The sequence below is a fragment of the Clarias gariepinus genome, chromosome 26, assembly GCF_024256425.1.
Source record: "Clarias gariepinus isolate MV-2021 ecotype Netherlands chromosome 26, CGAR_prim_01v2, whole genome shotgun sequence".
In the NCBI taxonomy this organism is placed as follows: Eukaryota; Metazoa; Chordata; class Actinopteri; order Siluriformes; family Clariidae; genus Clarias; species Clarias gariepinus.
This window is the reverse complement of record NC_071125.1, coordinates 1,211,969-1,284,057: the sequence shown is the minus strand read 5'-3', so window position 1 is coordinate 1,284,057 and position 72,089 is coordinate 1,211,969. Positions and strand designations below refer to the sequence as shown.

General features: G+C 38.6%; 4 protein-coding genes across 5 annotated transcripts; all 4 read left to right on the top strand.

Annotated features, from left to right (window-relative positions):
• Positions 1-1,999: 1,999 nt before the first annotated feature.
• On the top strand, positions 2,000-9,453 carry si:dkey-33i11.9 (synapse differentiation-inducing gene protein 1-like). The gene is made up of 2 exons (XM_053488259.1): positions 2,000-2,548; positions 8,724-9,453. Exons 1-2 carry the CDS (start codon positions 2,198-2,200, stop codon positions 8,892-8,894), a joined length of 522 nt encoding a protein of 173 aa, XP_053344234.1. The 5' UTR covers positions 2,000-2,197; the 3' UTR covers positions 8,895-9,453.
• Positions 9,454-15,709: 6,256 nt separating this feature from the next.
• LOC128514132 (potassium-transporting ATPase alpha chain 1) lies at positions 15,710-32,207 on the top strand. Its single transcript, XM_053487833.1, has 23 exons — positions 15,710-15,857; positions 15,975-16,097; positions 16,208-16,267; positions 16,394-16,597; positions 18,148-18,261; positions 18,607-18,741; positions 20,207-20,324; positions 20,772-21,040; positions 22,057-22,255; positions 23,739-23,848; positions 24,103-24,237; positions 25,296-25,488; positions 26,156-26,331; positions 26,649-26,785; positions 27,429-27,579; positions 28,131-28,299; positions 29,452-29,606; positions 29,681-29,804; positions 29,895-30,040; positions 30,737-30,870; positions 31,569-31,670; positions 31,787-31,878; positions 31,971-32,207. Exons 1-23 carry the CDS (start codon positions 15,744-15,746, stop codon positions 31,997-31,999), a joined length of 3,189 nt encoding a protein of 1,062 aa, XP_053343808.1. The 5' UTR covers positions 15,710-15,743; the 3' UTR covers positions 32,000-32,207.
• gapdhs (glyceraldehyde-3-phosphate dehydrogenase, spermatogenic) lies at positions 20,575-42,733 on the top strand. 2 transcript variants are annotated; one of them, XM_053487835.1, is made up of 11 exons: positions 20,575-20,587; positions 39,819-39,881; positions 39,990-40,086; positions 40,180-40,286; positions 40,770-40,860; positions 40,972-41,090; positions 41,299-41,380; positions 41,543-41,694; positions 41,786-41,948; positions 42,035-42,132; positions 42,318-42,733. In XM_053487835.1, exons 2-11 carry the CDS (start codon positions 39,853-39,855, stop codon positions 42,385-42,387), a joined length of 1,008 nt encoding a protein of 335 aa, XP_053343810.1. In that variant the 5' UTR covers positions 20,575-20,587; positions 39,819-39,852; the 3' UTR covers positions 42,388-42,733. The 2 variants fall into 2 exon arrangements, with proteins under 2 accessions (XP_053343810.1, XP_053343809.1); XM_053487834.1 differs by lacking the exon at positions 20,575-20,587 and adding an exon at positions 33,898-33,934 and having other exon boundaries at positions 39,814-39,881.
• A 1,756-nt stretch (positions 42,734-44,489) lies between these two features.
• On the top strand, positions 44,490-61,163 carry LOC128514127 (NACHT, LRR and PYD domains-containing protein 3-like). The gene is made up of 16 exons (XM_053487827.1): positions 44,490-44,578; positions 46,688-46,774; positions 47,582-47,688; positions 48,016-48,217; positions 49,554-49,660; positions 50,763-51,039; positions 51,759-51,972; positions 52,049-53,831; positions 54,857-55,117; positions 55,314-55,490; positions 55,610-55,870; positions 56,356-56,529; positions 56,689-56,859; positions 57,077-57,250; positions 58,094-58,140; positions 58,811-61,163. The coding sequence occupies exons 2-16, from the start codon at positions 46,694-46,696 to the stop codon at positions 59,341-59,343; spliced, it is 4,569 nt and encodes a 1,522-aa protein (XP_053343802.1). The 5' UTR covers positions 44,490-44,578; positions 46,688-46,693; the 3' UTR covers positions 59,344-61,163.
• Positions 61,164-72,089: the final 10,926 nt, after the last annotated feature.

Genomic DNA, 72,089 nt, shown 5'->3' with positions numbered 1-72,089 from the left:
ACATTTCAGTGATAAAGTCATCAGCCTCGAGCGGAGCTTAAAGCAACTTAAATTTAATTAAAACAAAACTTTAAATGAAATAGAACAAAACGTTTAACTTTGACCCAAGAACCAATCTAATCTAACAAAAAAAAAATTAAGGGTGTAGAATGCTATGCTAACTACGCTAACTAACTGAACATACAGTAAATACAAATATTAGCTTTCACTCCTAGTGTTTGTATACAGATGTGCACTCTGCATGTTGCTTTGTGTAGCGTCTTTAGACGGACTAGTGCGAGGTCTAGTGCGAATCTACAGTGTTAATTCACACATCTTCTTTTGATAAGGCAGCAAAATATGGGAAAACCCCAGCATTTTTGTTTATACTGTATACTGTATACACACCACTCCTAATGCACCATGCTCGGCTTTTCTTAGCATTGTGTGTTGTTTCATGGGTTTAGCCGCGGGAGCCATGTGTGGATGTTCACACGTACTCTTGTTGCATCGTAAAATGCATCTGTGCATGTTGTAAATGCAATTAAATTTTATTTTATCGAATATATATTCTCACTATACCAGCAATTTATAAATCATTTATGAAGCTTTGCCTCAAGTGTAACTTAAGCCTGGTTGTAGAAACGACATCAGGAGTGGTAAGTAAGTGATCCAAGTACTCCGGAAAGTCAAACACCATCTGTCACGTGAGAGCGGGAAAAAAAAGCAATAAGACGAGTGTTTAAAATTTAATCCTTAGGATCAAATGACTTACTATTTAAGTATAGAGTGTGGGATGCTAACGCATTAGACATTTTTATGGCAATCAGATAGAAATTAAATTCAACATTAAAAGAAATTATGAACATACTTGGACACTGTTGTGGAATGTGCAAATGTTTTAAGTTATCATACGCCCCAGCTCACTATAGGAGATGTAATGTGTGAAGCTGAAACTGTTTTAGACATCAAAGCAGGGCGAGTTGCAGCTCGATGAGAACGAAGGCGTCGTAGGAAGATGCTCAGAGTTCTGGCGAGAGGAAATGCTGCAAAGACCCCGCTTCCTGATGTCGCTGCAACGTCTGTGTCAAGAGAACAAGTTTATATCTGCAAGGCTGTTGTTATCAAAGATGTTCTTCACACCAAAGATTACCTTCTGTGAGGTGTAATGCCTGCGGTTAATGCACTTCTTAAGAAATTGTCTGACAGTTTGTTTAAGACACAAGACAATGTTAAGCATTTGGCTGATTATGTTTAAATATGAGAGCAGCGTAGATCATCAGTATATTCACCTTATAAGGTTAGAACCTGCTAATTGGTTAGTAGTGTAGGGCTGTTGACAAGTCACAGGACCGGGGAATAAAAGAGCCTCGTTAATTTAAGTTGGCAAGGGTTTGTGTTCTTTTATTTTCCTTTGAACCCTTTGCTCAGTTATACTTATTTACCATATATTGCTTGTGCTGTTCTTTGCTGAAGTTGTAGTTGATTGCAATATAAAATAATAAAAGGACCGCCTCCCATGGCGAGGTTAGTACCTCCAGTACTGTGCAGCAGCAATGAGTTCTTTGAGTTCAGGAACAGACGATTCCGGGGACTACATTTCCACGGGGACTTTTTAAGGTGAGTCTTGCGCTGATGGTTGGTTCGTCCTTTACAGAGGACGCTAACAGATATTTCCTTTTTAAAATATTTATCAAATGCAACGCGATAACTCCGAAAAATACTTGGGTTTTATTTTTTATATCAATCTTATTGGCGTGGTGCTATCAAAATGATATCTTTAATGAGTGTTTTTTAAATGTTGCATACCTTTAAAAATGATTTAATGTTACATAACTGGACCTTAAAGACCACCGTGCTACTGTACTCTAAGTATACTCTACCATACCAGCGATAAGGAACAGTACAGTACTGTATAGTTGTTCTGAGACTTTGCTCTGTATAACCATACACACTTTCACTCAGACAAAGGAAGACTGAATCAGTACATTTTCTTCTCTTTTTTTTTCCCAGCATGTGCTGTTATCTTTGTTCCTCATTTCATTCCTCGGGCCCGTTTGAGAAGTCAGACCACACACTGTGTAAACGCCCACACGAGGGTGTGGTCACTCGATGAAAAGCAGGACGGAGGATCAAGTAGAACGAGACTGGAGTGTTTACGGGGCATCGAGGCACCGGGCCAGGAACGAGAGAACAACCTGAAAAAGAAGAATTAAAAATGGATCCGGTCTACTCAAATGAGAAATCACGAATCGGTGATCAGCCTCCAGCATACCAGGCTGACATGGGGTATCCTTCAGCACCTTCTCAGGGTGTTTATCCTGCTGCCCAGGGGTACGGTTCTACACCTTACCCAGGTCAGCCTTACTCAGGTCAGCCTTACCCAGGTCAGCCTTACGGAGGAGCTCCGGCGTACCCCGGCCAGCCCGCCGTCACCACCCAACCTACCATCCTCGTGACCTCGGTGACTCCAGTTAGCCATGTTCCTGATTACCTGGGTTACTCCATCTTCACCCTGCTGTGCTGCTGCCTGCCCCTCGGCATCGCCGCCCTCATTTACTCCATCAACGTAAGTAGGAACAGCAAACTCTGAACTTTCTTCTAAACCTTCACACTGAGTCATTTCTTTATATCTCTCTCTCTCTCTGTCTGTCTATCATCATAAATATAAATATTCAAAATGCCATAAATATCATTCTTATCCCAGATTGAAGTAAATTTGTAATTTGTAATTTAGCTTTGTAAATGATATGTATATAAATTGTATTGTATTATAAAATCTTTCACATATGAACACTTCTGTTTATTATTTGTCACTGCTATATGATTAAAGTAATATAATGCTAGACTGTTTCTAGACATTTTACCAATTTCAAGTCATCTCACTCATATTATATTGTATTTGTTTTGAAATTAAGGGAAGTTAAATTATCCACATTCTTATCCTATGCGAGTAATTAGTCATTTCTTTGTTTTTTTATACTGTATTAGACAGCCATTTGCAGCATTCATCTCCAAATCATTCACCAAACCACAATGAGCTGTTATTTCTGTTCTAATGGTCTGACAGGGTTGGGTTTCTATTTAATCGAGCGTTGTTGTTTTTTCCATTAAATGCATTACTTGAGCATATTTACTTGATGACTCAGAGAGCATCGCTGAAACCAGTCGCACACTTACTGTATTACTGTAAACTTAGTTACTTCCTCGTGTTTCCCACTTCATTTTTTTATTTATTTTTATTCCTATGGGGGCAAAAATTTTTGCACTCCTCTGCACTTGACAAACTGATTTGACGCTGATGCTGTGACGCTACAAATAAAATAATTATCTTATATTCTGCTTCGATGTGGGTCTTTGCTTTTTAATACCAAAAGTCATGGAGTGATGTAACTTTACTAAATCCTTGTGTTCTTAGGTTAAACCATGTTTAATGCAATCTCGTGATGTACGAACTGGTAAAAATGATATCTGAGGTCGGGGTATTTTGCATTCCACATGTCAATGCAAACCTGTTCTCCTGCTTCACATAGATTTTGTGATAACATACAGGAGATTACATGAGGGCCATCTTGGGGTATAAATCATGCAGTTACAGGCGAAGAGCTTCAGTTCTTATTCAAACATTGAAATGAGGAACTGCTCACAAAGCAGCTTTACAGAATCGAAGAAATTGTGGAAGCTGGTTTGAAAAGTGTACGGAAGTCTGTATAAACCGTACAGTACGGGGGGGACGTTGGGAGGGGGTGGGGGGGCGGGGGGGACTAACTCCCTGAGATCGCAATAGGAAGAAAGCGTGAGAGGAACCAGACTCGACAGGAAACCCATCCTCATTTGGGTGATAACAGAATGTGAGGAACCTCGTATATCAGGCCTGTGTGAAAAGGTCCAGGACGGTTACTGTGATGCAAAAAACACTTTTCAAGTAGTGACAAGCTGAAAGGTGGGGTGGCTCAGGCGGATAGGGCTTTAGGTTGTTGATTTAAGGATCTGAGGATCCGGCTTTTAGCCCCGGGCATCCGGTGTAAAACCTGCACCAAGTCGTGTGCAGATCGGATGATTTGCCGTGGCGACCCCGTGACGGGAGAAGTTTTTTGTCTATATATTAAACAACAGGTAACGCAGAGCTAACAACTGTGAGCAAGAAGAAGATTGGGGTTTACGCAATGCACATGGACACCGGAGCTTCCTCGCACCTAACACCTCCCACCTCGCGCCTCGTTATAGGCGCCCTAAACATCAGAATGGACATGATGAGGTGAAAAACCCCACAAAAAACCTAATGTTAAAGCTTTACCCCTAACTGTTACAAAACACTGGAACTGGAGACTCCTTCCTTAAATGTTTTATAATGAATTCGTTTCCACAGCACAAGTCCCTGTGAGCGCACGGTTGCTATAGAGACCATAATGTCTTTTATTAGAAAAGGAGGAAAGGTTTAAAATAATAATAATCATAATCATAATCATAATTTAGGCCCATGATTTGCAGCCACACTAATGTCAGAGCTCCAGAACTCAACATCTGGAGTGTAATAATTAGTCATTGTTCTCCTGGCGAGAAGAGAAAGAGAACGAGAGAGAGAGAGAGAGAGAAAGAGACTTGAGGCCTGAGTTTACACCAGTGCCCTCCACGATGACTCCTCTACAAAATGATCGCGTGTAATCCAGTAGGAATTTTCCGGCCGTTTGGGACTTGTCTGCTATTTCTTGATTACACACCCAGGCTTTCTAAAGTATTGTAGCTTTGATGAAAGATGAAAAGACTGATCAGAGTAAAGGTAACCAGTCTCCTCTGCTCCATATGTCTGATTACATAGAAGACATGAATTGTGTCAGGATAAAACAAAAATAACATTCGAACATAAAGAAACAGTGTATTTTTTCGTGTGAGAATTGAACCACATTCACAAGTTAACATTAAAATACTGTTGTTAAAATTTGATGTCAGTCCATGTGATGATTATTTTACTTTTAGTTCCGGATGATAATTTTCTTCATGTATTTTCATTCCGAATCCTGATCCGCGTTCTGTATGAGGGTTGAATTTTAACATTCAGTTGTGGCATTTAACAATGCTGAGTCACGTCCTTCCTTCAAGGCTGCATTGTGGAGGTGAAGTAACCTGCTTGATTAGGCGTCTGATTTCCATCGGCTCGTGTCTTAAGGCAGAGCTATTAGTGCAAATCTGACACCTTGGAGTTTTGGAAGGAGGGAAAACATTATTTTTATCATTATTATTATAACCAGCTTTAAATTGCCCAAATGTGCGATTGATTAAAAAAAAAAAAACTAAAATAAATAAAAGGAAACATAATAGATGAATAATGGATAATAGGTTTAACACAATAGTATTGCATTTCCGTCTCTTTTGTGAAAAGGAAGAGACCCCACCACCTGCTGACTGGCATTTAGGCGAGAATAATCACTGACCACGTCAGTGTTGGATGCATGACTGGATACTGGAAATGTCTGTTTGTTTGGGGCTTAGCGCTGGAGTAACAAATCCCTGACCACAGGACATAAAAGTGCTTCCATTAAAACTGACTGAGCTCCAAAGTTATCTGATTTACACCGTTTAAAAGAGAGAAAGAGGGAGAGAGAGAGAGAGAGAGAGAGAGAGTTACTGGAATATACACCATCAGTTCAAAACCACAGCCATGTTCTTTGCTTCTCTATCTGATTCCAGCTAATCATGGGCATGTTTGTGTTGGCAGTTAGTCTGCTTTACTGCGCTATAAAGAGTTAATGGGGCAATTTATCTGTATTTCTTGCTCCTGTAACATTAAAGCAAGTGCAATAGTAGACTGATGGCAATATAATGCAAAAACTCTTAAAAAATAACATCATTCTGGGGTTAAAAGGTGATTATAAAATAATTTGAAGATGATTCAGCCATCCAGACTTTTCGCCATGCTTCATGAATATATATAACATTAACCGCGGATATGTTTTTTTTTTCTTCTTTTGACTTTTTGCTCCGATTAATGTTTTCCTATTCACAGTTAATCCCTTTATTATACAGGAAGTCCGGCCTCTTTAAAGCTTAATTAAAAGGCACCAATCAGATTACTACTAACGCAATCATCCCTCATGGTGAAAGTCGGTATTTCAGTGAATTTAAACAATAAGATATTTCATTGCAGCTTCTCACAGTGAAGTCCTTGACGCAGCGCTGATAAAAACGGCTCTGATACATAGCTTCTGTACCGGATTTGAGTGTTTTTTTAATGGGAGGAAAAATGTACACTGACGTGTGTGTATAATACGTTGTTTTTCGGTTCCACCAAGCTTTACTTGGAATGCTTTAAGGGTGGTGTTCTGTATTAAAAAATAATAATAAAAAAAAATGGTGGAATCTCTTAACCCTTTGTCAATCACTAAAGCAGTTCAATGAACACAGCTGATGTCTCAAAACTACAGTAAACACACTCGCGTCTTTAAGACTTATACTGTAGAGCGCTCGTAACTGCGGGAGTTCATAACAGTTTTACTCACTCAGAGTGAATGTTACTTTATTTTTGTAAAAATAAATGATTGGTATAAAATGTTGTATTGAAATGTTGTTTTTATTTATGTGTTTACATAGCTTGCTGTCAGTGAAGTTTAGCTAGCTGATTACCCGCTTTCTAGCGTGTGTTATAAATGTACTTTGTTGCTCTTATTTACTGTATAAGGAGAGACAGAATTAACCCTTTAACATTCTGCTCAACCTTTTGGTAGAGCACATTAAAAATGTCTTGAACATACCCGATTTAGCCCTCTCTACCACTTGGTTGAGATATGCGACACAACAAAATATCTCTTTCAGTAGTATGCTGTTTTAATTGCTTTTTTATTGTTTCTAACGCCCAGAAACATTTGTGCTGTTTCACAACCAACAAGTACCTGTATGTAAATGATACTTTTACCATAAAGCAACATTTCAACCGTTTGATAGAGGCCCATGTTTGATAGAGGGCTTTGGAAAAAAAAAAATGTTTAAGGGTTTAATAGAATGTCAAAGCAACATAATGAACACCCACCGCCTCTATCCAGCTGTGACTGTCATGTTAGAGCAAAAATCTTAGTCTAAAAGGTCAGTTACTCCATATCTTTTTCTTGTTTGTATAACCCCTGTATAAAAGCATTTGCAGAACAGCACTCTTGATCGTGTGATGTTGCGTAAATAATGGACCCCTGTGCTTTCCCAATTTTAAAAACCACTAGCTCTGGTTTATCGTTTTTTGCCACAACTTCTGGTTTCATTATTGCACCAAGATAATTGCATCACTTTTTCACTTGTTTTTGTATATTTCCTTTTCCTTTTTGTTTACTTTTTAACCCCCACCGATTAAGGCCTCTTCCAAAAGGTTGAGATGTCACTTCATGGTAAAAGTATTAATATACCAAGTATAAACATAGTTTTTTTTAATCAGAAGAATTCACATAACATTAATCTTTTTGTTGGGTAATACAACAGCACAAGGAAGCCTTTTGGTGCAACAGTGGGGCAAGTCCAGAATTTTTCCCTGTTTGTAAATATGTTTTGCCATTATCTGTTGTTGTGAGGTTTGTTAAATGGGGACATAGGCCACTATTGCACAGAAGAGCTCAAATGTTTTAGACGCACCCAGTATCCAGTCATTAGTTCCCTTTTTTTCCTTGTGATACTCTATGAAGCAATTATAGTTTTTCTCTGATCAGAATCAAAAACAACTTGTACAACCTCCAGATCATTCCATGTGAAACAGTTAAACCAGTTATCATAATCTGTCATGCATATTCTCTAAACATTTCCATTATACGTTTTTCTGTAAATGTGTCTAAAATTGAAGAATCACGCCCACTTTTCTACTTTGTCTAGTGAAGAGGTTTGTTGGAAGCATAAGATTAACCAATGACCGACCAGCTCTCTAAACTAGCTGGCTGCCTTGGATACAGAATGTAAGAACGTCAGAGTAGGCGGCTGTAGAAGCTGGATTAGACTCTTCAAAAGATTCTTTTCATGCTGTATTGTGATGTGGAAGAGAAAAATTGACCTGGCAGACAGGAAAATCAGGAGGTGTAGAAAGACTGCATTGTAATTCCCCAACCTGCGCTGCAGTTCTGCCTGAAGGTGTTTCCTACAATACGTCATACTGACGTGCATCTCTTATGTTATGTGTAACTTTCTATGTCTGAAACAGATATATGTCTTACAAAAATGCACCTGTTGCACATTTTACTTTTAAGAGATAGACTAAAGATTTAGAGCTTTACAGTTACAGATGGTGTGGTACTACAGTATGTGTACTAATTGTTTAGAGAAATACACTTACACTTTTTCCAAAGATAAGGAGGTTGAGAAATGTTCCAAAGCGCCTGAGAAAAGATATTAAAAGGCTTATTATCTAAAGACAATGCTTTTTTTTTAACAACCAAACAGTAGAGATGGTTCAATCAGGTTACGTTCAACGCATTTTTAAACATCATCGACTGACTCAAAATGTGCTCTACCAAACGGTTGAGTCCTTTAAACCACTGTCTGTCCTTATACAGTGCAGAAGAGGATCAAAAGATGCAGCACTTAAAAGTGTCCAATAAGAATGCAAAATGCAACAATGTTAATTAGAAGAAAAAAAAGATATGTTTCTTAATGTGAGCAAGTGAAAATGTACAAACGATATATGAATAACATTTTTGCATTCTTTAAAGAATAAAAATGACCTGCTAAGGGATTCAGGTCTTGTAAGACTTATGACGTCGCTCTCTTCTCTCTTACAGACTCGAGACGCCAACATGACCGGCAACACAGATCTGGCATTGAAAAACTCAAAAATGTCACGGCTCCTGAACAACATCGCTCTGGGGATCGGGATCGCCTTCATCGTCCTCTATATCATCATCGTCGCCGTCACAGTTTCAAACGCCGGGAAAATACACCATGGTGACTGAAACACCAAAAATCTTTAGCAAGATGCAATTATTGATTATGAAAAATATTAACTTTTATATTGCTTAATGATACATTTTATATGTCTAGGTGATTTACTTTTATCCCAAATAATAGTGAGCGTTTAAATATAAGTGGCAGCCGAGTCCTGTACTGTATAAACATCCTGTGCATGTTTATGCTTTATACGTTTGTACTATATACACACTAGAATTCTGTTCCTGTATTTAAATGTATAATAATATGATAATTGCTAATTGTTATATCCCTAATCATTATACCATATCACCTGTCTGTTATTGTTAGATCACTGTCCCTAATAAACTGGCAACTTGGTGTGTATTCCTTATTTGTATACTGTACTTCATTTTATATTTTATTTTTAAGATACATGGAAAAAGTTGAATTTACGTTAACAAAAAAACAAAACAAAACATGACTGTTTAACTGATGCTGTGAAAAAACAAAGATACGAATTGTAACCCCGCCCCTAAAACCTGTTCATTATGGTGTAAACTGTCAGACATTTGCAAATATAAATAAATATCTGAAAGATCTTCATGAAGTATGAGCTTGCTCTTCTTCCCGAGATAGTTTTACAGTGTCTTAGTATATGCAGTATTGATAAGATATGATAAGATTTTTAATCCCCTGATCGACATGCGATCATCTTTGTTCATTCAGAGTATCAGAGTTGTGACCACATCACCTACAGTAGTTAGCCATTTACCATTTTGCACATCATATTATGCGAAAGTGAATAGTTCAGCCGCAGGACGTTACAGCAAGGCAAGCATGCTGAGTTTATTAGCTCGCTAACATGCTAATTTAAAGCATCTTGTTTTTTTATTACTTAATACCATAAATAATTAGGCTAATAATAATTTTTTTAATTTACAGTAAAATTTTTGCTTTAATTGCCTTGGATAACCGAATCTCATCTGTCTGTGAAGGTTCTCAGTCCTCTGAAAGCTGATTCGTGTCAACTGGACTAATTTCTTGTTAGGTAGATACGTTTCTCTCACTGCTCATCCAAGTAGCTTCATCAGTCTGAGCGAAGTTGGTTGGATGGTACAGTACAGTAAGCTCCTCATATTTAAATCCCCTCCAGTCTGAAAAGGCTCACTACGTAAACAATGCTGAAGGTGAGAGTAGGCTATTAGGGGACGTTGTTAGAGATGACGGTTTCCTCTTACAGTCCAAAGTCGCGCAGATTAGGCTAATTGGCGTTCCCAAATTGCCCCTAGTGTGTGTATGAGTGTGTGAGTGTTGACCAGAGGTCCTAAAATGGTTGTAAAAATGGGAATATATACTGTATACAGTTGTCCCCATTGGCCTCCATGCTTTCAAGTTGGACTACTACAGAGGGTGGATGGACGTCTATAGCTGGAGTTCTTTCTATGACAAGATAAACTGTAATAATTAAGCCTGTGAGTTTGACTTGCGTATCACGATTATTTGTCGTAGTTGAAAGTGTTAACTGTCGAATTAAAGGCCACTACACGGAACAGAATTACTAGTGAAAAGTACTTTAATACAACTATATTACATTTTGGTTGTGAAACAGGTAAATGATTAAACCCTTACACCCATCTATAGGACTTAATTAAACTCTGAGAGCATCAGTGAGGACAGAGAGGCGAGAAGGGCTCGGGTTGTTTGTTTGATTATTTTTAACTAAAAAACAGTTGAGCGAGGTTGCAGGGGTCATGTGAACTAACGTGAGTTATCATGATAATACAGTACATAGAACTCTAAGGCACATACAGTACACACACACAGAGACGCACACTGAGCTCATCCAGATTTATGTTATGCATCTACACAAAATGGTCCCTAATACAGCACTGAGAGGAAAAAATCAATAGCTCGTTAACTTTTGTTTCAGATATATAATGGCTGCAATGATTATTCAAAGTTTGAGATTTTTTTTAAACATGCAAATCCTGGTTGATAATTTCAAAAAACAGATGTCAAGATGAGGCGCGGGCATGATGTAAGTGCACGCCTTAATCACCTGTGAAACATAAGACTTTGAACAGAGAAGCAAGAATCACTCCAGTTAAAGGGGACCTTTTGCTCATTTTGAGGCTCTTCGTCCAGGTAAGATAACCTGAGAAATTCAATTCAATTCAGGTTTATTTGTATAGCACTTTTAACACTTGACATTGTCACAAACCAGGTTTAAAAATCTTAAAAACATTTGTCCTTACTGGGGAAAGGAACCAGACTCAAAAGGGAGACCATCTTTATTTGAGTGGTACCGGATAGCAAGACCATAAAGATGTCCCTTCCATAATTGTGCGCTATGACGTGCGATTGTTTAACAGGAAATGTGTTTTAGTTGATATAAGATCCAATTGGTTGATGTCACCGACTGTTCGCTGTTGGAGACTCGGGTACAAAAATGTCCTTTAGCAGCATTAGTCCATATACAGTAGTGAGTCAGTCCAAGCCTTCAGTGTGGTTACTAAGTGTAACTGTCCTCAGGTGTCATATGAAACAGGAAGTATTACTGTAAGCAGAACACTTGGCTCTATCATCTTCAGCAGCAGTTTGAGGTTTACATGTGATGGGATCTCCAACCAGACGTGGGTCACAATTAGAGAACTGAAAACTGAGATTTTGAGAATTGATAATGCTTGAGAATTGTTTCCATTGCGGGCAGATGAAATAATAACGTGACTTCTGATGGAAAATAATTTAGAATTGGTGTGAATGTACATATGCAACAATTGGGAATATCGATTTGAAAGACAATAATCAAAATTAAATCATTGATTAACTCAATTATTGATTAAAAAAACAAAACAAAACAGAGAACAGAAAACCGGTGTGTAATCAATAATCACTTAGATGTTTATTAGAGGCTACTATACAATATAATACAATACAATACAATGTTTTAATGCATTGTATCAAATTTTATTTGTCACATACAGTCATACACAGTACGATATGCAGTGAAATGCTTATACGACCGCCTGTGACCTTAAAAATAAAATTATCAATAAAAAATAAATTAATAAAATATCAATAAAGAAAAAAATTAATTAATAAATAATTAAAAAAAGAGAAAAACGTAGCTGTAAAAAAAGAAAAAAATCAGATCAGTCCGTATCGCCTGCATTGTATTATTTTGTATCGTAACAGATTCAGATAGCAAATCATTCCCAATGTTGTGTCAAATCACGATGTACTGTATATTTGAGCCCTTCGGTGGTAAAGTGGTCTTGACCCCCTCTATCCTCTAAATGGTGTACTGCTGATGCTAAATGCTTAGTGGTTGGAACAGACGAGGGGGGAAATGAGGTCGCTGCTGAGGTTGTTACATAAACAACCAGGGATTTATTGTCCACCAACCGGGTCTTTTTAGGGGTCTTAACATACTAAAAAACTCATACAGAACAACAGACAGATTGGAATCTGCTGCAATTAGGGCGTTTGAGAGTCTGGGCCCCGGGCGTGCCGAACATAGAAAAGGTCTCAACATAAAATTCCTTCTTTTCTAAAATTATGTCATAATAATATTAGAATATCCCCTTAAAATGCACTCTCTTACTGGTGTGCCCGGGTGGTGATGGCGCAGGGTGCTTGGACCCGCTCACCGTAACAAAACGTACACCATACTAATACGGTTGGTGTTCATCTCACCAACACATGCCCGTGTAAGAAAAAAAAACATAAGAAGCTATATATATATATATATATATATATATATATATATATATATATATATATATATATGTGTGTGTACAGTCATGGCCAATGACCCCAAGCATACTTTAAAAAGCACCCAGAAATAGATGGCAACATATTTACACTCACTTAAAGGACTATTAGGAACACCATACTTATACAGTGTTTGACCCCCTTTCGCCTTCAGAACTGCCTTAATTCTATGTGGCATTGATTCAACAAGGTGCTGAAAGCATTCTTTAGAAATGTTGGCCCATATTAATAGGATAGCATCTTGCAGTTGATGGAGATTTGTGGGATGCACATCCAGGGCACGAAGCTCCCGTTCCACCACATCCCAAAGATGCTCTATTGGGTTGAGATCTGGTGACTGTGGGGGCCATTTTAGTACAGTGAACTCATTGTCATGTTCAAGAAACCAATTTGAAATTATTCGAGCTTTGTGACATGGTGCATTATCCTGCTGGAAGTAGCCATCAGAGGATGGGTACATGGTGGTCATAAAGGGATGGACATGGTCAGAAACAATGCTCAGGTAGCCCGTGGCATTTAAACGATGCCCAATTGGCACTAAGGGGCCTAAAGTGTGCCAAGGAAACATCCCCCACACCATTACACCACCACCACCAGCCTGCACAGTGGTAACAAGGCATGATGGATCCATGTTCTCATTCTGTTTACGCCAAATTCTGACTCTACCATTTGAACGTCTCAACAGAAATCGAGACTCATCAGATTTTTCCAGTCTTCAACTGTCCAATTTTGGTGAGCTTGTACAAATTGTAGCCTCTTTTTCCTATTTGTAGTGGAGATAAGTGGTACCCGGTGGGGTCTTCTGCTGTTGTAGCCCATCCGCCTCAAGCTTGTGCGTGTTGTGGTTTCACAAATGCTTTGCTGCATACCTCGGTTGTAACGAGTGGTTATTTCTGTCAAAGTTGCTCTTCTATCAGCTTGAATCAGTCGGCCCATTCTCCTCTGACCTCTAGCATCAACAAGGCATTTTCGCCAACAGGACTGCCGCATACTGGATGTTTTTCCCTTTTCACACCATTTTTGTAAACCCTAGAAATGGTTGTGCAGAAATGGTAGATAGGGTTTACAAGTGTGACTATACTGTAGAATCTATCCATTTTATATAAAATAATATAAATCTTTTCATTTAATATTAACCTGTGTTTCCCAACTGCTTGATTATCTTTCAGTGGCAACACTTTCTGAAACAAATAGAATTCAGAAGCGCTGTGGTGTAATTTATCGCATTACTGTATATGAAGTTCCAGGAAAAAAAACGCCTGATAATAGAGACGACACTGATTTGCTAAAGAGGAACTGAACGTCTCAGCGGGGTTTTAATTACGTCTGTACTGGATCTTACGCACACTGGGTGCCGAGAGCAAACAATAGCCATGAGCACTTACATGGGAAACGGCTCTTATCTCTCACAGATTGCATCAATTTAACTATGAAAGCAAACTCTCTCTCTCTCTCTCACACCAACACATACACGGATACACACACACACACACAGCTAATTCAGACTGCCTTACTCACGCATGCATTAAACACTTTAACCAGGTTTTAAGTGAAATTTGATATAAATATAATAAAATATGACTTTGCTTTCTGTACCAGAAGCTTTGATCATGAAAGCATGATCAAAGGGTTCAGAGTAACCGTAATTAGGCTTCTTAGCAAATGAACAGTAACGTGCTTGTGTTATTACACTAATTCGATATGGTTTCTATAGCAACAGCTCATTCACAGTGACTGAAAAACATCTGTAGTCATAATTGACTTGACTGCCATAACTGGCGACCGACAGTTAGTGAAATAAACACGGGTAAGGGAAAGTAGATTTAAATGGTTAAAATTTAAATTATGAGAATGAACCATGGAGGTGGTGGACACTCATGAGAAAATCAATGAGATTTACTTTATATTTCAGATTATTCTGCTTTATAATATCATTAAGACAAAATATAAACAATATAAGCTATTTAAATCTTAAATTTCTTAAGCTTTTAATGTATATTGATTCATTAATCTTATCAGGTTTAGATTTTAGGCTTTTTATCCAATTATCAACAAGACATTTATTTGCCTTAAAACTTTAGGCTTTATTGTTGTGTATTGTAGTTCGTCTGTCATTGTTCTACACTGTTGCGTTGTTTATTGAGTCATTGTACAGAACATTGGACAACGTGTTATATTTAAATGTGCTTTACAAATAAAATTGACGATAACAAATTGCCATAGAATATCAGCTCCATACAGTATACAGTACTTGCATTGTCGAATCTCAAATAGCAGTAAAATGGAAAGCTAGTACACAGTAGTAGATCAGGGGTTAGAAAGGGATTTGGGATTCAGCCTTGTGTTAGACGCTAGTTAGCTTTGTAGCTCACGTTAACATGAACAGAACAACACGGATGGTTTAGAGGCGATTTGGAACGACCTATAGAAGTGATTATTAGAGAGTCAAAGTGTTGTCTAAGACGACATAACGTTATCAGATGTGTATGTAATTAACCACTGTAGAACACCTGGGACACCGAGTGATACATATAGTTAAACATCCCAGTGCTGTTGTGCTGAATATCACCACGCATGGAACTGTAAGAACGAACTGTTGGATAAATGAATACAAAGTACATAATTGCCGTGGAATAAAACACTTCAAGATGTGATATTTGTGTCAGAGAAACTCACACCAGTGTATCACTGATTCATTTACTCTAACAGCAAAACACACAGTGGTTAGTTCCTCAGGATTGTACCCATAAGAAAGAAAACTGAATTGGAAAAAGTGTTTCTTTTCTGCGATGTAAGAATACAGAACCAATAAAACTAAATAAAAAAAAAAACACTGTGCTCTCGATGATGGAAGTGAACTCTTGGTTGTACGGTGCACAATGACCTTAAACTTACACATGTTGAAAGTTAAAAAAAAAAAAAAAACTAAAACATTTGCACTCAAACAAAAGGGAATGGGTTTAGTATCAGAGTTGCTGATAGTGATAAAGCAGCGACAAGCCGAGGGTGACTTTGGGAACGCAGCCTGGTTCACGCCGGTGAAGGACACGACACAGCGGTGCGGTATATAAACCTGTCCCAGATGATAACACACTCCTGTGCGGTCTCCTTGAGGGTTTATGAACAAGGTGTCTGTGGGATACCAGGACATTTTCACAATTTCAGCTGAAAAAAGTTTGGAGGTTTGGACGTCGATCGACTTGGACAGCGAGTTGAGCATCATGAATAAAACGGTACGCAAAAAAAAAAAAAAAAAAAAAACACAACTCTTAGAAACGAAAAAAAGTTGTAGCTTTAAACAAAGCAGATGTTTCCGCCTTATGTGTGTGTGTGTGTTATGTTCTTCCCAGGATTCCTACGAGATGTTTGTGGAGATGGATAAAATGGACGGTGACATGGATGTGAAGATCAAGAAAAAGAAAAAAATTAAGAAAAAGGAGAGACTGGAGAACATGAAGAAGGAGATGGACATTGTGAGTGGAAGGAAGTTTTTACACTTGTACTGTATGTACTTGTACTGTGTGTCTCCTCTGTGCAAGATTAGAAAGTATATAAATGTTTTATTTATTGTTTATTTGCGCAGGACGATCACGAGATCACGATTGAGGAATTGGAGGAGAGATACACGACGAGCATCACGAAAGTAAGGTTCACCTCAAATTACCGCTAGCTGTTGGACAACTATATTATTATTACACCCAGGATCAATAATACTATGACAATAACTCCATGCTGACCCTCCTGTCTGATCTGTAATCCCGTGGCGTAGGGTCTGACCTCGAGGACCGCTCAGCAAGTTCTGGAGCGAGACGGCCCCAACGAGTTGAAACCACCCAAAGGGACGCCCGAGTACGTGAAGTTCGCCCGGCAGCTGGCTGGAGGTCTGCAGTGTCTGATGTGGGTCGCCGCCGTTATCTGCTTCATCGCTTTCGGCATCGAGTGCGCTAAGGGTGAAATCGCCAGCTATGACAATGTAGGAATTTTAAACTCGATGTTTTTTATACCTAAATTTTACATTTATGTCGTTAAAAATTTAATTGAGGTCATATTTGATGTGTCTTTCATATTGATTTGTGTAAATGTAAATGTGTAATACCAAATTTAACATGAACTCCTTTAATTTACGTGGGAAGTCCGATACAAAGCTCAGAGGACAAAGTAGGGTCATAATCATTAACATGAGAGTGTGTTGGATAACCCTGTGTCCATATGTAACTTAGAACCAAGTCAAACAGAACTTATCAAAGGGAGTCACTGGTTGGTTGAAGATTTTGTGTAGCCAGTCCGCCTACATAAGTAGTATTACCTTGGGCAAAAGTAGTCTCAGTATTAGGGTTGGGGTCTAGAAGCCTCTGTCTGGATAGGTGAAAAGAAGACTCGTTTTGGCCAAAAAGAAGCCAGTGCTTCAGCAGAGGAGATTTCTGATTGAGCCAAGGAAACCTCATGTTGGACGAAAGAATATTCAGAATAGGTGAAGTCTTGGCTAGGAGTAATACTAGTCTGGGTAAAAGAATCCTCTAGTTGGGTAAAATCCCTCATTTCCAAAGAATAGAGCCCTCAATTTGGGCACAAGGAGGTATTTTGAGTATTCTAAGGACATGAACAGCATGGCCAAAAAACATCTGAAACCTCAAGTTGGGAAAAAAGCCCCTTGTTGAGGTAAACATGCTTTGGGTTTTAAAGAAAAAAAAAAACAGCCTCTGGTTGGGCAAAATAGGTTTACAGTAGTTTAGACGAAAAGTTGTCACAATTCTAGGGTTGGACTAGAGAAGTTAATGCTTGGGGATAAGAACCCTGTGTTAGACCAAAGGAAGCCTCATGTTGGGCAAAAGAAGGATATGGAGGATAGAAACCCCAGTGTGGGTAAAAGAAGCCTCTGCTTGGCCAAGAAAGCCTCATCTCTGGGAACTTGAACCATCAGGTTGGGCAAAAGAAGGTATTCAAAGTTTTCTATAAGGACAGATTTACTTCACCTTTTATAGCATGGCCAATTAAACATATGTTTAGGAAAAAGAAGCCTCTGTTTAGGAAGTTAGGTAAACTGCTTTAGGAAGCAGTTTAAGTTAGGTAAAAAAAAAAAAAAAAACGTAAAAAAAAGGCTCAGTTTGGGGGGAAAAGCCCAGGCTTGAGCCTCTGTTTAAAAAAAAAAGAAAGGCTCCTGTTGGGCAAAAGAATCCACAACTTTATCAAAGCCTTGGCTAAGAGGATAAAAAGTCAGGCCAGAAAGTTTCTGCTTGGCCAAAAAAACAACAACTTATGGCTGGTTAATTGAGGCCTTGGCTTGTGCAACAGATGTTTTTTATTAGGACAGTTTTATTTACTATTTATAACATCTGTTTGTCCAGTAGACGCCTTTTTTCTGTTTTAATAAGAAAAAAAAGAATAACAAAGCTGAGAATGGTTGCACAATAGTGTTGTTTAGAGAATAGTTGCACAATCTGTTATTGATGTTGTCTGTTTAAAGCTTCCTGCTTATCCTTTTTATTAACATCCTAATGGACTCCTTCATCTCTCTCCCTGAAGCTTTATTTGGCGATCACTCTCATCGCTGTGGTCGTCGTAACCGGCTGCTTTGGCTACTACCAGGAATTCAAGAGCACCAACATCATCGCCAGTTTCAAGAACCTGGTTCCACAGGTGAGATAAGGGCACATGCTGAAGTCCTATACTACAGCTGTGTGCCAGCCTTTTAGTGTATAATCTTGTTTGTATAACGTCTTTGTGGAGCTGCTTCACCAATCTCTTGGTGAGGCTGCAAAAAAGCAACAACAAAAAAAAGCTTGCAGCTTGTCATATGACAGAAACCACAAAGATGTTAAACCTGGTGTTAAACATCTTTTGACACTTAAGACCAGTGTCATAGTGAAAGCTGATGCTGTTTGGCAAGGGTGGAGTGATTCTAAAATAAACTTGGTGCATGAGCAGAAAAGAGAAATGAGAAAAAAAATTAATCCAAGGAGTTTTTTTTTTTCTTCCATCCAGCAAGCCACGGTGGTCAGAGATGGACAAAAGACGCAGATCAATGCCAACCTGCTGGTGGTGGGTGACCTGGTGGAGATGAAAGGAGGAGACCGGGTTCCTGCTGATGTCCGTATCATTTCGTCCCAGGGGTGTAAGGTGTGTGATTAGAACACTGCTATAGAGAAACCGAGAACAGAGCAAAGGTGGCCTAGTGGTTCAGGGTCTGGGATGCTGATCTGGGATCAGAAGGAAACTTAAATCTTCTCAGCTCAGTTGGATACAGGTTGAAGTACAGCCTGTAAATCTTCCTTTAAACTAAACTGATGAAATATAAATTCAATTAGATTAAATGTAAAGAAAGATAAACACTGATATATCACAGTAGCAGGTATTATAGTGGGTCCCATTTTCACTGTTCTTTAGATTGGTTGATCAGACTGTTGGAGATACTTTGATGTCTGAAAATGCATTGAGGAGAACATAGAGATTTTATATTATTAGGAAGTAAAAGTCAAAGGTATGAGATGACTTTTATGAGAAATATCAAACAAAAACATAAAAACAGACTTGTCTACTCTGAAAATAATACGTCACTCCAAAGACAGGGTCAAGGGCAAAATAAAGAAGCTGTATGAAATGCACATCAGAAAACACACCTAGGTTCATTTTCAGGTGTGACGACTCAACTTTCAGGAAGTAAAAAGTTTATAAAAAAAAACTGGTAGGAATGAAATACTCCAGGATTAGAACACAGAACAATGAGATGCTCTCTAAGTTTAAAACCAACACTGAGTCAAGAAGGGGGTTTTAGGGGTCAAACCCAGGACAAGATCGAGTCCTAATTTCAAAGCTTTTACTTCAACTACAGGTGCACCAGTGATTAGACAGTTATTTTTTAGGAAGAAGAAGATATAATAATTTTTAATATAATTAATAATTATTATAATAATTACCAATTTTGTCCATGAAACAAGAAAAGTCCCTAGACCATATTTAGCAGAACCCACGCTCAAAACTATACAGAAAACATATGAAGATTAGACTTGAGTCCTACAGTCCTAGTGGAACCTCCTCGACACAGGCTCCTTCCTGTTATTGCGTACTTTAGCTATAAACAGTCATTCCCGTATTTGGAGAGATGTCTGACTAGGGATTCTCAATCTAACTGTCATGATAGATAGTTTAAAATCTTAAAGTTCTTCTTACTACTTTTTTCTACTACGTTTTCATTCTGGAGACTGAAATAATCTAAAGACCTGGACTTTGTTTGATTCAAAACAAAATAAAATAAATTCCCAACACCAGTTTAGCACCACCTCCACCACCAGTGTGAACTGATGACACACGGCAGGTTGGAGGCCCAAATTCTGGCCTTTTCATCTGCATGTCACAGGACAGATTGAGATTTATCACACCAGGCAGCATTTCTTCAATCATAACCTTTACAGTTTTGTAGAGAATGTTAACCTCAGGTTACAGTTACAGTATGTTTGAGAGGAGTGGAACAAAATAAGGGCATGCATTTTAAAATTTAATTCCATTTTTTGTTTCTTGCCTGGTGCTTAGATCTGACCTGAAAGCAGACACAAAACATCCCATTATTCTCATTTCCTGTCCTTAGGTGGATAATTCATCTCTGACCGGTGAGTCGGAGCCTCAGACCAGGAGCCCTGAGTGCACACATGAGAGTCCGCTGGAGACCCGCAATATCGCCTTCTTCTCCACAACCTGCTTAGAGGGTAACTTTCAGTGCAAATGGTAACACGTACAGTATATGCACAGTGTATAGCACTTTATGGCGGCACAGTGGTTTAGTGGTTAGCACTGTTGCCTTGTACCTCCATTGTCCAGGTTTGATTTCCACCTTGGAGTCTGTGTGCATGGAGTTTGCATGTTCTCCCCCTGCTTGGTGGGTTTCCTCTGGGTACTCAGGTTTCCTCGAACAGTCCGGGGAACATGCAAGTTAGGCTAATTGGCATTCCAAAATTTGCAGGAGGTCCTACCACGGTCTGACAAAAAGGGGAATAAATACAATGGTCACCACTGGCCTCCACGGTCCCTAGTTGGACTACAGAGGTTCCTTGATAGATAGCACTTTACATGTTTGCAATGAGCGACTAACTTATAAACAATCCAGGAGCAGCATATCAAATGATTACTAAAAACATCCCCCCCCCCCCCCACAGGTGTAGCTACAGGAATTATCATCAGCACTGGTGACCGCACCATCATCGGACGCATCGCCAGCCTGGCCTCAGGAGTGGGCAACGAGAAAACCCCCATCGCCATCGAGATCGAGCATTTCGTCGACATCATCGCTGGCCTGGCCATCTTCTTCGGCTTCACCTTCTTCGTGGTCGCCATGTTTATCGGTTACGCCTTCTTGGAGGCCATGATCTTCTTCATGGCTATCGTGGTGGCTTACGTGCCTGAGGGACTCTTAGCTACTGTTACGGTAAGTACAAAAAAAATAAAAAATACCTGGACACAATTTCACTGGTAAAATGTAATGGGTTTTAGCTGAACACTTTTTACTGTAGCTAACACATTTTAATCACAATTAAATCAACAAAAAGAAGCAAGAAAGCTGACAAATTGAGTTTGTCTGAGAATTTATTTATCACCATTGGGATTTCTCAATAGAGTTTTGCAACATTTTTATCCTAGATAAAAATGAACTCTGTATGATAACCATAGCGTCTTTGTAATCTTATATGAATTACTAGTTTTATAACTGTTTGTTAGTTTTAATGTATGTACTGTTTGTGACTTTTAAATGCATACTCTTTGGACACCACAAAACTTCATGAGACAAGTCTATTTTTAAAATGATTGCGCCCTCTGCTGGTCTGGAGCTTTTAAGTAACATTTTATGCTGCATGTAGGTAGAAACTGTGCATTGTGCTACGTTAATGATAGTTTTTTTTTTTTTTTTTTAAATGCGCTAAATAATTACTGATATGAAATGAAATATTTTCTTGGAGCCCTGTCTAGTGCCAATGTGGCTGTGTTAAACACCTCTACAAAAGTTTAACTAAATGTATGATTTCTTACCTTGCCTTACCTTTATTTTTTTATATTTATTTTTCTGGCAGTGTAATTATGAATTCTTTTTATGAATGCTCCATACATATCATTTTCAACTCCAAGTTACAGCAATATAAACGATAGAAAGGAGAGATGGAGGTCATGTTCCTTCTCAAACACACATTTAAAATGTGTGTTTATACCCTGCTTTATCTCACCTTGGCACTCCAAAGTCAAAAAGTCATTATGCGAATATGAGCAGTAAATATTTACACAGCTATCAGTGCAAATAATTGCTGCAGGTAATATAAACTCATGGAACATAAAAAGCTATTATGCTCATAAATGAATAAAGGTATTATAATGAATTAATCCAATTTATATATTAGATAAACGTATATTTATATGGCATTACAGTGTAAACTGTGTATTTCTGTGTAAAAGGTGTGTCTGTCCCTGACGGCCAAACGTCTGGCCAGGAAGAACTGCGTGGTGAAGAATTTGGAAGCCGTGGAGACTCTGGGTTCTACGTCCGTCATCTGCTCAGATAAAACTGGGACGCTGACTCAGAACCGTATGACGGTGGCTCACCTGTGGTTCGACAACATGATCCACGCTGCAGACACAACCGAGGATCAGTCAGGTGAGGAATGCGGTCTCAAAAAATCTGATAAGTCATTACAGCCTCCCCATAGGCCTACTGTACACCATAACTACATTAAACCCTGAGGTCTAGAGTCAACTCCAGAAGTATTAGCACCCTTAACAAAAAAACAAACAAAAAGATTTGGTATATGTTAAAGGATATGTATAAAACTTTCCGGTTTATCAATGATAGTATTTTATAATTTCTATTTTTTTGATAGTCTAATAGAACTTTCTTTAATAGAAACTATTGACACCCCTACAGAGTTAAAGGATTATTGGCTCTTTAAGAAAAAAAAAAGTTACATAATCCTTTTTAATACTGTTATTATTTCTTTATATTAGTTTTCCCAAAGTTTGCTCCTAATACAGCAAATTATATTTGACAATATTAACAAACCTTCCTCAGCTTGCATTTTCTAGAACTGTGTTTAGTAAACCAGTATTTCCCAAATTGTGCGACCGCGACACCCTCTAGTGGGCCGTTGGGGTACTGCAAGTGAGCAGTGATTCACAACAAATAAATAAAAAAAAAAGATTTTAGAATCTGTAATTATTTTACAAATTTCCATAAAATTTTGGGTAATATTTTATTTTTATATTTTCCATTTAAATGGTAACCAGGACTGATAAAACGTGTGATTTGAACAACGTAATATTCTTCATTAATCAACAACATGATATTCTTTATCTATCTTAGTCTTGTTTGGGTGGCCTCAGAAGATTTTCACACCCAAACTGAGCTACAGCTTTGTAAAATTTGGAAATTGCATGTCTACATTTTAAAGGTTAGGGTGCCAAAAACTTTAAAATAATTTTTATACTACATTTTTAAAAAACATTTTTATTTTTTTTGCGTAAAATGCTTGGAAAATTATTATAGCATTTGAGTGTAATGACCGGTGATTAAAATGCTTATTTGGTTAAAAACTATTTGTCTTGATTGACAAATCCCCCTAAAATAAATATGATTAAAAAAAAAACCAGGATGTTTTTCAATATGCAAAATTTTCTGGAATATTTCTGAACGTTTCAGAAAGGCGTGCTACTGTAAGTCAAGTGACCATACAGTATGTAATAATTAAAAAAAAAATTACGGCTGACACACAGCTGAAAGGAAAGAGACACGAGCAAACAATAAAAGAAGTGGCACTGAACATTTCCTAATCAAAGTAAAGGTCACACAGGGCAGCGGTGTGAAAGTTCAAGAGATCATGGGATTTATATGTACTTCACATAATTTTACATAAATGAATCTTTACCATCTTTTGGTATCATTCATGAACAGTTTGAATTTAGATTTTAACTTTCATGTCTGCATTATCATTATAGTCACAACAACAGTGCCTTATTTTATGTTTATGCCAAAATCTTACAGGGTCAAAAATGTTTTAATCCAAATAAATCTTTAATTAATTTTATTTAGCGTTCCAGTAATTCTGGAAGGGACAATATAGTAACACTTCACTGTGTTTATCCAGGTCAGAGTTTCGACCAGTCCTCGGAGACGTGGAGGTCACTGGGACGAGTTGCGAGTCTGTGCAATCGGGCGTTTTTCAAACCCAATCAGGAGACAGTGGCGATCCCGAAGGTGAGGAAAATATTGTCTGCTAAATTTGCATCGTGCAAAGCGTTGAATAGGGGATGAGATTTTAAAAAGCGAAGGAATTTGCTTTAGCAATACACAATCAGTGTAATTATCATAAACAACTGTGAGATTAATTTAATGACCAGGATGTCAAGATGTTGATTATAAATCCTGAATCATATTACAGTTTGCATCTGTTTAACATTATTTTTGAAAGAAAATTAATATAAATTATAATGAACTCCTACATTGTGCAGAGAGAAGTGGTGGGCGATGCTTCTGAGACAGCGCTGTTAAAGTTCACTGAGTTAACCATCGGGAACATCATAGACTACAGAGCACGATTCAAAAAGTTATGTGAGGTGCCGTTCAACTCCACCAACAAGTTTCAGGTAAGATCAAGAACAAACCTTGTGCAAAAGTTTGTTACTTCACTTAATTGTTAAATATGTTGTAATATTATTTAAAACATTATTTAAAAATTTGTCTAAATATACTGTATAATACACAATTCTTGTAGAAAAAATTATTAAGGTCCTAAAATGACCTGATATTATTCATAGAAAAAAAAATGAAAAGATGTCTATTACAGCAAATCACTGTTTCCATAGCAACATGTTTATGATGATTTTGGGATCCGTTTGGTTTCGGATTTGTTTTTGACTGTGCAGAAACACTGCGTGTGTCATGCTGTCATAGAAAAATAATAAATGAAAGGCTGGTGTGTTTAAGCAGAATTACTCTTACTACCCGAAGGTTGATTTTATTATCCTATAAGTGTTTTTTATTCCTTTTATGCAATCAGCAATTAGCCAACTACAGCGGTACCTCGGCATACCAATTCAATTGGTTCCAGAGCCGAGTTATGACGAGGCGTATTGTGAAATGCATTTTCCCATAGGAAATGATGAACCGTTCCAGTCACCCAAAAATATTACCGATATTACCAATGTCCAACAGCATAAACATATTTTTGTATAAAAAAAACACTTCGAAAAGACAAGTACATGAAGTAAAATATTAAATAAATAAATGTAAACTTGCTTTGCATGGCTTTCCACTGACACAAGCAAGTTTTGAACTCAACGTTCTGGTTCAGTTCATGGGCTCGAATGGCGTGTATGAGGCCAATGTCTTGCGAAATTTCAGGTCTTACGGTGAAAAGTCGGTAAAAAGACTGAGGTTTTTTATGCTAGTACGTGCTGTTATATTATAGTAAGTGCTGTTACATTGTAGTACGTGCTGTTATATTATAGTGAGTGCTGTTATATTATAGTGAGTGCTGTTATATTATAGTGAGTGCTAAGCAGCTAATGGAAAGCTGTGAAAATGATAAGATGTTAGAAATGTGAGTGTTACTCGTCAAGGCTGCTGCTGTGGGGACATTTTGTGTTAAATACCATAAATACTGTAATTTGCAAGCTTATTGTTTCCCCCTTGTGGTAAGCAGCTGTCAATACACGAGCTGGAGGACCCTCTGGACCTGCGCTACTTCCTTGTGATGAAGGGGGCGCCGGAGAGGATCCTGGAACGCTGCTCCACCATCCTGATCAAGGGCCAGGAGCTGCCTCTGGACGAGCAGTGGAAAGAAGCCTTCCAGACCGCGTACATGGACCTGGGAGGACTGGGAGAGAGGGTGCTGGGTGAGACGGAGCGGAACAAGGCCTTCGGGCTAATCTACTGTATTATAATCATAAATGATAGTGATTAGGTTCAGTGTCACACTGTGTCACCTTCTTTAAATACACAACAAATAATGTTTGATTACTCTCATATCACAACACAGCCTAATAGCTATTTAATATTTATATCATTAATAAATTACATTAAAACATATCTTGCATTATTAATGCTTTTATTTTAAACATGGGAATAGAAAAGGCTGTGATTGTTTATTTGATTTCCACAAACAGACATCACCAATAATTAATACGTATATAAAATATGTATGATTTATAATGTAATAATAATAATAATAATAATAATAATAATAATAAAGGTTCTGGTATGAAAATATGAGCTTTTCCAACATTTACATATTTGGACATGCAGGTTGTACAGTAGGTGTGAGCTTGCAGTCTCTATTTATTATTTATTTTAACAAATCTGAATTTTAACAAAAATGAATTTACACATTTTCAGACATATTTAAATTCCATGCAGGGAAATATCAATCAGCGAATAAATAAATTACATTCTTAAACAGATAAATAAATAAACACTGCTTAATTTTTGTAATAAATTTTTCACTCAAATTTATCATCGTTATTATTATTATTAATATTATTTTTATTATTATAAACTCATCAGGTTTCTGCCACATATACCTGAACGAAAAGGAGTTTCCTCGTGGCTACAGCTTCGACACTGACGAGATGAACTTCCCCACGTCTGGACTTTGCTTTGTCGGCCTCATCTCCATGATCGACCCTCCTCGCGCCACCGTCCCTGACGCTGTGATGAAATGTCGTACGGCTGGCATCCGGGTACGACCGGTTCTGCATCATAAATAAACTCACAAATAATATGAAAAAGCTGAGTAATAACCAGCTGGACTACAGCTTTTACTGTGATATTTAAAATTGACAGATATTTAATAAATAATAATTAAAAAAATACAACAAATTACATGCAACTTAATATTTCAAACATAATTTCATGTTATGTTGATAAATGTATATTATATTATACATTATATTTTGAATTTACTCTATGCATTGTAAGTAATAAAATAAATTATCATATAAAATGTATAATATGTATGAAAATTTATTGCCAATTTATATACCACTTTCATTTGCAGGTCGTCATGGTTACCGGCGACCATCCCATCACTGCAAAGGCGATCGCTGCGAACGTTGGCATCATATCGGAGGGCAGCGAGACAGTGGAGGACATCGCCACCAGGCTGCGCATCCCTGTAGAGCAGGTTAAAAAGAGGTAAAGTACAATACGACTCACAAGGCCCTTAACCCTGTCTGCCTTATGGCTGACCCTGCGCTCTGACCCCAGTCCCCGAGCTTGGGTAGCTTGCAGTAATGTGTATAAGACTAGTGACGGATTAATTTATACAGTACCTGCTCATAAACATGTCGGAGATGTCACCTCACGTCATCACAGCAGCACACCGCTAATAAGGTTAGACTGAGAAAGATCAAACATTACAGGAACAAATGCTTCTCCTGAATCCAATATGCCTGAAATATTTTTTTTCTAGGCACACAAAGACATGTTTCCATTGTGCTATGGTTAGTCCATAAATTTGAAGCCCAATTTCATCGACATGACTGTAAATTTTGGAAATAATTTAAAGAGTGTTAAAAACATGTCAAGTTTTTGTTTAAAAAATTTAAACCTCAGTGTATAAATAACAATTTTATAAAATAATCGAATCTAGTAGCCAGGTGAAATGGGTTATGTGCATTATAATGAAGTTTTTGTTTGATTTGAGTAAGATCAGATTACATTTTTAGATTAGATTAGATTAGATTAGATGAGATTAGATTAGATTAGATTGGTGTTAGGATTAAGGCTTCCAATAAATCTATCTTAATTCATCAATCATCCTCACTTTGTTTGACAGAGACGCTCGTGCTTGTGTCATTAATGGAGGTCAGCTGAAGGAAATGACCAGCGAAGAGTTAGATGACGCTCTGAGGAATCACCCAGAGATGGTTTTTGCCCGCACGTCTCCCCAGCAGAAGCTCATCATCGTGGAGAGCTGCCAGCGTCTGGTGAGACCACTGACCGTGCATCACACCTCAGGCAAATGGCAAAAAATATCCTTCTCAGTCCTTTTGTCTAGCATCAAGTATTTAATGAAGGTTCTCACATTTTAGCACCTTCATCCAACTAATCAGGAAAAGAAGGCATGTCTAGACACCTGTCAATCAGCCTAAAATCCTACACAACATCCTACAGGCTACTACAGTGGGTGTAGTGAAGATATACTGTACATAAACATGAAGATATAAAAGTTTTCTGAGGCCTCAGTGGAAAATAATACACCACTTTGGAGCTCATGCCAAAGCCAGATGGATCACAGCATTCCCATCTACATCAGTACGCTCTCAATACGCTGTGTGTGTCCTCTTTAGAATCCAGAGATACTCGTCAATGTTTAATGAGATCCATAAATTCTGAAAATAGTATCAGGATATTAAAGTACTTGTAATAGATACATCCGGTTAAAACCACATGATCTTACTTATGCACATGTTCACAATGGATAAAAGTCAGTATGTTGATGTAAATGATAAGGAGTTTATCTAACTCTTCATGTCAGGGCTCCATCGTGGCAGTAACGGGAGATGGAGTAAACGATTCTCCGGCTCTGAAGAAGGCAGATATCGGTATTGCGATGGGCATCGCCGGCTCTGATGCTGCAAAAAACGCAGCAGATATGATCCTGCTGGACGACAACTTTGCCTCTATTGTAACTGGAGTTGAACAGGGTGAGTGAAAGGAATAAAAAATTTATTAAATTAAATTTGGTGGCTGAGTGGTTAGATTGTCGCCTTGCACCTCCATGATACGGGTTTGATTCCATCCTCTGTGTGCATGGAGTTTGCTTTTTTCTCCCAGTGCTTGATGGGTTTCCTCTGGTTCCTCCAGTTTCCTCCAACAGTCCAAAGACATGCAGATTAGGCTAACTGCTGTTCCCAAATTGGCCGTAGTGTAAAGGAGCATGTGAGTGTGTGTATGTGTATGTGTGTGGGCCCTGTGATGGATTGGCACCCGTCCAGAGTGTACCCTGCCTCGTGCCTTATATCTCCTGCTATAGGTAACAGGCGCCCAGCGACCCTGTATACAGGAGTGAGTAAATAAAATGAAATTAAGTCAACATGCAACCATTTAAATCCATTTTAGACATTATGTATTTCAACCTGTAGCTACACAGAATATTTACCTATTTATTAAAAATTTAATTCTAAATTGCAAGCACAAAATCATGGAAATGTGAATCATAGCATGACAATTAAAAAAAAATTTTTATTTATGTTGCACATTGTGCTGTAAAGAAACACTTTTATTTCAGAACTGTACTAGATTATTAAGGCAAAAAAAATTTAATTTATATTTTGCTTGTTTATAGGATTTTTTCTTATAGGATTGTCTGTCAAATGTTTGTTTATAATTTTGATTTTGAAAACTTACCACATAATTATAGTGAATTTCAAAATCCATGATTTTAGAATAAAAAAATATTAATTGTTTTAAAATGTTTAACTTTTTTATGGTTTAATTATTTAATTAGAAACAAATGTTTTACAGATTTTGTTTTATTTTAATATGATCAATAATTAACACATTAATTATATTGTTATTAATGGTTATTAATTCATTTAGTTTTTTGATGACTGAAAGTTGCTATTTTGGCTGCTTCCATTAGGGGGCGCCACAGCAGATCATTTAATCCACAATTTGTTTTTTTCACACATTTTAACACCAAATGCCTTTGGGTGTATTTGGTTTTGGGCCGGGCACTTAGAGTGCCCTGCAGCCCCTGTGGGTGGGGGTGGGGTTTAAATGGCATCCACGTGGCAGGCAAGACCCTTACCAGTGAACCAGTAAGTAACTTTATTTGTACTCCTTCTGCCATGTAGGTCGACTCATTTTCGACAACCTGAAGAAATCCATTGCCTACACTCTGACAAAGAACATTCCAGAGCTGACCCCGTACCTCATCTACATCACGGTCAGCGTGCCCCTGCCACTTGGCTGTATCACCATCCTGTTCATCGAGCTCGCCACGGACATTGTGAGTTCTCACTGTCACTACCTTCATTTCATTTGTGCATGATTCACTCTGACCTCTGAACTTTCGTCGCTCAGTTCCCCTCAGTGTCCCTGGCCTACGAGAAAGCCGAGAGCGACATCATGCATCTCAAACCAAGGAACCCTCGCAGGGACCGGCTGGTGAACGAAGCGCTCGCCGTCTACTCGTACTTTCAGATCGGTATCTAGGCTTTGAATATCAGCTCTGATTTTTTGTTTTAGTCGTGTACTGTATGTGTTTCTCAATGTGAGCTGTGTTTCCTGTGTTCAGGAGCGATCCAGTCCTTCGCAGGATTCACAGATTACTTCACAGCGATGGCTCAGGAGGGCTGGTACCCCCTGCTGTGCGTGGGCCTTCGCTCTCAGTGGGAAGACGTCAGACTGCAGGACCTACAGGACAGCTACGGACAGGAATGGGTTGGTAGAACAAGATTAGTCTGGGGGGAACTTAATCCTTATGGCTAAAAATATTGAAATCTTTATTAAAAGCATTCCGAGAATGATTTGTCTTTCAAATTTCAAGTTTAAAAGATACGACAAGGCAAGTTTAGTTCTTAAGCTTATTTCAATATACAATAAGTAATAAGTGTAAATTGTAGTATTAAAAATAAATTGAAATTGTAAGTACGGGCTGACCACAATAACTGCTCTCTGGATGGGAGGGGTTTACACTCTCTCCCCTGTCATTCACAGTGACATGTATGCAGTAAGGTGTTGATAGCTCTTTCCTCTGAGTATTTCCTCCAACGTCTTGTGATGCAGCTTAAACAGCAGTTTGATCATGCAATTAGGCAGCTTTGTGACATTTACAGTATTAAATGTGCACTCACTTATCCTTATCCTAAGAAGTGTGACTTTAATATAAAACTCATTTTCACCCAGTGACACCTAAAAGACGTATAAGTCCTGTAACGAGTCTTACATCCTGCTCTAATCAATCTCCAACAGTAAATCCATCCCATAACATCCATGTTATACATGTACCATTATAATTTATGAGGCCTGACTCAGCAACTGCAACTATGTGGTTAATATAAAGCAGAACCTTAAACACACTGTCTAACCTAGATGATCTACACAAATCACACATGTGACCTTTATTTTCTTTGCCAGACATTCAGTCAGCGTCTGTACCAGGAGTACACCTGTTACACCGTCTTCTTCGTCAGTATTGAGGTCTGCCAAATTTCTGATGTGTTAATCAGGAAAACTCGTCGTCTCTCTGTCTTCCAGCAGGGCTTCTTCAGGTCAGTGAGTCCTTTAAAAAAGCCCACATTTATATGGAATGACTGCTGCATGCACAGAAGACAACTATATCTTAGTCTAGACTTCTATGTACAGCAAAACAGGCCAAAAATGATAAGGATCCATTGTAGATCAGGCTCCAATCTGTCTTAGCCAATTAGTTCTCAGCTTTAACTCAAGCTTCTGCCATGAGATGTCGCTACGTTTACATTTACATTTAGGCATCTGGCAGACGATCTTATCCAGAGCGACTTACAAAAGTGCTTTGTAGTTTCCATTATTAGATCCTTAAACTGGGTTACTAGGTCTCTAAAATCATGAGTGATTCACTGTTACCACCCTGAAGTTGATTATTTTACTGTGACATCATGTTGTTTTCTTCTTATACCACAAACAATTTTATTTTACTTAAAATGACACATAATAATTATATAATTACTTACATATAACGTTGCGGCTACAAAAGACAGACCTTGACAGACTCTTTTTATCCTCTCCTGATGACCATATCAACAATTTCACATTTTCAATCCATTTATGGAGCTGCGTTCCCAGTACAAGTTCCAGTGAATTAGCTGCTGCTATAAAAACTATGTACACTATTAAAACAAGTCCATTAATATAAACCTTTGATTAATATCAGAGCTGCTGAGACGTTTTGATAATTGCAGTATATAATAATTATTTATAATCTGTGCAGAAACCGGGTGCTTGTGACTGCGATAGTCTTCCAGCTGTGTCTCGGTAACTTGTTGTGTTACTGCCCTGGGATGCCAAACATCTTTAACTTCATGCCTATAAGGTTTTTCTTTTCCTCAGCATTAATAATATTACATACATTTTCATATTCTAGAATATTGCTTGCATGTGATAAAATGTAGACAAACAGTGATTTGTACAAAACTGTGTCCATTTCAGGGTGCAGTGGTGGTTTGTGCCGCTACCGTACGGCATTTTGATCTTCGTTTATGATGAAATAAGAAAACTAGGTGTGAGAAGACACCCAGGCAGTGAGTATTCCTGATCTTAATTTTAATTTTAACTTAAAAGTAGTTATCAAAGCAAGACTAATCTTCTGTTTGTGTTTTTTTTTTTTTAACAGGCTGGTGGGATCAGGAGTTATATTACTGAAAGGAAGTCAGCATTTGCCGTTGAAAAATGACACCTGACTCGACTGAATATTGAATTATTTAGTTTTATATCTGCTATCAATATTCTTTTCCCTAAAATAATTGCTCCTGTAGTCCTATTTAAAAAACATAACTGACTAGATTTAGTCTTACATCGTGCCTGTATCTGACTATTTACTTTTATTAATAAAATAATAAATAAACACAATATGTGGAGGTTTTAATTGGTTCAGGCTTCCATACACACATCATACAGTACATATTCTCATATTTTCCCACCTTTTAATGGGAATTGTATTGGAAAGAATAAAAGAAGGCACTAAAAATCTCATTCAATAACGTTTTAGTACTGGTGGAACGGTGGCTTAGTTGTTAGCACTATGGCCACGCACCTCCTGGGTTTGATTCCCACCTAGAGTTCTGTGTGCATGGAATTTGCATGTTCTTCCCGTGTTTGGTGGGTTTTCTTAGGGTACTCCAGTTTCCTCGAACAGTCCAAAGACATGCAGATTAGGCTAATTGAAATTTCAAAATTGCCCGTGGGTGTGTGTGCCCTGCGATTGATTGGCACCCTGCCCGGGGTGTCTCCCACCTTCTGCACAAAGTCTTCTTGTAGAGACTACAGAATTAATTAACCTTTTGGTACTGAACAGGCCTGTGTTATGATGTTATAAAACAAAATCATAAGCATAAAACACAGATGATATAGAATGTAATACAGAATGTAATCTTATCTGTGTCAATCTGTGAAAGTGAGCTAGTTGACTAGGGCTTAGCCAGCCGGCTAGCAGATATTACAGTACTTCTATTGACTGGAGGGCGTGATGGCGGCTTGTACAGTAAATGCACACGTTTATAAATGCTGGAATTTTCACTAACTTACTCACTTACTCATACCGCCTAATCCTCTATATACTGTAGGGTCACCCCCTGGAGCCTATCCCAACAGACTTAGGGCGCATGGTACAGAACAAGGTGCCAAGCCATTGCAGGGTGCACACAAAAACACACACACACAAACACACACACATACACTAAGCCACCCGTCCAGGGGGCCAATCCATTGCAGGGGGCACACACTCACTTGTTTATTTGGAATAAATCAATAAAGTCTATGGGTGATTAAGTGAGTGAAAATATTCTAAACCAGTCAGTAGTGTAAATACAATAGTGTAGTAAAAAAAAAAAAAAAAAAAAAAAAAGATTGTTTCATTTAGGTAAGTTTATCTTCATCCTTTATTCTTTTCCCTCAGTGTAAGTTAGCAACATTAGCATAAATTTATTCAGAGCTTTCGCCCATAATGCACCATTCCTCCGCGCACGCCTTTCTGCACGCCGCGTCATCACAGCAGAATGAAGCGCGAGCTACATTCTATCTCGCACGTTGCCTGCATCCGCAACCAGCGGTCACGTGACGCCAAAGATGCTATTCCAAAATGGCATCCCATCTCATATGTAGCGCCCTATGTAGGGTGCGTAGAGGACATCTTAGATTACGCCCTATTTAGGGCACTTATACAGGAAGTAGGAAGCAAATTGGGATGCAGTCATACACGACGTTCTTTTTAGGACTCCTAAAGGGAACTGTATGTTTTAAAAGAATAAATTAGGTCATACACCAAAATGTAAAAAAATAAAATAAATCTTAAAATATGTATTAAGCATTGATGTAGATTTCATGACAAATTACATTTACCTCACAATTAGTTTGCGTGTGTGTTATATGTATTAAGTTAACGAGACTTTCTTATCGTTCTTTTGCTCTTCACGCCGTTTCCATGGCATCCGTGACAGTTCGCTCGTGCCCCAAGTTTAAGAAGTGCCCATTTACGTCAGGTTACCAGGGAGATCTGAGCTGTGCACGTGCCCAGTATATAAAAGGGGTGCGTCAGACGGAAGCGGTGCAGTGTAGCTGCAGCATCACAGAAAGCAGGAGGTAAGTCAGTTCTCCGCGTACGATCTATTTTAATAATCTTTAAATTGACTTTCTAGAATAAGTAATCTTCTCTGCTAGGGCTAAGAAAAAAAAAATCTTAATAAAGTTTGTAAAAATAAAAAGTAAAAAGAGGAAGAATACATGCCCTTCGTGCTGCGATTAGGCCTCGGTTGCAAGGACGCAGCTTACCCCAAGGGTTGGTTATATAATCAGAGAGGAAAGCTGTTAGGTTTTATCTGATGCTGCTGAGGAAGCCTGAGGTAAAAGGATGCTAGGTGCTGATTGATTACCTTATGGTTAGCTAAAAACCTAAATGCAGAAAAATGAATGAGAAAGGTGATATTCATTCATTAAAACCCAGTGCGGAAGTAACTTTGTACTGGGTTTTACAATAAATTTCACGTATAAAGAATGAATAAACTGATAAAAAACAACAATAATAATAATAATAATAATAGGACAAAATGTAAAAACAGAGAAAAATAAGAAACTTGGTTGTCTGGTGTGCGTCGCGAGCTGCTAGTAATGAGCACGCGCATCTGACGCGCGTCATCGTCTTTCCAGACGGTTCCATGAGACATGACGCAGGGAGGACTTATTTTCTTTATTAGCAGAAATAATAATTATTAAGTTAGTCAACAGGTACATCACAGTTGTATGTGCTGTGCTGCCAGTACAACTTGCACACTGTAATGTTTTCCTCGTTATGATAATGATAGTGATACTAAAGTGTTAATAATCCTCTACAAGAATAAACACTAAATGCCTTGTTTTTCGCCGGTATAAGCGTTCCGCATTCCGCCTGTGAAGGTCAGCATCACCGTCAAGGTCAAGACGAGATGATGGTTCAGATGTGCGTGTCTCAAAAAAAAAAAAAAAAAAACAGTTTAGGCATGCGCACTTAAAGCGCGTTTCACGCAGCGCACACTATGACTTCCTGCTTAAGTGCACTTAACGTCGAGTTAGGAGTCATTTGCGACGAGGCCAGGGCTTTAGGTCTGAATACTGCACGTTTAAGAGACGTGTTAGGATAACCGATGATTTAAATAATATATATTTATCGTAGTTATATAATGTGACTGCTTGTGTCGCGATGGAATTGTTTGTATGTGAGATTTTTAGCGAATTCCGGGTTTACAGTCTGACTCGTGCCTTTAAACGGTGCAGTCTGTGTACGTGCTGAATGTCAGGTAACGTTGATGCTGATGCAAACTGTAACCGGGATGAGGCGGATCTTCCGAGGGGGCGTGGTTTATCCTCCATCCTCTATAATCTACCTATAGATTTAATATTTTATCCTGCTTCATTATCAGAACTATCACTGATTCTAAGGGACAGGATGTATGTACGAACATATTTCAAGCTTTTAACTATTTATTAAGTTTATTTAAATTAAGATCAAGTTGAAATGGAGTGTTGATTCGATTAGTGGTTTTGATTTAGATTCATTAATCGTTTTGCTTTTTTTCCCCCCTTTTTATTTTCGGGCCGGTTTGTCTGGCATGAAATGATCACTTATAAAAAAAATTTTTAGGATATATTATAATCCTTTATATATAGGGTATATAATTATTCTGAATTGATCAGAATTCCACATCAGTATGAATTTCGTGATGTGATTTGATTTACTTTTGATTCATGGTATGATTTGTCAAAATTATTATTATTTACATCTATCACAAACTGTTTTAAGCAATGTATTATTATATACATACATAATATATAGAAAGGGTTGAAGAATCTTTTAAGAATGAGTAATGGACCTAGGAGTCAAATAGTTTTCTCAGAATAAATTCTATCACTATTCATTTTTAATGCATAGTGTTATTACAGCCTCAGTGCACTGTTCTGACATATAAATGTATATATATACACACACACACACATACATATATATATATCGAGTTATTATTAGCGTCTGCAGGTGTGGTGTGGTGTGCAGGATGACACAGCAACATGTCTACCTTCGCTAGCCGCGTCCCTGTCGTGTCCTTGGGCTTATTGACCGCACTGCAGCATGAGACTGGGGCACGTGTGCAGCTCTTACGTTTCATACAGTGAAAGAGTCTCTGTGCTGTTCAGTTTTACAGTATGAGCATGTGTGTTTTTCTAAGGTGTGTGCGCTGTGTGAGTCGCATCCTGGTGTGAGATCTCTGATGGAAAACTACTGAGACAGAGAGGGGTTTATGAAGGGGAAAGTTTAGTAATGCTGTAGGAGCGTGATGACACACATATTCCTTCTCTATATGTGTATCTCTTATTACACACACTTACACACATGCTAATTAAGGTTTGGAAATGACTTAGTGCAGGCGAGTGTATTCTGTATGAGTTGTAGGTGTGGTCATGTGGCACTTTCTGAATGGATGCCGGAGGTAAAGAGGTGTGTAAATGGCCACAGCATGACACAGCACCTCTTTAAAATGGCTGCCAGACCCCTCCCTGGATGCAAACGTCTTCCCAAATTAGTTCCCATAGTCTCAGGGTGAAGGATGGCCAGGTGGCAGAGACAAAGTGGACATGTTTGTGTCTCTGTGAAAACTTTACTGGAGTGGGTTTGGCACAGCTGTTTCTTATATGTCTCTCCTTTTTCTTTTTCTTTTTTTTGTTTTTCAAAAACTGCTGCCTGTGAAACAGTAATTAAAGCACAGATGAGTCTTTAACTCATCAAAGCCAACCCAGTTTCTTAGTCATTTTTACTTTTGAAATAATTAATTGATGTTGTTTTTTTGTTTTTTTTTAAATAAAGGCCCAGGCGTGCAGTTCTGTCCTTGCCCCTGGGGAGGAGCTTATTTCTGCCCTTGGATTTGGGTGAAGGGGGATGATAACCACATAAAAAAACCTTACAAACCTGACAAAAACCTTAAAAACCTGACATCAGTTTTTCCCCTAAATTGTTTTCAGAATATACACTAAATAATGTGATTACAGAAAATAAGTAAAACAGGACCTTTTAAATCTTAATTAATAGTTTATAATTTATGTCATGTTTTACATTGGCGGATTTAAAGGTTATAGTTACGTTTAATAAAACTTGACTTAAAGAAATGTGATATGAATCATATAAATTATTTAAGGATTATAAAATCTAAGTATTGCCACTCATTGCTAAAGAAAAATATTTATTGATTGATGGATTTAAATTAATTTAAAACTAAAATTTACTAAAGGTGCACATAAATATAAAATATTTGTAAAAAATGTTAATTTAATTGTCTTATAAACTGTCTTATTTTTTTATTTATTTAATTTTTTATCATTAATGAGAGAAAAATGCTTGTGTTAATAGAATGTGGATCATTTAGGAGTCATATATATATTTTCTTTGCACAGGAAACTCTAAAACTCCAAACTCTTAATAATAATAATAATAATAATAATAATAATAATAGTAGTAATAATTGTCTTTGCCACAGTCAGGCTCATGTACCAGTCGACTGTACTGTGCAGTGCAGGAAGCTCAGAGCTGCAGATCTGGTATCAGTGTGCAGGAGGAGGGACACTAGAACACATTGCTCATTTGTTAGTGCCCCCGTCCCATATCTGTCAACACTCTGTTATTTCACCCACTTGCCTCTCGAAAGCCGCTCTGAAGAACCTGTTTGTCCTGTTTTATTCAACAAACAGCTCCTTAGGTTCCCTGACAGCAGTCCAGGCTGAGAGCTCGTCTCCTCATCTTATACTGCTTCCTGTAGCGAACTTGAACATGAAACTCTGAACAGGAGAAGGAAAAGAAGAGAACAAAGCTAGGAAGGGACACTGCAGCTCTGGACATTCTTCATGCCCCTGGACAGATATTAAACCTAAAATAAACAGAGACCATGCTTTATCACAGCTCCCGGTGTAGATTGTTGTCCTGTAACAACCGTATACGGAGTGTGTTAGACCTCACATCATTCCTTGTGTACATGCACTAGGATGCAGAATGTGAGGACTTGAGGGATTAGGATTATCCTCCTGGGTTAGTCCCACACACGCACACACAGAAATGTTTATCAGATTAGCAGATTATTAGCATGTCTCCTAATTACAACAAGCCAAATGCAAAGATGATTTGAGAGAAAAGCCGAGCAGTTGCAGCAGTGATTTGTTATTGACTCGGTCTGAAAGAGGTTATAGAACAACTCGTTTCAGTTCTAGATAAATGTTAAAACATTTAATGACAATTTTGGACGAGAACCGTGTCAGAATTTTAAAGGGTGTCTAAAAAGATTTCCGTTTAACTGTAAGAGTGTCGAAATATCCTGAAACGAAGAAAGTCAAAGGTTGCATCACTTTTGCAGCACAACATGGACATTTTGATACTTTTACAGTAGTACTGTTTAATTCTGGAATCTGATTAGATGTTGATTAATTATCCAGAACGGCAGCTCGGCTCTACATTAGCATTAATATTTACATGTCTTGGTTTCTATAGCAACCGCCTGTTCACAGGGTGGATGCTTTACATAAATGTGTGCAATCGTCGATAGTTCTCTAAGCAGAAATGTGTTAATGTAATATTTAAAGAAGGAGTCTCCAGTGATAAAAATAAAACTGTAACTTCAATCCTCAAACCATGAGCTTTCACTTATTTGCGGTTTCTTGGTGATATGTTAAGCTTCCCTTCATCATACCCTCACGTGACTGTTTAATTTGCTCAACCAGCAGAACACACACGCACACACACTGCTTCCGGTTTCCTAGATGAAGCTCCTTCCCCTTCCTGTGCTCTTTCTTGCAGGCAATAATTCTCTTCAGCATGCCTTATATGGGAAAATCTGTCTTAGTCCCAGTTTAGTTTTTACATGCAGAGACTTGATTCAGGAGCTTTTTTTTTTTTTTTTTTTTTTAAATAGGTGTGACTCGTGATTTATACCCAACTGCCTCTCTTCGGTTTGTCCTGTTTCCTGTTGCAGCAGAAACGTTACATATTACAGTCTTGTAAGGAGTAATTCAGTGCTGCATGGAGTCTCTGAGACTGCTGTCCTGTCGCCATTGGCAGCATGTTTGTGTTTCTGCTCTCTCTCTCTCTCTCTCTTTTTGTTTAAAAGAAACACAATAGATCTGATTTCAAGCCAAACTCCTGAAAGTTCTCAGAGTCCCCCACGCTGCATGCTAACGACAGTCAGAACAGCGAGATCCCCTAGGGCGCAAACTTAAATCACACCCTCTCTAAAAGGTTATTTTAAAAAAAGCTCAGAGGCTCACGTCAGGATTTTATTTCTTGATAGAGGATTAAATAAACATTATAGAGCTTAGACGGCTTCCATTTTTAATAGTTTAACAAATGAATGAATTCAGGACCTGTTTGTTGTACACTCAGGGATACGCCCATGTAATATCAATTTAATCATAAATTACTTCACAAGACACTGTACATGGTTGTTAAAACTGTTTTCAGATCTTTCACATGGTTTCCTCCTAAACTTCAAAGTGGTTATTTTTAGATTATTATCATGATATACTTTATAGAGATGTAGTGTAATTTAACCCAAAGAGGAAGTTTTTTTTCTTCTTTTTGTTCCCCAGCAGACAAGTAAAACTATGAGTTAGCCTATCTGAACAGAATAAATAAGCTAATCAGAAGAGGTTTGATTTTTGGGTGTTTCGTTTAAATCAAGTCATGTTAATTGAATAAGTTTAAAAAAATTATATGAATTAATAACATTTTATTAAATACTAAACAAAATGTAAAAACATGAATTTTTCAAAGGTGCAGAGCAAATTTTAATTGGCTTTCCAAATGTTTTTGTGATTTTTTGGGGGGGGGGGGGGGGTTTATTTAGTTTACGTGTTTTTTTTTGTTGTTGTTGTTGTTGTTGTTGTTGCTGTTTTTGTTTTGTTTAAGGAGTAAATAATCTGAGATTTCCTCTCATTGTTTTTTGTTTTCCTTACAGGTCTAACTCACAGCAAGAACAACCTATCAAACCGTAACCATGTCAGACCTTTGCGTTGGAATCAACGGGTGAGTGAAGACAATCACCATCATCTGCAACACATGTTCATAAAATCTGTTGTGTGTGTGTGTGTGTGTGTGTGTTTTTTAACTCTGTGTTGTGTTTTATTGTGTCAGATTTGGCCGCATTGGCCGCCTGGTCCTCAGGGCCTGCCTGCAGAAAGGGATCAAAGTCACAGCCATCAACGACCCCTTCATTGACCTGCAGTACATGGTGAGTGTTGACCTCCTGACCTCATCGTGCATTAGTGTGTGAGCCAAGGTTGTAGACATGAAGGATGTTTTGAACACGTGTACCTTCCTGCAGGTCTACATGTTCAAGTACGACTCCACCCACGGGCGCTACAAGGGGGAGGTGTCTCAAGAGGGAGACAAGCTCATCGTCGACGGCCATCCTATCTCTGTATTCCAGTGGTGAGGCTCTCACACACAAACCCCTGTTTTGCATACATGAGTAGCTCAGAAGAAAAAAAATCGGATTTGGTAAGCGACTTGGGTGTGTAGTAGAGGCAACTCTCTTTTATTCTCTGCTCGTACAAAGAGTTGCAAATCCTCCTCTTTTGTTACACGGCTTTGTGGTTTGGCGCCAGAACAGAAAACATGTCAGGACAAGAAAACATACGCATGAGCTGTCCTCCAAAAACTGAAGTCACTTTTACTGTATATTTGATCTTATTCAACTTTTTAATTTAATGAGATTATGTTCATGATAAAAGCCTTAATATCAACATCAAGCATTACACCAGCTCTATTAAATTATTATTTATTTTCCACACATTTTCATTTTATAAATCACGACTTGGACGTGAATTTTGAGATAGAATCCATGTTTTTTTATAAACGTTGCCCCAGCTGTACTGAACCCTTTCTTCCTTCTCTTCGTCCATCTGTTCTCAGTATGAAGCCCGCTGAGATCCCATGGGGCAAGGCCGGCGCTCTGTACGTTGTCGAGTCCACCGGAGTCTTCCTCAGCATCGAGAAAGCCTCTGTAAGCCCCTTTAACACACATCGCAGCAAGACTTTACTCTTAGCATAGTTGAATTTCTTTATCTTGGGTCACATTTAAAAATTTTCATGTGCTTGTGTGTGTTCTCTACAGTCTCACTTGCAGGGTGGAGCTAAGCGCGTGGTAGTCTCCGCCCCCTCCCCCGACGCCCCCATGTTTGTGATGGGAGTCAACGAGGACAAATACGACCCCTCCAACATGACCATCGTCAGGTGAGATTATAGCGGAGTAAACAACTGAGCATCAGCCTGAACGCATGTTTAACTAACAAGAGACAACAAATTTCTAAATCACATGATTACTGATTACTAGACTTTTTCAGTTCTGTGCATGTATTTTGATTAAAAAAAAAATATATATAATAATATTAATAATAATAATAATAATAATAACCCGGGTGCTTGGTGGTGTATCTGACAGCAATGCATCCTGCACAACTAACTGCTTGGCTCCCCTGGCCAAAGTCATCCATGACAGCTTTGGTATCGAGGAGGCCCTCATGGTAAGGATCTCAGATATTATTTAGTGTTTTTTGTATTTATTTCAACTCACATGATTTGTGCATTACTCTACAAGTTTTCTCAGCTGCTTTATACACTCTTGTGTGTTTTACATAAAACGTAATACAAACACTATTCCTGTTTCATTCTCTCTCGCGCTTTAGACAACAGTCCATGCCTACACTGCCACCCAGAAGACAGTGGACGGTCCCTCTGCTAAGGCCTGGCGCGACGGCCGCGGTGCTCACCAGAACATCATCCCCGCCTCCACAGGAGCTGCCAAGGCTGTGGGCAAAGTCATCCCAGAACTAAACGGGTCAGCAGGAAGAACACAAGTGTAGATATTTATTTAAAAAAATTTTTGTTTAACATAAACTTATGTGAACGTGTTTTCTGTTTTGTTGCAGCAAGCTGACCGGAATGGCCTTCCGCGTCCCCGTGGCCGACGTCTCCGTGGTGGATCTCACCTGCCGCCTCTCAAAACCCGCCAGCTACACTGCCATCAAGGAGGCCGTCAAGAAGGCTTCCCACGGATCCATGAAGGGAATTCTGGGATACACAGAGGACTCTGTGAGTCACGTGATAATTTAACTTGCCTAATGAGATTGTTTGTGCACCAGAGCATGAGCGCTTACTGTTCGTGTTTGTTTGTTTAGGTTGTGTCCTCTGACTTCGTCGGTGACACCCACTCCTCCATCTTCGACGCTGGTGCCGGTATTTCTCTTAATGACAACTTTGTCAAGCTCATTTCCTGGTAAGTGTGCGAGCCACCAACCACCTTAAACACACAGAGCTCTCAGGTTTCTGCATCCTGATTGGCACGTTTCTATTAATATTGTCATGCTCGTTCTAATATTTTATCGTTTCTATAGTAACAACTCATTCTTCATTATGGGTTCATAAAATAGTAATGTATGTTTTTTTTCTTTTTAATTACAGGTATGATAACGAGTTTGGCTACAGCCACCGTGTCGCCGACCTCCTGTTGCACATGCACAGCAAGGAGTAAACATCAGTCTGGGGAACCAGGACGAGAACCGCATTCCTTCTTTTTTCCAGCCACTTAAGAGTCATAGCTGAAGCGCTAGCATCCCACAAAGTCTCTACAAGACCACCTAGTCTCTGTAGTGATCTGTGTGTGTGTGAGTGAGTGAGTGTGTGTGTGTTTTTCCTTTCACCTAGAGGTGCTTATGAGTTGAACAGTATTTGTGTCCGTGTCACCCCATGAAGCGTTGCTGTAGGTGTTCCCATACTGGATGTTACGGTTATACTGGCGTAATAAGACCAATGGTTTAATGTGCTATGTTACTCTCTATAAGAGAAACTAACTATCAAATAAATAGTTTGAAAAAACACCTGGATGTCACAGTTTTGTGTTTACTTTTAAGTATTGTTACAGATGAATGGTGATAACTTTACTGGAATGTTTAACATATTTTAACTCTTAGAACCTGAAAATGAAACTGGCTCAACTAATTTGATAGATTCTTAAAAAATGAAAATTTAGACATGTTAGCTGGAGTGAAAATCATTTTGTTGCAAACAGAAATCACAATTAGTTTGAGATGAGCCGTGGGCAATTAAAGTATCCTGTGATATTTTTCCTGTAAGCACACTGTTCCTGGAGGAACCCAGAGTTTGTTACCTGCATGAAGAGCGTCATGAGGACCATGGAGTGACCATAAAAAAAATAATTTTAGAGGGTCTCATAGGTAAGTATATTGGTATATTTAGCCGCAGGAAGCCCTAATGATAGAAAAGTGTAATCTGTTCGTCACTGATCACTGATTTTGCTCAGAAGGTCTAGACAAGTGACTCTAATGACATGAAGGTACATTATATAAAATGCAGGTATAAAGCCTGTATGCTGAATAATGTTAATGTTCTGTAATATTCCTATTGGTATTCCATTTCATTAAATAAATAAAATGTATCCTTACAAAAAAAAAAAAAAAATGAAGTGCCTTAATGGCTGCTTTTTAGACGGAATAATATGATAAAATGACCTCTAGACTGCTAGTACAACCAAGACAACATGACGAAGTGAAGATTGTGATGTTTCAATATGTCTGATGAAATGAGCTGAAACGCCCTGCAGGGGGCCTCCTACTGCAGAAAAAGTGATTCCAGTGTGGAATGCAATAAGCAGCAGCCTGTAAGGAACTTTTGGGTATAGAGGAGAAAAGCAGTTATTGCCCCAAATACCCCTGTTTAAACTCTAAACTGAGAAAGGGAGGCAGACTGTGTATTTTTCAAACAGCCTGTTTCTGCCCCTGCCCCTCAGACAGCCTGTTTCTGCCCCTGAACCCACAGACAGCCTGTTTCTGCCCCTGCCCCTCAGACAACCTCATTCTGCCCCTGCCCCTCAGACAGCCTGTTTCTGCCTCTGGCCCCTCAGACAGCCTGTTTCTGCCCCTGCCCCCTAGACAACCTCATTCTGCCCCTGCCCCTCAGACAGCCTGTTTCTGCCTCTGAACCCTCAGACAGCCTGTTTCTGCCCCTGCCCCACAGACAGCCTGTTTCTGCCCCTGCCCCCTAGACAACCTCATTCTGCCCCTGCCCCTCAGACAGCCTGTTTCTGCCCCTGCCCCTCAGACAGCCTGTTTCTGCCCCTGCCCCTCAGACAGCCTCATTCTGCCCCTGCCCCTCAGACAGCCTGTTTCTGCCCCTGAACCCACATACAGCCTGTTTCTGCCCCTGCCCCCTAGACAACCTCATTCTGCCCCTGCCCCTCAGACAGCCTGTTTCTGCCCCTGCCCCTCAGACAGCCTGTTTCTGCCCCTGCCCCTCAGACAGCCTCATTCTGCCCCTGCCCCTCAGACAGCCTGTTTCTGCCCCTGAACCCACATACAGCCTGTTTCTGCCCCTGCCCCCTAGACAACCTCATTCTGCTCCTGCCCCTCAGACAGCCTGTTTCTGCCCCTGCATCATTAAGGTGCATCAAGCAGGCTTTTTTTTTGTTTGTTTGTTTTTGTTTTTTATGTTTACCTTATATGGTAATTTGGGGGTGTTTCTTTATGCAAATGAGGCTTAGCACATCCTGAACACGAATAGTGTAAAACTTTGATAGGAGCGCCCCCTGGTGGTAACATATTATTAGATGACACCGCAGGACTCGTTCTCCTCTTTCTCTTTCACTCTGCATATCAAAAGTGAAAGACTCTTCGGGCAAGAAGAAACGAGTCTGAAGGCAGAGATCAGTGAGTAATCATTTACAAAGCAACAGATTTTTATAAATATAAATATATTATGCATATGAACCTGGTGTAGAGTCATCATGTCAGGAACTCACAGTGGTGTTCGATACCTTAGATGATTTAGATGATTATTTGGGTTATGTGATGTCCTGCATTACACTCTCATGGTACACGCAGTAGATACATGTACAGGATGATAGTACGACTGGAACACTAGTTATTCAGCTCCCATGTGCACATCTGGCTTAAACATCTGTGTGGATATAATGGTCCAGTGTTTTATTATGCAGAGTGTTTTCACAATCCATTAAAATTGCTGTGTTTTTTGTTTTGATCTGACAGGTTATATGACCTGAATGAGTTTTTTTTTTTTTTTTAACAAAATCACACTAACTTAATCAATATAATTCATACAGCTAAATAATGTTAAAATTAGACCTTAAATGTTAGCACATATATATGATAATTAATGATATACATCTTTGAAGATTTGGAGTGTGAAAGGTGTTTTACAGTAAAACTTTCCTTTTAAAATGATCAGAGGAACACTGAGATCACATAGAGAAGTGACTTAAATATAACAGTGAAAGAGAACGGCAAAGGTTAGTTCTGTTATGTCCGAGTGTGTGGAGATGAGAGGGCATAAGATAAGAACAGCATTCCAGAGGCAAAAAGGACAAAAGAGACATAAGTTAATATTAGGAGACGGAATGTCACCATGTGATGGCTGTGACGTGTGAGGAGCAGTTGTAGATTTATATCTGTCACATGCGATGTGTTCACCTACTACTGTAAAAGCACGTTAGTCTGTACATTTCATCTCACCTGGGTGGAGCGCTGACCTTTGTATCTTTTCACCGGTTAACATTAACAGAAGACTTACAGTGATGAGACACTTAGCCGCAGTAAAACTTTCGAATGGTGCAAATGTTTAGAGAAACGTTTGACAAAAAACATGCATTTTAACATGCAGTTGTCAAAACTATCATTTGATGGCTTTAATCTGGGAGGGAGTAGAATAAAAATCTACATAAACATTAGTAATGAACTAATTTAATAGTACTACAGTTTGAATCGAGCCCTGAATATAGTATAATATAATATAATATAATATAATATAATATAATATAATATAATATAATATAATATAATATAATATAATCAGAGTTGCTATACAGTAGCTCCATTAAATCCCTGTTCAAGACCTGCCTGAGGAACAACACTGTGTACAGATCAACATGTATCATGTTATTTAGGTATCATGTTTTAAGTTTATGTCCTTGACAACACCAGTGAGTTTTATTTAATCTGAATCATGTGAGGTTTTTAAAACGTTTTACATGACATAAAACCATGAGAGCGGTCAGTGTTGCCTGTTTTCACAAAGCTTCTTAGAATTCTCTCAGAGAGCTCCTATCTTAGAATTAAAAAGTCCTATCTAAGAGTCCTAGACTAAAAGTCATTTAGGAAACTTCACAGAGCAACTTCTTAACAATTGTTACCTTAGGAGCTGTTTTTGGGTTTAAGATGTTTCATCAATCACTTTTATCTTTACTAAGATTTAGTCCTAAACTTAAGAGAAAATTTTAAGAAAATGTCATAATTCTAAGAATTGTCTTAGGATTTCATCACTAGGAGCAACTTTTAGGCTTAAGAAGCTTTGTGAATACCGGCCCTGGTCTCAGGTGGCTGTGGCTTCATTCTTAGTTCGAATCTAATGAAATGAGGAAGTAAAAACAAGATAGTGAGGTCATTGAAAAGTGTCAGCTCCTTTAAGAAGTGTTAGAAGAAGAAAACCGAGCTGCACTAAGAAAAAAGATTTCAAAGCAATCTGAAAAAAATGTAAAGCCTGTTAATCTGTAAAAGACTTTACCGATGTCAGGTGTTAAAGGTGCAAGTGCGGGTCGACTTTAACCAGCGTCGTATCAAACGGACAAAAACAAACAGTAACAGGAACTGGGACTTGAGCTGAGGGCTAACATGTGAAAAACAACTTCACGCAAACACACACTGAAACCAGAACTTAGAGAAGGATTCCAGCCGTGACAGCCGCAATTCACATCAAACATTGTGTTTTGAAACGTTTTCTAAATGTAAGAATGTGTTTTGTAGTCAATCATGAAAAGGCAAGTCTCGAGCAGAACCACAGAGCAGGATGGATCTAGGAATCGGACCAAAGGAACTTCAGCAGAAGCAGAAGTGAGTACGACTCTCAATCTGTTTAACTGAATATAAACAAGTTTCCCTGTTGAAGGGTGCCAATAATTTACACGAAGAACATTTAAGTGAAGTAATGGACTTTGTTATAGTGTACTGAATATATTGCACTGTTTAAGTTTTAATAGATTATGTTGGGGAACATCAGTGACACAGTAATGCCAGTGACGCCGCTCCCTGTCATTCTGCGTTATGAATACTTATACTATCCTTATGTAACAGTGTATGTGTTGTGGCGTGAACCTAAATCTCCTATCGCTCCTCGCTCACTCTGGAGCTCAATAGATACAGTAGGGTTTCCCTTCTGCAGGTGTGGCTGGTTAGTCCTGCATGTGCATCTTTTTCTCCCTTTTCCCTATTCCTCCCTCATTTTAACCCTTTCTTCCCCCATTATTCCAATAAAATTACCCCTTTTCCGTAAGACCCCGCTTCGTGTTGGTGATGTTGCCCGTGCGTCATACCAGTTACACTGTGCGTTTATGAAGATTAATTTACAGAGGTTTATTTCAGATCATTGGATCGGCAGTTAGCACTGTCACCTCACACCCCTTTATTTGTGTGTGTGAAGTTGGCATGTACTGTATCTCCCCATTCCCTCAGTAGTCCAGTTTCCACCCTCAGTCCAAAGACATACTGTACAGTGTAAGGGTGAGCACTACAGATAATGGATGGGCTGTCACCAACTATTTCTGACAAGTGGTAATATTTGTAGATTTGGACCATTCGGTCCGTATCAACAGCCAAATCTTATTCTTAATGAAATAATCAAACGTCTTCCTGGTCATTTAGGCAGAAAGACCGACCTCTCCTGCTCCCAGCTGTTTGTCCATGAAGAGTGATCAGTCCATGCGTTCTCTGATCAATTTCAGCGAAGGAATAAAGACACATGAAAGAAGGTTTGCAATTCAGTAATCTTTTTTAGTAATGTATAAAATGCAATGCATATAATACAGTATGTAATGCATAATAAATTGTATAAAAATCAACTTCTGTTACATAAGTAATATCAGCCCTAGGTAATCTATACTTCGTCCGCCTTTGTTTAAAAGTTATATCGATCAAATCGTACAGCCCTACTGCATAATAATAAAATTGGGTCTCCTAATAGAGCTCGACCAACAAAAGTGATGAAAAATAAAAACATTATTTAGAGGTATCATAGATTTCTTTCCTTGGCTTTGAATGAAGTGTGTTAGATTTATTTTATTTCATGTCATTTGCAGGGTGGAGACAGAACGAGCACACTCACCATCCCCTAGCTACGTCCCTGTGGAGAGCGACACGTCAATAGGAATGAACCAGAATGCTGGAGAAACTCTACTGCGTTTGCACACATCAGCCTCTGTACCGGCGAGGAACACACGGGAAGAGAGTGCGACTGTGGAACATCGAGGTCACAACAAGACCTACACACAGCAGGCAGGGGTAAGGCAAAGGGCAAAACTAAACTTTTAATAGAAATCTCAACCGCTGCTTACATTTCTAAAGGTTTTATATTGACAAATTTATGTGGTACGTCCACCATCCAAGGACCTGGAGGTGAGCTGAGTACTTTGGGAAGTAAATTTGGGGATTGGGGTTCAGGATCAATAAAATCTATATATTAATCTATCTACAGTGCCTACAGTGAAAAAGTATTTGCCCCCTTTAACCCCCTTGTTGTTTTTTATGTGTAAAAGTAACCGTATCCCCCCTTGCTAAATGAACTGTTATTAACCAACTTTAAAAGCTGAATTAAATTTCATTTGCCACATCCATGCCTGATTACAGACCTGTTGAATCAGAATCACTTAAATAGAGCCTGTCTGACAAAGAGAAGCATGCTAAAAGGTCTAAAAAGCAACACGTCCTAACATGATTTAAAGGAAATCAAGAACAGATGAGAAACATAGCACTGTAATTGACATGGATCAGTCTGGAAAGAGCTACAAAGCCATTTCTAAGGCTCTGGACCTCTAGCGAACCACGCTGAGAGCCATTATCGACAAATGGAGAAAACTTGGAACAGTGGTGAACAGTGGCGACTGGTGGGAAAAAAAAGTGGAAAACATTGCAAGTGGAGGCAAATAAAATTAAAATTAAACTTTCAATAATTGCCTGTAAATAGCCATAAGAAGTGCTGGAAAAGCACCGAGTGTAAGCTCGGCCGCGATCACTTGACTGCTGCGTAATTAGAAGATCAGGTCGATCTGGTTCAAGCTCTTTAACTTTTATTCTTTCTTCGTCCGATCACATTGCAAAGGGGTGTTTTAGCAAAGAAATTACATTATATTTAGCTGCTTTCACATCAATCATTTAATCAATATATTAACTTACAATCTGCTGATCGTTACTAAGACTCGTTGAGGATGGTCTAATCAAATGAGCCCAAATTTAAAAAACAATATTGATTCGCTAAGAACAAAAGTGGGAGGGTTTGGATGATTTGAAAAGAGAGCTCAGCCTCGATTCACATGCTTTTCAAAAATTTACGTTCCTACATAGACACTCGTTTGTCCGGCGCCCCGCGTACACGAACACAAATGAACGTAATACAGTTTAGATATTTTTTTTATTGTAAATAAATGACATTAAAAAATACAGCAGAATATTGTAACTAAATTACTTCATTTCATTAATAAAATAAATAATTATTATGTTAAATAATTACTGGTGGTAAACAAGTGGTAATATTTGTACTGTAGATTTGGACCATTTGGTCTGTATCAACAGCCAATGCTTATTCTTAATAAAATAATCAAATGTCTTCATGGTGATTTAGGCAGAAAGACCGACCTCTCCTGCTCCCAGCTGTTTGTCCATGAAGAGTGATCAGTCCATGCGTTCTCTAATCAATTTCAGCGGAGAAGAAAAGAGACAAGAAAAATGGTTTGCAATTCAGTAATCTATAACTACACCATTTTGCTATATGTATTACAGTCTGAATAAAAGCAATGCACGATAAATGGTATAACAAATATAGACCTGTGCAATTTTTTTTAAGTGTGATTTTCTTTTTGTTTGTTAAATAATTACAGGTGATATTTACTGTATGTAGAATTCGCCAACAATTAAAAAATGTTTTAAATATTTTTTAAGGTGATAAATAAATATTGGCAAACATCCTTTTAATGAGATAATGAGTTCCATTATTTGGTGTTAGCCTGGATAAATATGTTTGAACTTTGTTACTGTACTTAATTACATATTTCGTGTATCTGTACTTTACATGAGAAGTTTTATTCGAAGATACTTTTAACTTTCACTCCACTCAAAAGTACAGCAAATTACTACGTACGTAATTGCATGACCTGCCTTTCCTTGGAGACAAACCTAATAATGTGACAGATGTATTCAGAAGCAGAATTGGGTGCAGATAGCATGGAAAACAGCATATACAGTAGCTTGAAAGTTTGGGAAGCAGAGAGAGAGGGAGAGAGAGAGAGAGAGAGAGAGAGATTTGCCATGAAAAAGGCGACCATGAGCTAATACAAGGTGACACAGAATAACGGGAATTTTTGAAATGCGTATTGGTAGCCATTAGCAGGTGGTAGCACTGCGGGTTAGTGACATTTAGCAAGTAAACAATCCGCCATTTTAGTAATCATTGATCAGTGGAAAGACCAATAAAATTTATTTCTTTTATCACTTCTAGTTTATTGGATTGTAAAAAAGTTCCTGTTTTTTTGGGTCACCTTGTACAAGCACTGTACTTTTGATAAGTAAATTTAAAGGTACACATGTAAAGAGTGTACTTCTACTTTTACTAGAGTAATATTTGCCCTAGGGAATATCTACTTTTACTCAAGTACAGAATTTTATATATATATATGATAGTTTAAAGGCAAATTGCAATCTGTGCCTAAATAATGCATAATAATAAAGTTGGGTATCCTAGTAGAGCTTGACCAACAGAACTGGTAATAAATACTTAAAGGGACTCAAAGAATTCCTTCTTCGGCACTGGATGAGGTCTTTCTGTCATTTGCAGGGTCGAGACAGAACGGCCACACTCACCATCCCCTAGCTATGTTCCTGTGGAAAGTTATAGGGGAATAGAACTGAATCAGAATGATGGGGAAACTCTTCTGCGTTTGCACCCATCAGCCTCTGGCCCAGCGATGAACACGCCGCAAACGCTAAAACTCTGTCTGCAGCACCGCATGCCACGGGAAATTCGTTGCAAGACAGATCAGACCCTGATCTGTAAACAGTGTGCGACTGTGGAACATCAAGGTCACAACAAGAGCTACACACAGCAGGCAGGGGTAAGGCAAAGGACAAAACTAAACATTTAACAGAAATTTCAACCACTAAAGATCTAAAGATTTTATATTGACAAATTTATGGGGTACGTCCACCATCCAGGGACCTGGAGATTAGCTTGTATGATCATCAAATGTAAATTTTAATGACACCAAGATTATCCAAGTAAATACTAAATGCAGGTATTTTTTAATGATGATTTTCATTTTTTTTTTTATCTGCCCAAGCCTACCTAGCCCTATGTGAAAAAAGTAATTGAGCCCCCACTTGCTAAATCATGAATAAACTGTGATTAACCACATCTTTTAGAAAGCTAACTTAAATTTCCCTTGCCACACCCAGGCCTGATTATTCCCAAAATTTTGGGGCAACTTTTTTGAAGGTGTCTGTCCAACAGTTGGTAAAATCAAGCTCAAACACACTTGGGTTATGCAGCAGGACAATGATTCAAAACACACCAGCAAGTCCACCTCTGAATGGCTCAAAAAAACAAAACAAATGAAGTTTTTGAAATGGCCTAGTCAAAGACCAGACTTAAATCCTGTGGCCCGACCTTAAACAGTCCGTTCATGCTTGAAAACCCTCCAGTGTGGCTGAATAAAATCACTCCTGCAAAGAACAGTGGGCTGCAGTGATGTGAAAGACTCATTGCCAGTTATCACAAATGCCTGATTGCAGTTATTACCACCAAGGGTTACATGTTCATCTTTCTTTGTTACAGGCCCTGCTGGAGCTAGACTTGTTGTCTCTACTCGAGCAAACACTGAGCAGCGTAGACACAAACAAGTTCATGTGGTATCTGTGCCAAAATTACCCAGAATGCTTTGAGGCTCCTCAAGTAATTTATGATGACCAGGAAGCATCTAAACTCATTCTGGAGAGATTTGGCCAGGAAGCAGCTCCAAAGATTGCTTTAAAGGTCTTGCTGGAGTTAGGTACGATCTAACATCTGTTTACTCAGGCAATTCCAATTAGTGTGGTCTTCATTTAATTTGATTGTTTTTTTCATAGGTAAAAGTCAAAATACCATGCAAGACTGTCTAAAATCTAAGCTACAGGGTCATCTTAGATCTAAATTCCAGTGCATACTTGAAGGAAACGCTCAGCAGGGGAATCCTATTCTTCTAAACGATATCTTCACCGACCTTCTCATCACCGAAGGAGGGGATGGCGCTATCAATAAAGAGCATGAGATCAGGCAGATCGAGGATACGTGCAAAAACAAGGGAATGGAAGAGATTGTGATAAAGTGCAATGATATTTTCCAACCTTTACCCGGACAGAACAAGCGCATTCGGACTGTGCTAACCAAGGGCATCGCTGGGATTGGCAAAACTGTGTCTGTACACAAATTCATCTTGGACTGGGCAGAAGGCAAAGCGAACCATGATATCCATTACATCTTTCCGCTTCCTTTCCGTGACCTGAATTTGAAAGGAAAAGGCGAATATAGTCTGATGCAGCTGATTCATCAATACTTTCCAGAACTTAAAGAACTCAAAACCATAAGGAGCGAGGAAGTGAAAACCGTGTTCATCTTCGACGGCCTGGACGAGTGCCGTCTTCCCCTGAATTTCAGGAACAATGAGATGTGCTGTGACCTTACAAAGATAATCTCTGTAGATGTCCTCCTAACAAACCTCATTCGGGGAAACCTACTGCCATCTGCTCTTCTCTGGGTAACCTCCAGACCAGCGGCAGCAAACCAGATCCCTCCTGAGTGCGTAGACCAGATTACTGAGGTCAGAGGGTTTGATGACTTGGAGAAAGAGGAGTACTTCCGAAAACGGTTCAGTGATCCAGGACTTGCAGAGAAAATGATTGCACACATAAAGTCTTCAAGGAGCCTCCACATTATGTGCCATATTCCTGTCTTCTGCTGGATATCTGCCACAGTTTTGGAGAAGATGTTGGGCCAATCAGACATGGAGGTACCTAAAACACTGACCCAGATGTACACCCACTTTCTTCTCATTCAGACACATTTAAAAAACAAAAAATACCACGGAGTGAGTCAGGACAACATGGATCTCTCCGAATCTGACAAAGAGATGATATTTAAACTGGCCAAGCTAGCGTTTCTGCAGTTGGAGAAGGGGAATCTAATTTTCTACGGAAACGATTTGATCGAATGTGACATAGATGTCGGCAAAGCAACCGAGTATTCTGCGATTTGCACAGAGATTTTCAAAGAAGAGTTCAGATTGTACCGAGAGAAGGTCTTCTGCTTTGTACATCTGAGCATTCAGGAGCACTTAGCTGCTGTGTATGTGCAACTAAAATTTACAGACAGCCACGTAAACATACTTCAAGAAAACAGTCAAAGCCAAATGGTCAAGCTGTCCGATTTGCATAAGAGCGCTGTGGACAGAGCGTTGAAAAGTGAGAACGGACACTTTGACCTTTTCCTGCGCTTTCTTCTCGGTCTATCACTCGATTCCAATCAGGCTCTCCTGAGAGGTCTGCTCCCAAAAGTGTGTTTGGAGAGTGTGGAGGAAACCGTGGACTATATCAAGGAGAAAATCAGAATGGAGTCATCGGCAGAAAGGACTATTAACCTGTTCCACTGTCTGAATGAACTCAATTATAATTCGTTGGTGGAAGAAATTCATAATTTCTTGAAATCAGGCAAGCAGTCAGAGACAGAGCTTAAACCTGACCAGTGCTCAGCTCTGGCCTACGTGCTGCTAACGTCAGAGGACGTGATGAATGAGTTCGACTTAAAGATGTGTAACACGTCTGCTGAGGGATATCGGAGACTGTTACCCGTTGTCAAGACTTCTAAGAAAGCCAGGTAAGTTTCCACACAGACAACTGTAAAATATCTGAGAGAAGTTGCTCATCTCAGGTTTACAGCGTATGCCTTGTCTCTTTGACCTTGTTCAGACTGCCGGCCCAAATCCCAAAGATTTTTATCATATCCAGATTGGAATTATGTAGTCTGAACTAGAATCAGATTTGAATCAGATCAGATTCTTAAAGATGTGTCTCAGCCTGGACGATTTTCCTCTTCGAACCGGATTTTAGACTATACTCGCAACTTGAAAGTTCATACATGGTATGAGGCATGGATCCCTGGTGACAACTTGTTGAGACGATGGAAGAAATGGAGAGGGAAGAATAATAATTAAAAAAAAAAAGATTATAGGAAGTAAAACAAGGAGAATGTTAAGCTGTTACAACGGTTGCGGAGTTTTTTTTTCTCCACTTTTGGTGCTATTACTGCTAAATAATAGCGGTATGTATGGTATGGTATGTATGGTATGGTATGTATAAGTTTATAAAAGCTGTACCGTTGAATTTGGCTAAATTAACTTTAAGTTGAGAAAGAGCGTCTGGCTTATTGCTTAATGGAGTAGTTTCTGGATAGAGGACAAAGTGAAATGTCTGATAACATTTTGGGAGGATGCATCATTACAGGCAAAAGGAAGGTACAGAACCAGGGTAATATATGAGGAAATAATGAGCTGCATGCAAGACTCCGACATCATTATCACAGCAACCAGTGTGGATACTGTAGGTCGACGATGCATCAGATTTGGGCTGCCGGTCTGAACAGAGCCAAATCCGATCCGATCAATTTCAAATAACAGTGTGAACAGTCAGTCCTCAAAATCAGATTTTTGAAACATTGGATTTGCCTTCAGTCTAAACAAGGCCTTAGCTTTTGCATTTCCTTTTTAAATAAACCACTTGTTCTGGCGTCCGACTCTCGAATCCTTGACGTTTCCTTAAACAAACCTCCTGGACACTCGAGCTTTCATTCCCAAGCCGTGCCATTGTTGCTGAAATCTCTGTTTATCTCTCAACACTTGACAGGCTTGCTGGTGTCAACCTCACAGATGAGTCCTGTGAGACCCTGGCTTCGATTCTCAAGTCCACTAACTCACACCTGGTGGACCTGGACCTCAGCTTCAACAGTTTGGGAGATTTAGGAGTGAAACTCCTCTGTAGTGGCCTCTCAGATCCACACAGCAAACTGGAGAAGCTGACTCTCAGTCACAACGAGCTCGGAGATATAGGAGTGAAGATGCTGTGTGACTGTCTGATGAGCCCACACTGTAAACTGCAGACTCTTGGGTTTGTAATTATTTCACTTATGTTTGCAATAGTAATGGTATTTGAAGCAATGTTCCTTATTATCCTTTCAGTAAAGTCGTAGACGCTGCGAAGCAATTAGCAGGTCACACAATTGGACATTTCCCAGCAAACCATCTGAGTGTTGAGTCACTGAACTACTATATTTATGTTTGTGAACATTTCACCCTTTTTGTAGATTGGCTGGAACAAACTTCTCAGAGCAGTCTTGTGAATTAATGGCTTCAGTCTTTCAATCTGCTAACTCGCACCTGAACGAACTCGACCTTGGGTGCAATAAAGACATAAAAGACTCCGGAGTGAAGCTTCTCTCTGCTGGACTGATTAGTTTACAGTGTAAACTTGAGAAACTCAGGTTAATTTACAATAATCTGCATTTTGTGTTTATTATTAAATAATAAATAAACAAAGTAGGTTAAGGTAAAAACATAAAAGCAAACTGAAACTGTTTCTGCCACTCTGTATGTACTGTAGGTTGGACAGATGTGACCTCAGCCATGAATCATGTGAAGCACTGAAAGCTGCTCTCCAGTCACCCGGCTCATGCCTGAGAAAGCTGGACCTCAGCTACAACAACCTTGGAGACTCTGGAGTGCAACATCTCTGTGATGGACTCACACATCCGAACTGTAATTTGGAGTTACTGGATCTGAGCTACAACACCCTCGGACATTCCGGTGTAACACTGGTGTCGACTGGACTGATGAATCCAGACTGCAAACTCAAGAGTATAAGGTTAAGCAGCACAGGTTTCTTTTAAAATTGAAAGCAATCTGATTCTAAAGCTTGATATTCCACATAATCTTATGTATGCAGAAGAGGGCAGATGGCCATTTTGTCATAGTGTGTAACACTATCATGTGGTGCAATAGTACAACGTTTTGGAGACAATTTAAGTAAAATTGGACTGAAAAATCCGTTTCAAGCCCTAATACAGTGGAGAAGGTGTACTGGATTGAATTAGACTGGACCCTTAGGTCACTGGTTCGAATGACTCATAATTAGTTGCAGTGGCGGCTCAAACTGTCGGTTTCTGATTAGAAGCCCCAGCATCGCCAAGTTGCCACTGTTGAGCCCTTAAGCAAGACCCTAAGCCCTATCTTCTCCAGGGATGCTGTATCCAGGCTGCCCCTGTGCTCTGACCCCATTTTCCTATGAGAGTGCTGCGAATGTTGCCTACAGTATGTGATGGAATGTTCAATGGTATGTGTCATCTGTAGACTTGCTGATGTCGGCGTATCAGAGGAGACGTGTGAAACTCTGGCCTTGGCTCTACAGTCTGAAAATCCACACCTCAGAGAACTCAATCTCAGCAACAACTACATCGGGGATTCAGGACTGGAGCGGCTCTGTGCCGGATTAATCAGCCCGAACTGCTCCCTCACGAAACTAAGGTCAATGCTATGTCTATGTTTTTATTTATATACTGCATGTTATCAAAGAATGAAGGAAACTTGCTTGAAGTTAGAATTGCTGTTACAGTATGTAGGCTATAATGATTTCAGACTGACTCTTTGTTACTATGTGTAATGTATGTCTTTTCCCTGCTGCAGTCTGCGATGGTGTAATCTCACAGAGAGTTCCTGTTTAAACCTGGCCTCAGTTCTGAGATCCCACACGCATTTGACCGAACTGGAGCTCAGAGACAACGATGTGCAAGATTCAGGGCTGAAGATGCTCTGTACCGGTCTTCAGGATCCGGGGTGCTCACTGCAGAAACTGGGGTAAGATAAAGACATACAGTGTAAATATCTTGAATCTAGTTAAATATGTGGTCAGAGCGGTCGTGACGGCAGCCGACCTCACCAGCGCCATCTTAGATCTGGATTAAATGGCCTTAATAATCTTATATTTAGCATTTGTAAGAAAGCATTTTTTTCAGCGTGTGTTGGTGATGTATTTATTTCTTGTGAAGAAAGCGTTATCATTGTTCCTCTACAGTCTTTCAGGGTGCTGCGTTACAGAAGACGGCTGCTCGGCTCTAGTTTTGGCTTTAAACACAGATCTCTCGCAGCTCAGAGAGCTAGACCTGAGCTACAATCATCCCGGAGAGTCGGGCGTCAGACAGCTGTCTGCTGTACGGGATGATCCACACCGTAAACTGGAGAAACTCAGGTGAGTGAAGAGCAGACTGTGGGTCAAAGTCAAAGCAAAGATTGTCAAGTCCAAGATCAGGACAAGCCAAGATCAAGTCAAAAATGAAAAAGAAAGAGTCGAGATTCAGACTGAAAACAACTAAAACTTCAAAGGGCGAATAACACAACACAGTTCTGAGAGTAAACCCTCCCTTTATTTCTCTATACAATCCCCTAATACACTAATGCACTTATCCCAGTGTCTCACTAGTGCTTGGACACCATCAAGGGAGAAAGTCAGAGCCAAGATCAAACTGTCTGATCGGACTGCATGTCTGAAACGCCGGAACTCATTAAATTTTCCAAACATGTGGAAACGTCTTGTAGTGAGGTCGGGACTGTAGGGGGATGTGGCGATAAAAGTTCCTGTAACGTGCAAGTGGTTTACACAACTGTTGCAAGTTTGCAACGAGATTAATAAACCGTTGATTTTCAGCGATCAGGCGTTCCACCCACTGAATGTTCACAGGAATCTTGGCTCTAGTCTTGGTTTCAGTTTGATTTGGACGCCCCACTCGTGGGTACCTTAGATACTCTGCTTACATCGTTTATTAATTCAAAGTTTAAGTAGACTACTGTATGTTTTCTAGAAAAAAAAATGTTTTGAGCGACTGCAGTTAAATCATAATCATAAACACTATTAGGAAACTAAATACACTTCCAAGGTAAAAGTTTCGGATGTAAGGATGTATTTAATTACAAAATGGTTCAATGTTTTTATTTAGAGTCCGTAACTTTTTAAAGGTTTTACTGGGAGTCCAGTGCATAAAAGAATAAGAACGTTGTTTGTTTGTTTGTTTGTTTGTTTGTTTGTTTTTTACAGTGTGGATCACTGTGGCGAGTACAGGATCAAACCAGGACTAAAGAAATGTAAGAACATTTACAACTGGGTTTAAGAGTATACAGTATTTTCCAGCTTAATGTGCTTTCTATGCATGTACAATTCCAGTCAAAAGTTTGGACACACCCCTTAATATAGTGTTTTTTGTTTAGTGATTCTACATTCTAGAACAATGTTGTTGTTGGTCTTTGGGCTGCACAACAACATGGCACAGATTTTATGCCGGATCCTCTTCCTGACTCAATCCTCCCATTTCACCCGGACTTGGGACCGGTACTGCATCCAGCAGCTGGGCTTTTGGCCACTGGCTGGGAATCGAACCCAGGCCTTCTGCATGGCAGGCGAGAAACCTCCCACTGAGCCACCAATGCCCCTAAATTCTAGAACAATACTGGAGATTTTAAAACTAGGGAAATGACACATACTGTAGGAAAAGAAATCACCAATTAACCAATTAAAAATTCCCAATTAACAGCATCTTAAATTAGAGCCGTTATGAAGCTTTACAGAGCATACGTAGCAGATACATCTCAATATCAACTGTTCGAAGGAGATTATTGTACATTTTGGATGCCTTCAGTGCCTTCACCTAAAAATCAGGAAAGACCATGGAGTTAGAATGTGTGACCAAACCTTTGACTGGTAGTGTGTGTACATTAAGGCTTTGTTAAACTGTCTTGGTTTGCACAATTTCTGCAGATGCCTGTGAGATCACCCTGGACCCAAATACAGCACACAGAACTATGACTCTAAACGGTGACAAACAGGTGACAAGGACTCGAAGTCAGCATTCGTACCCGGACCATCCGGACCGGTTTGAGTTCTACGCCCAGATTTTGTGCAGAGAGTCTCTGAGCGGCGCTCGCTTCTACTGGGAAACTGATTGGACCGGCAATAACGTTTATAGTGGAGTAACTTACAAAGGCATCAATAGAAAAGGCCGCAGCAATGATTGTAAAATAGGGTTGAATAATATCTCCTGGATTCTGTTCTGTTCTAACAACTACGGGTACTACGCTGGTTACAATAACAAGGAGACTGTGGTTTCTCCTCCACCTAATCCATCCAGAAAAATAGGAACCTATTTAGACTGGCAGGCGGGTACACTCTCTTATTTTATCATCACGTCTGAAAGGGTGTATCACACCTACACATTTCACACAACCTTCACTGAGCCTCTGTATCCTGGATACCGGGTCGATGACACAGTGACACTGTGTGAGCTAAAATAAATATATATCATTCACTACAAGGAATGTTCTGTAGTTTCTGTAGTATGTCAGGAATTTATTCTGATGGTTTAAAGAAAGTACTAAACGACTTTAATAATGATATACATTAAAACCTTGGATTGCGAGTAACACGGTTTACAAGTGTTCTGCAAGACGAGCAAAGATTTTAAATAAATTTTGACTCGTTGAAAACGAACAAGTCTTGGTTTACGAGTATCGAGTATCATGTATCACTCATGCGCTTCTTGTTTTGACGCCGAGCGTTACGTGAGCCAACGGTTTTTCTCTCTTGCGCTGCGGAATTGTAGTTAATCGCTCGTCTCTTACTGGTATAATCAACATCCGTACTATTTACTATAACACTGTGACCACGTGTGTGTGTGTAAAACATTTTTTATTTTGTGTCTGGATGCGTGTGTGTAACAGCGCGCGTGTAAAGCAAAAGCAAGTCTCATTAGAGAGGTTAAAGATCTTTTTTCTCTCGCTGCTCAAGGCTCAACCTGATCTTTGTGTCGGTGTGCACGCGCGTCATTGGACACCATGCCACACACACATCAAACACACACACACACACACACACACACACACATCAAACACACACACACACAGATGCCTCCTACTTTCGCCTTCACACACACACACACACAGATGCCTCCTACTTTCGCCTTCACACACACACACACACATTCTTTCTCTCTGCTTTACACAGAAATGCTGCTTTGTTTCGATTCTTTTTAAAGGTAGGTTAATTTGTTTTATTTTTAAAGTGTCATTAAAGAAATTTATTTAATATAAAATAAAAGAGTTTCCATTGTGTGCACGTGTGTGAAAAGAGTGAAGGAAGGGTAACTGTGTAAGACGGGAAGGGGGAGATGGGAGCTTACTTTAGACTCACACAGACACATACACACACACAAACGCGCACAAACGGAAACACCTATCTGTCTGGATTTATTTTTACTTTACATTTTGTATTAATTATGTTTATGTATTTATTTTTTGGGCTGTGGAACGAATAATTTAGGTTTCCATTATTTCTTATGGAAAAATTCAATTTGGTTTCACGAGTGTTTTGGAATACGAGCCCACTTCCAGAACGAATGATGCTCATAATCCAAGCTTACACTGTATGTTAGATAGATAAATAGATAGATAGATAGATAGATAGATAGATAGATAGATAGATAGATAGATAGATAGATAGATTGATTGATTGATTGATCGATAGATCGATAGATCGATAGATCGAAAGATACTGTATACAGAGGACACTCAGGACAGGTACCAATTAATCACAGGGCACACACACACACACACACACACACACTACAGACAGTTTGGGAGCGGCAGTTAAACCAATCTTCATGTACACAGACCTGGGTGGGAATCGAACCCAGACCCTGCGGTGTTAATTTGTCCACCACGATTTTTTTTTTTTTTTCAAAATTGACCTTATTTAACTTCCTAAATGTGTATATTTGCTGTCTGTAAAGCACATTTTCATGCATTTTAACCATTTATTATTATTATTTAATGTGAAGGTTATAATTGATGTTTTTATGTTTTTTTAAGTGTGCACATTTGGTTGTTTTACACATGGTTATTATTCTTAATTTAAATTTTGTATGCACAAATTGCTGCTTTTTTCTGATCAGTGTTATTTATTATTTTTATTACAACACTATGCGTTGTACAAAATAAAATGTGACATGAATGCTTGTTTGACTTTTAACTATTTTAATTTTGTTTGTGTATGTGAACATGTGTATTAAAAAGAGTATACAAAGAGCCGACTCATAAAAATGTGATGAATGAAAATAAAAGAAATAAATAAGAAGTAGATTGAAAGTTGTTAAAAAGGTTGTTATCATTATGGTACTTTTTCTTTCTCTGCTATTTACCGCTCCAGATATTTATTCAGTAGGAAAACTTTAAACAGACAACTTACGGCTTGTTTATATTAGCACTGCGCTAATTAGCTAAGCTGAGTTTGTGCTAATGTCTGTGGTGGAAGATCTGAAATATCACTGTTATCCTTTAGGTTTGGGATTGATTAAATGTTTTTACTTTAGTTAAACTCTATTGTAAATGCACTAGCGCTAAAAACTATCTGCCACATCTGAGGGACGGGCGGCTGCTAAATTCTCACAGGAAGTATAGCGCTAATAATTAGCACCTGACTCTCTAAACACGCCACAGATTTGTTTTATAAACATATTTATTGTGTTTCAGAGTATTATTTAATTTAATTTTATTTAATTTTATTTTGTAAGTCACATCGTGTCACATTATTGTAATTAGCTCTCAGCGCCCTCTTGTGGTTGAAGGCAATATTTATTATTAGTAATTTACAATGATCCGGTCACTGAAGGCTAGTGTCAGGGCTGGTCTGAAATCCTTCCTAGTGACAAGGGTTAAATATAAATACAGGTTATTAAGGGCTAAAAGTGCCGTGAAATGAGCTCTATTTTTTTATTTAAAAAAAAAGTATTATTTGGGTTTTCTACCCCATTTGTCTTGTTAACTAAAATGTTACACTATGTGGACAAATCAGGAAAATCACTCTTCATTCAACCATTCACCTTAATAACATTGGTACTGAACTGATAAACACACATGCACAAACACACTGATCAACAACCATATAACAATTGTACTGTACATACCAACCTGAAATTGCTCATTTGCACAATATTTTTTATTTGCACAAAAAAGAAACTCTTTTCTGCTGCTATCTACAGGTAGACTACCTCTAATTACTACCACGGAGCATTGAAACATATCATGTTGTTATGTCGTCACTTTTTTCTGCAGATTTGCACATGCACTTGGTTGTCTTTGTCTTTTTCTGTGTAGGACTTTAGATAGGATAGTTTCTGTTCATTTATAATGTTACTCTGATTTGTCTGTTTTTAGTTAGCTAGCTAGTCAGTTTTGTTAATTTAAGTTGTAACTTTATGTCATATGTAGCACCTTGGTCCTGAAGGAACGTTGTATAAAGACATAGTTTGATGAGTTCGGTGTGGAAGAACTCGACCGGCCCTAACACACAGCCCTGACCTCAACCCCATCGAGCACCTTTAGGATGAACTGGGACGGAGATCGTGAGCCAGGACTTCTCGACCAACATCAGTGTCTGACCTCATAAACGCTCTACAGAATGAATGGACACGAATTCACACAGAAACACTCCAACATCTTGTGGACGGCCTTACAAGAAGAGTGGAAGCTGTTACAGCAGCAAAAGGGGCGCCGACTCCTATGAAGGTAAAACAGTAGCAAAACCCGAGAGCTTGCAAATTCGAATGTGAGAATTAGTAAAATTAATATTTGTATTTGTAAGTTGAAATTTATACTCACAGCTCTGATGTGAAAAGCTGCATCTATCGATTTGCACACCTGTGTTTTGAATTCGAAGTTGCAGATTAATAGTGACAAATGTGTAAAGTGTCATTCACATAAACAAAATGACAGGCACAATTGTGTACTACACATTTATCTTTGCGCTTTACTTCAGTTTCGCTGTACAACCACAAGTCGGCGCTCACAACCTCTCAGATCTGGCAATACAACCTCAAATCCCGGCGCTCTGACTTTTGCTACTCATTTTGCGATATTCCTGTAGCAAAACTCACTTGTGCACGTGTAAACACGGGGGCGGGGCTGGGGTGGGAATGAAGTCATTTTATTGGTCGATGCCTCACCAATGAACAACGCCAGCCACAATGCAAACATTTGTACGCATATGTATCAGCTATTTTAGCTGATATAATAATATAATAATAAGCGCAAACATAAATGTGTAGTACACAATTGTGGCTGTCATTTTGTTTATGTGAATGACACGTTACACATTTGTCACTATTAATCTGCAACTTCGAACTCAAAACACAGGTGTGCAAATCGATAGATGCAGCTTTTCACATCAGAGCTGTGAGTATAAATTTCAACTTACAAATACAAATATTAATTTTACAAGTTCTCACATTCGAATTTGCAAGCTCTCTGGTTTTGCTACTGTTTTACCTTTATAGACTCCATACTGAAGTGGATGTATTTGGGAACAATATCATTGCAGGTTTGGCCGAATACTTTTGTTTATGCAGGGTATAATCTTTAACGAGCTCACACAGCAAGAAAGACGTTGAACAGACATTCATTCTTCTATTTATTCCTGTTTTTTGTTTTATTTATTTATTTATTTATTTTGCTCATTGGGATTAAATAAAAAAATGACTCTTTATAGTAAACTACAAAAGCCTTACGGCAACTTACTACTTTTAGCAACATGGGTTTAAATTTTTTCATACTCGATTTTTTATTTATTTTTTCCCACACGGCCTCGCTGAATGTCTTCGCCAAATTAACGTATTAAAATCATTCTCATAGATTTTCTATGTTTAGTTATCGCTATGTTTAAAAGATAATTAAACTTTAGAGGTTTAGAGCATAAGAAATTGTGTAGAGATTTAAGACGTCAGTATTTTAATGTGAGGATCCATATTCATACTTTAAATACGTTCTTTAATCGTGTTACACGAGACACTCTGATGTAACATTTTTTTCAGATGATTTATCCGTACTCTCAGGAATTCCTTTAAATCTGTTCCCACTCCAGGATGAATGCACTGATTTTGTTGCTGGACGCGAACAGCTGGCTCCTCTGGCTCATCCCACATCACCATTCAGGGCTTTGAGCTGAGGATTTTGTGCGAATAAGGACCCCGACCGGCTCAGACAATGGCAGCGCTGAAAGGAGAAGGGGTAAGAGACGGGGAGGGTCGTGGAAATGCAAATTCACTCTCTCTCTCTCTCTCTCTCTCTCTCTATCTCTCTCCAGTTCCCCTCAAAGAAAGTCCAGAGGGACGCACAGATCAGTGTTTCTCTCTGAACGGGACGTAAGAGAGCTCAGGACCAGGGAGACGCAGGTGCGCTGGAGATCCACCTGAAGGACCCGGCGTGCTGAGGTAAGATCTGGGATGTTTTTCACCTTTCTGTTTGGGAAGTTCAACCGGCAGGGTTCATCTGAGGCCTGTCAAGAGCTGTGCATGAAGAAAAAACAAAAGCTCCTGAATGCCGAGAAAGACTACTGCGGAACCCAGACGAAAAGTTTCTGCAGCGCAGCTGAAATCAATCAATCCGTGCATTCACTGTGCAATCTCTGCATCCTCCAACTTAAAAAAAAAAAAAATTATTTAGCATGTTTTTAATCACTTATAGTTAAGTATGATAACACACTTTTAATCACACTGAAATGCAGCTCCAGAGACAGTTTGGTATTATAAAAGAATAAAAAACACAAGAGCTGAGAGTTATTTTATACTTAATTTAATACAGCTACAGAGATATTGTATTACAGTGTCGTCTATTAGTGTACAAAGCAATACTGTGCTGATATAATACATGTTAGACCATATAATATTACAGTACAGTGAAATATAGAGCGGAGAGTATACGTGTATATATACAGACAACGTAATCCTGTATCCTGCCAGCGTGATGTGATATGCTACAGTATAGCACTGTACAGTAAGACAGCACAGAGAGCAACACTATACTTTAGACAGGGTATAATAATATAAAACAATGCAGTAGTATTAGTAGCGGAGAGTAATACTGTACTCATGGGGTACAACTATAGAGTATAGAGATGAAACAGTATAGTGTAACAGCACTAAGAGTGTAAAAGCACTACTGTACTAATAGAATCGAGTGTGTATGTATAGTATAGTATACGATGTGTATAGTACGGCTACAGAGATAATATAACATTAAACTGTAGTATTTTAGCGTAAAGACAGTATATGTGAATGTAAAGTCTAGGAAAGAGACTAATACTCTAATACTATAGTATGCAGTGTTAAGTATTATGAAGGATTTATAATAGTTTAATAGACGATTCAATAAGTCAATATTTAAATTAATTTTTTAAGCATTTTTAACAAAACACAGTTGATCAAAGTGATGTACAATCCCAAAATAGCTACAGACAAATAATAAGAAAATAATGAAACAATAAACAACAGTATTATGTTGGATACATTGTAATAAATAGGAACATAAAACATTAAAACAATAAAAAAATAAAGATCAATCAAAACAGGGAAAAGAGTATGTCCTCACACTGTGTCATATAATAGAGAGTATCGTATAATAATGAGATATTACTGTATAGTGGTGTGGTGTAGTACAGCTCAGCGTAATATATACTGTAGTAGTATACAGTGGAGGAGTTCTCTAGTGTAGTATAGTAAATAAAATACTGTATAATGCAGTGTATTACAGTAAAGTGGATTAGAGTGCATTGTAATACAGGTGTAATAATAATAATAATAATAATAATAATAATAATAATAATGTAGCGTAATATAGTGTAGTGTATGTGTGTGTGTGTGTGTTACTTTTTACTGAGCTCATATAGTTTAATTAGAAATGAATACAAGTACAATCTATATGCATACAGTGTGTAGAGTATGAATGATTACTTGCTCAATTTAGTCTAGAATTTTATCATTCAGTGTCTTGAAAGGGTTTTACAAACATGGAGTTGAAAACATTTTTATTAACTCAACTTCCTTTTGATTTCTTTTCGTGTTCAGGTTAAACATTTTAATGGTTTTTTGTTTTTTTTTTTGAGAAAAAACTTATTGTGTTTGTTTCTCATTAACGGTTTTTCTGATGCCTCAGGATTTTTTTTTGTTGTTGTTGTTTAGCACCCCTCTGCTGCTCAAAGAACTCACTGAACAATTGCTCTATTCTGCCCCGTCCCAATGACCCCCAACACCCTCCCCCCCAACTCAGCCTCCCTCCACATCCCTAATTTCCACTTGATTAAGCTTCTCGAGTCCAAGAGAGAGAAACGCTTCACTAACTCTGGAGTCTCGCAGGGAGACAAAAACAGACGACTACAATTGTTTCAGAAAACATCAGGAAAGACGACAGTTTTATTAAGTGTTATTAACCTGTATTAATCTGTTAATAGTAGTAGAAGAACTTAGTGATCTGTTGGAACTGCGTTTATGATTCTTAGGATCTGTATATGAGAAACAGACATCATTAAACAGTAGATGACCCTGAATCAGTCCACTTGACAGAGACTACACCTCGTTACTGGATTAATGGCGTCTCTCTGTGGTTTATCTTATATAATAACATTTTTGTGGAACGGACACATTAACTCATTTTATTTATTAAAGCAAAAAAATCCACTAGCTGTAAAAAAAAAGTATAAATAAATATCTTATATGGTGGATTTGTTTTAAAGCTAATTATTAATTCTAGCTTTAAATTCAGTGGAGAAGGAGAAATGCTGTACTGACCTTAACTGACCTGTAGGTGTCACTGCAGCTTCCAAAAAGTGCTTGCTTTTTTGTCTCACACAATCCAGTGCAATTTTAAGTGTGATAAAAGACAAGGGTTGACTTTTTACCCCTTTACTTTTAAAATAAATTAAACTATCAGAATACTTTGTACATACATTACAGCCATAGAACCTTTTATGCTTTTATGCTTTTATTAAGATTTTTTACTTAGGAAAGACTTTTTTATTTTAAGTAACATAGTCAGACAGTTATAAGCACGCAGTAATAAATATTAAAACTTCTTTTTTTTTTGTTTGTGGAAGATCTCTGGATGTGACCCCACTTTGAGAACCGATGATCTAAAAGACTAAACGCTCCTGTACAAAACAGAGATGATTCACATCATGCGTTTAAATTTCATAAACTTAACATTTCTTCACAAACGCAAATTTTTACACAGAGATTTGCGTAACGCAGCACGCTGTGTAAGAGGGCTTCTCTATTTCAACACCTGAAAAAGATAGATGTGTTTGTTGATGATTAAACCCATCATATCTCATGTTGTGTATCCAGGAACTTACTGTCATCATGTTGTTGAGGTTTTTAGAGAACTAAGATAGAGTTTGTAAAAGAAAAAAATATTTAACAAATTTTAACTCAATGTAAATAAATACAATAAATGCATAATTCTGGAATCACCCTGTTGTAATATTACATACGAGGGATATTATATAGAACTGGTATAAGTGTACAGTACATCATTGACGAGAAAAGAGATGAAATAATCTGCTGGTCTTTAATGTAATTATTATTATTATTATTATTATTATTTGAGGTTGAAGCCCACGTACATGTCTGTGTGTCTCTCTGTACAGCAGAACTCTCTGTCTAACTTATTAATACAAAGAAATCCCATTCTGTAAGGTTGAGTATCTTCTGCCTTGTTTACACTAAGTTGTCCTTCTTTGGTGCTCAGACAAATACACTCCCTGTTCGGTAATCGGAGAGTGAATCACAGATGAGAAATGGAAAAAGTAGATCAAAGGATAAAGATGAAGTTTTGTCTTAAAACCACTCCAGCGTGTTAAAATTCACTTATACCACTTCAGCGCTGTTATTTTAGCCAAAGTGAAAATATGAACTAATCCCAGTCAAAATATTCACTTTATCTTTTCTAATTAATATCTATTGGTGCAGGTGTTTGTTTACATTGAGACAGTAGCGCATTAGAAGATTATTATAAAGTAGATTATTAAATCCCACACATAACTGTTTCATAACATCGTTATTACACTTAGATTTCACTGATGGTGCGGATTAAACTTTAGACAGACATCTCAGGACTGATCTTAGATATCATCGAGAGAGTGAGTTCTGACCAACGTACAGATAAAACCTTTCTTTTATTCATATAGATACATTTATAATATATTTTCTATATTTATTATATTCTCTTTTCTTGTCCAGATCAAACTCTAACTCAGTACCGTGCATCCTCGAACACTAATTGTGTTTGTTTCTCTCTTGTTTGTCCCAACATTCATGCCCTTTCCAAGTTTTTTTTTTTCCTTCCCCCTTCACATTTTTTACCTCCTCATTTGGCCGGTTAAGGCTGAGGAGTTGGTCATTGTCCAGGTCCCATAAACCTCACTGAGACATGGCCGTGATTTTGGCCGTTATAAATAAACTTGACTCGTCCATCGGCACCAAAACACTTCAAGCGCAAACTTGAAAGTTGTAAACACAGTTCGGAGTGAACGAGCTCAGGAGATTCACCGCTGACAAAGAAAGGTTGGTGCTGGAGCTCGCTGCCCGAATTCTCGCCCTGCGAGAGCTGTTGCTTGGTGATGCGCCGTGGCTCGGGGACGGGATAATCCAGTCTGAGTCCGGAGGATGAATGTCCCTCGCTACTGAACTCTACGAACGCAGTGCTTGGAATACTAATGCAGAGAAAGAGAGAGAGATTTAGAAGCTGTCCAGCACACACACACACACACACACACACACACACACACACACACACATGTGCACAGTACAGAGTTGAACTAAAGGTCAAAACTTGGGTGTTGCATGTAGATTTCCTTATTTAATATATTTATATATTTATTTATTTTTTATTATTATTCTGCACTGTATTTCTGTACACTCTGTAGAATAAGTGTGTTCCTACGTATGAAGATCACATGATAAAAAGTTCTCCCATGTCTCTCAGCCATGATAACATGAACAGGAAGCACCACATCCGCTGTTTTAGTTAGCAATAAGCAATTAGGAAGCGAGAATTCCTCTTCTGTCGTACAAACAATAGACAAATAAACCCAAATACAGTGTGTGTTAGAGTAAAAGCTGCTGATTTGAAGTATTAATCTGGTCCTTGTGTTTCATACATTGTTTGAGGTTTTGTAGCAAATTAAACTGAAAGAAGTCACAGGCTATTTAACCTTCACGCTGAACAAACTGGCCTTCAGCTTCGATCCTGAGGACAGAGATAGTAAGATAACCAGGATAAAGTAGCGTAGCTTATTATATTCTTAGTCCTACTGTAGCGGTTAGCTCGTACATACTGTAGCATTATAAAAAGGCTGTATTTCACAGAGGTGTACTGTAGCTCGATTACGTAATGTTTTAAAGTTTCCCAGCCGTTCTTATACCCTAATTTAAGGATTTTAGTTTTAGATAGAAAAAGGAGTTAAACTTCATGTTGAACATTTTTTTTCAACCAAAAACACGTGTTCATGTGAAAGTGCTATTTCTTTGCCTATGTGACCCAATTTTTTTTTTCTTGCTCAGTCATGTTTGTATAGTCGGTTAAAATAAACTAAAATTCAGTTCATCATACTGCCTAGATTGTGCTGAAAAAAAAAATAGATATATCACATTTTTTTATGTTATACATATAATACAGAAGATGTGTGTGCCAAAGAAGCTACTTCTGAAGTTTATGCCACATGAAAGTGACCGATCTCGCTTCCCTAAAAATTCCAACTCGCTAACTTCAGCCGTTTGGAGAGATGATTTTATATTTGCCCCAATAACAGCCATTTTTCAGACAGTTATACTATCTTACTTTAAACAATAATCATTTAAAATGCCTATTATTAATATTTATTTATGAGTATTGATACTAAATTTGGTGTAAGCTTCTAGAAACATATGACCTGTAACAATTCTTGCTTAAATGAAAGCATTCTGTGCAAAATATTACACTTTTTTCCCCCCCGCAAAAAAACCTGTAGTGTCCGTAACCATGTTAAATTCATGTTAACAATTTTGCATTGTACAATAATACACTTTATTAGGTTATGTCTTTTTATGTAAAATCTAAATTGGCCAAGTTTAATCTGAATGACAGTTAAGATTGTTAAAAGATTTGAATTAAAAAAAAGTTACAGACACTACACCTATAGTAGGTGAGATTTTTAGCACCATTAGCATGTTTTGACTGTAAAAAAAACGGCAAAACAAATAAGAGCTGAATACTTGCAAGACACCTGTTTATTTAAAGGTCCTAGATTTTATTATTCCTTTAACACCTTAGCACAGGACTCAGAGCTCCGCCAAAGTGTTTGTGTGTGTGTATGTGTGTGTGTGTGTGTGTGTGTAAAACACCCCTCAGATTATACATTTTCTGTAACATTTTCTTCTGAACGCACCATTTCAGCTATTATGTTTATGTAAATGTGCCATTGCTGAGCCACGCCCACTACAGAACAGCAGAGCTGAGAGTCAAACCCAGAATAGGAGATCTTCTTCAATGAGGTCACATCAGGGGAGGGGGGGGGGATCTAATGAGCTCGGCAAAAAAAAAATGGGTTGAAAAAAGGACATTAATTTTGAACCTAGAAAAGCTATGTTCTTAAAAAAAAAAAAACAGGTAGATGTGTCCTGTCGTGTCGCCCCCTGGTGGTGTCATGGAGCACGAACAATGTCATACGAGTTGGAGCTGTTACGGAGGAATGCACTTGGACATGAAGGAGATTAGGGGACGAGACTGAAAAGTCAGATAACTCCAGGAATCCAGCTTAGCACAACAGGAAGAGCTCATTATGCAGATAACACAGTGACATCATTTACCAGAGAGCAGCGTCAGTCCTGGATAATGAGCGGACGGACACGGGAAAAACTCTCTCTGTCTCTGAGTCTCTTTCTTTACTAAATCATATCATATACATGCGTCTGCAGCTTGTCTCTCAGGTTCTGATCATGACATGAACCATGATGTGAAACGGCTGATCAGTGTGTCACCGGGTCGTGTGTGTGTGTGTGTGTGTGTGTGTGTGTGTGTGTGTGTGTGTGTGTAAGAGAGCGGTGGAGAGCTGTACTGACTTTGAGGCGTGTAGTAGGGAGCCATTGTTCATCCTGATTTACGCTCCATCCTCTGGAGAAGTGTATAATTAGCCCAGTGGAAACAGGAAAAACCTCACCCTCCCTCCGTCGTTCCTCTCTCTCTCTCTCTCTCTCTCTCTCTCTCTCTTTCTCTCTCTCTCTGGTGTATACAGATATGCCTTTACTAACTGCTCCTTTACTGTGCGGTGAGATAGAAGTGCAGTGTCCCATGTGTGTCTGAGATTTTACTGGAAATGACAAGAGCTCCAGCTTCCTGAAAAACAAATGGGCTTCGAGTCTCGGCCGCACGTGAAAGCATCTGAAAGATCTTTCTAAAACACATGACGATCATGAAGAATGTTTTTTTGGCTTCGATGCTCAGCAACTTTGTTACAGCTTTAAACATGTCACTTAACAAAAACCAGGAAGTCAATCCTGGTGGTAATTTATGCGTACGCTCACTGTGGCAGTTCCAGCTGTTTATTTTTTTAAATTATTATCAACAAATTAGAAAATGTAAACAATCCCCTAATGCAATTTGTTTGAAAGTGTAACTATTGTATTGTTTGTTTGTATTTATACAATGCACTGTATACAGTATATTTGTATCGTCCCTACTTTATATTTGCATGCTGTAAACGCTGTTCCAGTGTTTCGACTCTTCAGCCGTCCCGATTGGGTCAACCTGGAAACATCAGATTCCCTCCTCTTAACCTCTTTTTTCCTACTTTCACCCTGTTAGGTCACTTGTATTTTCTTTCATATTTCCTCCAGCTTCCTCGGCATGTTCTGCCTCCCTGCGTGACTTATTGCTCCTGCAGCCCTGTAATTTTTTAAAAGCTTTCCTGTGCGGATGAAAGAGCTGCCCAGCTCCAGCTGGATAACACAGCCCTGCGATTAGTCCTCTCTTTTCTGGCCTTTTCCTTTACGGGACATTCCTGGACTCGGGTACGTCATGCCGTGACACCCTGAGCGTCCTCACGCAACCGACACCGTGACCTGTTCGGTGCAGGATGGTTTACTGATGCGTGTCAATAACAGCGTTCTCGATGGCTGTTTATTTTCTCCTCTCAACACCTGGGAGTGTTTGGCGCGTAATCCCTAGGGACAAAACAACGC

Coding starts and splice junctions, on each gene's coding strand:
- si:dkey-33i11.9 (XM_053488259.1), top strand. CDS start 2,198: ATGGATCCGGTCTACTCAAATGAGAAATCACGAATCGGTGATCAGCCT. Junction 2,549..8,723: donor CCCTCATTTACTCCATCAAC/GTAAGTAGGAAC, acceptor TCTCTCTTACAG/ACTCGAGACGCCAACATGAC.
- LOC128514132 (XM_053487833.1), top strand. CDS start 15,744: ATGAACAAGGTGTCTGTGGGATACCAGGACATTTTCACAATTTCAGCT. Junction 28,300..29,451: donor TGTAACTGGAGTTGAACAGG/GTGAGTGAAAGG, acceptor TCTGCCATGTAG/GTCGACTCATTTTCGACAAC. Junction 30,871..31,568: donor TTCCAGCAGGGCTTCTTCAG/GTCAGTGAGTCC, acceptor TAATCTGTGCAG/AAACCGGGTGCTTGTGACTG.
- gapdhs (XM_053487835.1), top strand. CDS start 39,853: ATGTCAGACCTTTGCGTTGGAATCAACGG. Junction 41,695..41,785: donor GTCATCCCAGAACTAAACGG/GTCAGCAGGAAG, acceptor GTTTTGTTGCAG/CAAGCTGACCGGAATGGCCT. Junction 41,949..42,034: donor TGGGATACACAGAGGACTCT/GTGAGTCACGTG, acceptor TTGTTTGTTTAG/GTTGTGTCCTCTGACTTCGT.
- LOC128514127 (XM_053487827.1), top strand. CDS start 46,694: ATGAAAAGGCAAGTCTCGAGCAGAACCACAGAGCAGGATGGATCTAGG. Junction 47,689..48,015: donor ATAAAGACACATGAAAGAAG/GTTTGCAATTCA, acceptor TGTCATTTGCAG/GGTGGAGACAGAACGAGCAC. Junction 53,832..54,856: donor AAGACTTCTAAGAAAGCCAG/GTAAGTTTCCAC, acceptor AACACTTGACAG/GCTTGCTGGTGTCAACCTCA.